The following is a 60,948-nucleotide window of genomic DNA, read 5'->3' as shown; positions in this document are numbered from 1 at the left end:
GAAACCTGGATGCTCATATTGGCTCCTACATATTCTACGAAGATCTTTATCGGTCAGACCGCATAACAACATACGTTGTTCCCTTTGTCATCGGTATGTTACTTGCCCGAGATTCGATCGTCGGTATCTCAATACCTAGTTCAATCTCGTTATCGGCAAGTCTCTTTACTCGTTCCGTAATACATCATCCCGCAACTAACTCATTAGTTGCAATGCTTGCAAGGCTTCAGTGATGTGCATTACCGAGAGGGCCCAGAGATACCTCTTCGACAATCGGAGTGACAAATCCTAATCTCGAAATACGCCAACCCAACATGTACCTTTGGAGACACCTGTAGAGCTCCTTTATAATCACCCAGTTAAGTTGTGACGTTTGGTAGCACACAAAGTGTTCCTCTGGCAAACGGAAGTTGCATAATCTCATAGTCATAGGAACATGTATAAGTCATGAAGAAAGCAATAGCAACATACTAAACGATCGGGTGCTAAGCTAATGGAATGGGTCATGTCAATCAGATCATTCAACTAATGATGTGATCCCGTTAATCAAATGACAACTCTTTGTCCATGGTTAGGAAACATAACCATCTTTGATTAACGAGCTAGTCAAGTAGAGGTATACTAGTGACACTCTGTTTGTCTATGTATTCACACATGTATTATGTTTCCGGTTAATACAATTGTAGCATGAATAATAAACTTTTATCATGATATAAGGAAATAAATAATAAATTTATTATTGCCTCTAGGGCATATTTCCTTCACTCCCTCCGTTCATTATTATAAGATGTTTGAATTTTCTTTTCTAATTTAAATATATATAGACGTATTTTAGTGTGTTTGTTTATTTATTTTAGTCTGTATTTAGTCCATATTGAAATATCTAAGACATCTTATATTTGTGAACGGAGGGAGTAACTTATATGAATAAGGAATCAAGAATACCATCAATTTCCACTAGCTAGGCCAAGGATGGCTGACGAGGTACACTTTTTGTTTCATGTGTGCAAACCTCGATGATCGTACGAAATACTCCCTGCGTTCTAAAAAATACTTGTATGAGAAATAGATATATCTAAATATATTTTAGTTCGTGATACATTTATTTTTATTTATTTCTCCAATAATTATTTCTGGATGGAGGGAGTACTTCAGAGCCAAGCAATTCAACAGTTGTGCATACTTGACTACCAGGTGTGAGTACATTGAACATATAAACCCTCCTAGACTCGTAGTCACGACCGCGCCCTCCAATTCGCCTCATATAATCGCTATGCCACCGCTTGTAAATTCTGCATCCCGCCGAGGGCATTTTAGTCTTTTCAATGGGCCAAGGGCATTTTAGTCTTTCCAGCGGGTCAAAAAGGCAGGCAGCGCTGGCAGGAGCGAGACCGCGCAGACCGCGTCTTCCCCACGAACCCTAGTCGCGTCCTCGCCTCCTCCTCCGTGCCGCCTCCTCGCCTCCTCCTCCATCTGTGCCGCCGCGTCCTCGTCTCCTCCTCCATCCGCGCGCCTCGGTGGCGACCCCATGGAGGGCGGCCGGGTCGGAGCGGTCCCCTGCCTCCCTCCTTCCCCGCTCGGCGCTCTCTACTCCCAGCGCAGCTGCCGCCTCCCTCCACTCTTCCCATCTCGCTAGAGCCGCCGCATCCGGAGACGACTGGCGTTCCTCCATCTCGACCTACCCGTTCCATTCTCTCCCCGCGGGGGGCGGAGAAGATGGAGCGGAGCTCGTCCGCCCACCTTCCACCATGGTTTGTAGCGGCCGGAGAAGATGGAGAGGCCGAGCTGCGGCTGCCTCGTGTGCGCTCTCCTGCATCTCGCGCGGGAGCGAGTGGTGGTGACTAGCATAGAAGGCGGAGGAGGTCATTGGGGCCGGCTTCCCTTCCGTTTTGGCTGCCAAGCTCCGCGCGTTGGTGAGTCCCTCTCTATCCCTCTACATCTCTCCCTCTGTCTGTCAGAGGGCAGCTGCCGCACCGAGGTGCAGGCGGCCATGGAAAAGCAGAAGATGCCACACCTGGCTTTCCCCCTTGCCTCCTGCCCTCTCTCTTCAGCTCATCTATTTACATGTGCAAATACTTTTTTATCTATGCCTGCAAGGTGTTTGATGAAAGATCAGTAAGGCTGTGAGGGAATACCAAACGAGAGAGGATCCAGTATCTGTTACATGCATCAGGTTGACACCAACTTCATGCATTTTGCTTCAAGATCATTGTTACTTTAATTCAAGATATTTTCTCATTCTGTTGGAAGATAGAAGTGATGGTTGTAGAAAGATAATTGTTCTACTTGGATACCTTTCTTTGTTTTTGTTTGCATTGAAGTAATAATGTTCAACTGCAGATATAGATTGCAGTCAAGACACCTGCTCCCTCGTCATCGACGGAAGGAGGAGAGCAGCAGCCACAACTGGCGACGATGCTGGCGAATGCGTCAGACATGAGTCGCTTCGGCTTCTTCCAGCGGCCCAGCCATGACGCCCTCAAGCCGCCGATAGAAGCGGCCCTCTCCCAAGCTACACTGCTCCTGATCTTCGTCGCCCCACACCGTCGTACTATGCACAGCTCAGCCTGGCCATGATGCTCTTAGCCCGCGGACGCTCACAACGTAACCGACGGTGGTGACTCACTCCCAACCCGTGTTGCTCTCCATCAGTGCTGACGGATTAGTTTGTTTTACAGTGTGGGCACCAGGTCTCTGAGTAGTTCAAATCTGAACGCAACACCAAGGTATCACATATTTCTTGTAAAATCTCGATGGAGGAGTTCTTCCTTCAAATAAGATTTTGATTGTCTTTTTCCTTTTTGCCTAACAAAACATATATGTCTGCTTCACGGTTTAAAAGATAAAACATTTTGAATAAACGGATCTACGAAAAAAGAGAAAACTCACATGTTGCGACAAGTGACGTGTTGCATGTGCACCACTTGTCGCGACCTGAAAAAGTGAAGTGTTCTTTGCAACGAGTACTCTAATTTCGCCAAACTAATCAACGAAGCTACAGCGAGCGATCGACCTTCTTTTTCCTTTTTGCCTAACAAAACATATATGTCTGCTTCTAATTTGTAGGCTGCCAGCCTGAGCATTGCCGAACAGTACAGCAAAGCATTTTCTGAACTTGCTAAAAGCAAACATGGAAGCTCTCCCTAATTCATCGATTAAAGGTGGCTCACATAGATCGTTCTCTTACTGACTAATTAATTAGATTATGGATTTTCTTTATGTTATTATTACTGATCTCAGATGCTTAGTTTCCAAGTTTATCTCAAAACTTCACCTTCTATGAATGCCCCCAGGTGGTGCATATCTAAAAGCTCTTTGTGCATTCTTAAGATTTTTGTATATGCATTTGCGTGAATTGAGCCCGGATCTGATCTGGTTTGGCTATGTTCATGGTTTTCTTTGGTCATGTATGAGTGGAAAAGGGAGGCAGGGGAGTTCCAGTTTGTGAGGACAGTGGCGACATGGTTGACTGAATGGCAATAGGAAGAAGGCACATCTCATATAATTGTTTTATTCAAGACAAGTCTACACTCTCTTATGTCAAATTTGCACAGATTTCCCTGCCCTAGGTATGGTGCTTTTGATACTTCAGTAAATATTTTCACTGGTATTACACTATAGTGCTTAACTATGATCCCTTTGGCATCAGGCTATTTCTAAGGGGGAGAGAAGAGTGTTATTTTTTGGGGGGATTACAAAGAATGGTAGCGGTGAGTATATAGTATATTCTTTTTCCTATTTTTCTTTAACATATTTCGTCTTGGTATGGTGCTTGCTAAAAACAGAGTATGGTGGTTCGATTTAGTTTTTCTATGTGGTATCTTCCCTACCGTCTCTCTCTCTCTCTTTAGTTTCTAACTTTGATGCTTTGATTTGTTGTTTTGGCCAGCATGAGGAGTATTAGCCACGGAGGAGGGAGGAGACTGACATGAGAAAAACATATTCTGGATCGATTTGGTTCTCATGGTGGCATCTTCCCTGCTTTCTCCTTTCTTTTTATTTCCAACACTCTTTGGTACAGAGCGATTAACAAACAACTGAATTGAATATTGCTTTTTCTCCTTTTCAGATAAGTTAGTTTACATTAGTTTTCTGTTTGCTTTCCGTATGGATCTATACATGTTATTTTTATATCCAGTTTTCTGGGTGCTTTTCAAAAAGGGGGAGACCCATGGCCGATATAGTTGGATTAAGGTGCAATTTGATAACTAAATACATAATATAAGTCCATCAAAATATTACATGCATGTGTGCTGTTTGTGCTTGTATACCTTCAATCTGCTTTGTGGAAGGCTGTTCGTATTAAACTTTAGTGCTCGGTTGTTCATCATAGTCCCATTCCCTTGATAATTAATATTGAAGCAATGAAAAATAGGTGAAATTTCAAGAAACTTGAAGAAGTGGAGGAACATGACTCAGCCAGTCATTGGGGACATGTACTGTTACAGATACACTCTTATTTCTACCTATCGTTGGTGTGATGTTTGAACATTAAGTTGTCATTTAATTATGGCATTCCTTTCTGCTTTTGTTTATGCTATAACAATAGCCGCAAACTATCTTCCGGTCGTATGGCAGGTTTGCTGACAATCTGATTGCATTGCAGGTTTGGTACTAATTTCTCAAAAAAATCATGCTTTTGCAGCACCGTCCTGTTGAGCCATGAGATCTGAACCAAGGAATCCAGATAACATCGACTATGTTTATAGATCACTACATGTTCCGTTGGAACACTGTGAGGTCCTTTTTCCAGTAACCATCTAAACACACGCCTCATGTTTTTTTTATATTGTTCATTGCAATGCATTGCATGCTCGCTGCAAGCTTCTAAAAGAAGTTTATACTTTTGTTGCTAAATGTTCTCTCTTGCTGAACTAGCTTCAGGACGAACATCAGGTTTGCTAACCATTTGATCTTTTTGTGCATTGCAGGTTTGCTACTAAATTCTCAAAAAAGAAACGTTCTTATGCATCACCATCATGTGGAACCACGATACCTGAACCAATGAACTCAGTGAACATTTATTATATTTATTATGGATCATTACATGTTCTGCTGGAACAAGGTGAGATCCTTTTCAGTAACAAGTTGAACACGCGTCATGCTTTTTTGAATATAACTGAATATCTAAAATAGCCATGGTGTACTGGTGTATATATTTTAAAATGGCAAGCTTGCATCTTGATGTTTGATTGCTATGAACTTCCGTATTATAAAATTACTATAGATTTCCTTAATTTCTCCAAAAAGGAAAATTTGTTTGTTTGTTACGGTGCCAATAGTAACAGAAGATCATGATGAAGTTGAGTATGTAGAAATACTTTTTAAGGCGCCTCATTATTTGCTGCCAATGACTGTTTTGCCCCAATCTCTGGCTTTCCAAACATAGCATTGCTATGCCTCCAACATTCATCGATTGTTAATTATTCTCTTATACATGACATTGATGCCCTGTGTTTGGGTAATATGTATAGAATTAGTTCCGTTCTACAAGGACCGGATATTGTCACATTGATTAAGTATAATTTTTTCAAGCATGCTAGAGTATGGCGACATTTTATAGGCCCTTGAGCTATAAAATTTTGTATGCTCAGTTTCTTGATCTGTATTTGCCATTTGAGCCAAATTATCTCATCAGGGACGCATCAACATACAAACTCACCCTTCAGTTTACTTATAACATTTCTTTTTATATGGTGCAACAGCTTGAGATATATGAAGAGAATTTTTACATGTCCAATGCAGACTGTTTGTTTTCACTTTCTAATCGATGAAGTATGTTTAATTGATAAAGTAATTTTAATTGATGAAGTAGATATAGTTGTTGCAGCGGCACAAACTCGGTTGCGTCCGCTATGACCCCAATCTTCGGATTATTATAAGTAGAGGTTGATCGTGTAGGAGGTGAAGATGCTCACGCCTAAAGCCAAACTTGACGCCGTCGACGCCACCATCCGGGAGCTCATTTATATTGGCTTCGAATGGCTACCGTTGTATTTTCTGTACTTTTGGTTGTGGTCGTAATTGTTACCCTGTGCCTTTGCAAGAATAACTGAAAATGGTGATTTCTATTGACTGGAAACCAAGTACTTGTCTAATTATTGTTCAAGAAAATATAGTGAGTCGTGTTCTTGGTTGCTAATAGTATAGTACACCTACGCGGATCCTTCTGTCGGACCGTTGAATGGAAATAACTCAAAAGAAGATAATAGAGATGTTGTCTCTATGCAATCGGTAACTGTCAGTTCAGTTACAAAGAACGACCATCACAAATAACTTTGAGATGTCCATTGGTAAAGGTCAGTTTGGAGTAGTCTATTTTGGCTACTTGGAAGATGGAACCCCAGTTGCAGTCAAAACACGCTTAGAATCATCATCTCATGGGGTTAATGAGTTCTTGGCAGAGGTTAGCTTTCTTCCCGCTCCTCTCCTCTCCTCTTATTCTTATGCATGTTTTATTTTTCCCTTCCGTCTGGATCAAATCAATTTTCCCAAATAATCTCTCCATTTTGCCAAACACTCTGGTCACTTATTGACAGAACTACTCTGAATTGCATTTCAGGCTCTACATCTAATAAGAGTTCATCACAGGAACTTGGTCAATCTGGTTAGCCACTACAAGGATGGACACCACTCAACTCTTGTCTACGAGTATAAATTGCTAATTTGCATTGCTCTTTCGTGCAACAAGTGCGTTGATACTTACAAACAACAAGGCATGTGACTATTTACTATTACTGTTGTTTGGTATTTGAACATGTCTTTTCGAGGGGGAGATGGGAACAGATAAATTCAGTGAAAGTTGGCTGCACGTAAACTATTGTGATCAAGTTGGAAAAAAATGTTTCCCCTCTTAACTGCTCCTGTTGGAGACTGGGGTCAGTAGTCACTGAAATTTGCACACGCATGGAGGAATGAATGATGATTCTCAAGTAATAAAGTTGTAGCCTTCACGACAAGATAAATGGATGATTTTGCAGCTCAAGTGTTGCTACATGTTACAGATAACTATGGTATTCGATTTTAATGAATCTGCATATTGCTGTTGTGAGTAATATTTCACCTTAAGAATAATATTGTTGTATCTCCAGTTTCTATGTTGCAGCAATGGGTAGTTGTGCTTTAGTTCCCCTTTAGCTTTTTTTTAACATGTGGTTCCTTCAGCTTTTTGTTGTCAAGTCTTTCTGACTATTATAGCTGCACAATTTTTAGCAACGGGTAGTTGTGTTCTCTATCATCATATTTATCACTTAGAGGGGAAGGCTTTTTGACAGGAGCACCGGAAGCGAGGGAGGGCATGGCTGCACTGGAGGTTGTCCCAAGGCGAGGGCAGGGCAGAGACATGCAACAATGAGGGTTGCAACCGTAATCAATATCTCAACATCAAATCATTTCCTATAGCCTTCCAGCAAGTTCATTCTTATTTTCTGATTGGGTCATGTTAGGCCAGCAAAGTAAACCTAGAAAAACTGATTAGGCAATGATGTTTTTGTTTAATTTTAGTGTTTGGTATTTGTTTCAGATATGAATAATTCTGGTTATGGTTTCTGCATTGCATAGTGACGTTATAATGAGATTAGAGATAGTTGTCACGCATCTCTTTTCACTACAAACACATATGCACTTGCTTTTCGATCATTAGTGCTCCCCTTTCTATGCTATTAAGCATATGGCCCTAAGATGTTGCATTTAGTTCTTCAATTGAATCAGTTGTGGAAATAGGGACAAAAGATGCCAATCTTCTCTTGAAGACCACAACATTGATGCCTTTTGTTGATCACTGGTCTCTAAATATTCTTACGTGCATGGTTTGAATGCTTGGATCGCTCTTGCTCTTTGCGCCATCAGCGCAACGGGTCATCTAGCATGAACGAAGGGTGAGTATATGCTTTTGCCTTAAAATGCACTTCCAAGGGACTGTGCCTGATCGTCTACTCAATATAAGCAAGTTGCAAGAGCCCCTTGTTATATAACTTATCATTAGTATAGATGCCTACTAAGACTTCTATGTTTATCATCCTTTTGGATCTTATGTAATCCCTTAAGACCATTCTGTGCATTTAATTGTCGATTATTTGCTGTTTAGACTGTTGTGTGGTATGCTTTTGGAACAACCATGATGAAAGAACATATGCTTCCGCCTTCAAGTGCACGTCCAAAGGCCTCTGCATGATTGTCTATCTAATCTAAGCAGATCACAAGAGTCCTTTGCTACATGACTTAGTATTACTACTATGAAGAGTTGGCTCAGAGAAGTTGTTCTGATCGTCCAGCGATACATCTGTCTAACATATCTCCGGCTATCTACATGCCTTGCTCATCACATTGTAAATGATCATCTGTCTAACATATCTCTGGCTATGTACATGCCTTGCTCATCACATTGTAAATGATCGTCCGTAAGCTTCTTAGAAAACATGTATCATAAGCAACCATCTATCTATCATCAGTCTGTACTTATTTCCACATGTTTCATTTTGTGTTTATATATTTTAGTGCATACTCTTTCAATACTTAGCTTGCATTCGGCCTTTGCGCCATTGGCGCAACGGGTCATCTAGTATTTACAAATAGTACTGCTCTACTAGTCGTCTAATGCCTTGCACACTCAATGTTTGAGGACAACCTACATGTAACTTGTTCCGGAAAGTACCTACAGTTTTTTTTTCTTTGCGTGCAAAAACGCACGGACTTGACTTGATCATTTGATCCGTATAGCTAGTTTGTAAGGTTGTCATATCACATGCGTCCATGAGTTAATGATACTTGTTTGGCATTTTTCAACTGTGTAATGCTACATGAAACAATTTACTCACATTATATGTAACATTATATTGTTTTACTTGAAAGGCTGGAATAACTAACTGAATGTTGATACACAGTACATCGCTATATAATAGTTAGAGACTTTTTACGATACATCATACTACTCGTTATAACGGGTATTATTAAAGTTAAGCCAACGATCAACATGAGTCCATCAGATTTTCTATTAGGGATAGAGTTGTCTTTTCCCAGGTTCAACAATAACGCGATTCATCTAATTAATGAAAATATGTTTCGTCTAATTAATCACAGCCGATGCCTCTGCAGGCCACCGTCCCCAATATCAGCCAGCCCAACGCTGGCAATAATCACCGGACGCAGCCTGTAGTCTCCTGACTGTGCCTGTAGGCCGCCGCCTTCAAGAGCTCCGCCATTCCGACGCCGCTTGCAATCCTCCCGGTGCCCCGCCATCTCGATGCCGCTACAGCTGCAGCCGCCGCCATCGCTGCCATCTCGATGTAGCAACTTAATTAGCTATCGTTTTCCGAAAAGAAGGCACATGACATGATGTCTAAGACGAGAATTCAATAGAGTTCTAGCCATGATATAGCATCGTGTTCCAGTATTAGCGAGTCATGCCTGGGACGGGTTGAACAACACTAGTAGAAAACAGGGCTTTCATTCGGGCCAGATAAGCCCATTAGTCCCGGTTCAGTCACGAACCGGGACTAATGTGAGCATTGGTCCCAGTTGTGCGGCTAAAGGCATTAGTTCCGGTTCAAATGAGCCCTTTAGTTCTGGTTTGAGACACGAACCGGGACTAGTAGATGTGTCAAACCGGGACTAAAGGTCCCATTTTCAAACTCTACCCCCCCTCCCCCCTCCCTTGTGGATCGCCTTTTCAGTTTTGTAAAAAGCAAAAGAAAATGATAAAAACTTCAAAAAATAAAATTCTTCGAGATGTAGTTATATTACTACATCTACTAGTTAGGAAAATTAAAAAAATTTAAATTTGGACATATTTTGCAAAAAAGTGTCATGAAAAAGTAAAACGGCTATAACTTTTGCATACGATGTCCAAAAAACGTATAATATATCAAAATGTTCAGCACGAAAATCCGCATCCGATTTTGACAGCCTACGACCTGTTTACAAATTTTTAGAATCCTCAAATTCTAAAAGGAAAAAAGTTATGCTCAAATTTCAATTTTTTTTATTTTGGTTAAATCAGGTCAAACTTTGGTCAAACTACTTATTCAAGAAGTATTAGTGTTACTAAATAACTATTCAAGAATATTAGTGTTACTAAATAATTATTACAGTATTTTTGAATTTTGGTCAAATCTGGTCAAACTGTGGTCAAACTACTTATTCAAGAAATATTAGTGTTACTACATAATTATTCAAGAATATTAGTGTTACTAAATAATTATTTCAATTTTTTGAATTTTGGTCAAACTGTGGTCAAACTACTTATTTAAGAAATATTAGTGTTACTAAATAATTATTGTTTTTTAGAATAATAGTTTCAAACTCAAACAGTGAAACATGTGACTTCATGCTCAAGCTAAACTCCTGAGGGTGAATAGGATTGACATCTTACTACTGTTAGGAAAACAAGAAGTGCAAACTTGGAAACGAGGGGGAATAGAACCCGGAAGTTAAGCGTGCTCAGGCTGGAGTAGTGAGAAGATGTGTGACCGGCCAGGAAGTTAGATGATTTGAAATGACGAGGGGTGATTAGAGATTAGAGGTTAAATAGAGCGGTAATGAGGGGTGATTAGAGATTAAATTGGAAAATAATTCAGAAATTAAAAAAATCAAAAAAAAATTGTAAAAATACCTTTAGTCCCGGTTGGTAAAAAAATTCGTAAAAATACCTTTAGTCCCGGTTGGTGTTACCAACCGGGACTAAAGGTGGAGCTCCAGACAACGGCCGCGTGGACGGCCTTTAGTCTCGGTTCATGTAAGAACCGGGACTAAAGGGGGAGGCTTTAGTAATGACCCTTTAGTCCCGGTTTCAGAACCGGGACTAAAGGCCCTCTAGAACCGGGACAAATGACCCTTTTTCTACTAGTGCAAGGTCCTCGTCAATCATCATGGCTTCATGGGCATGGTCAGTTTTTAGCTGATGGCATGATCTCGACATCTCATTGCTCTTTCACTACTACTAATAAAGCTTTTTCACTAGGGTGGAGCGGGCACGTACCTTCCACGAACTCACTGAGGTCGGCGGTGGGGAGGGCCGTGACGTCGACGGGGCATGCGGCCGGGGTGACGACTCGCCTTCGAGTCTCAGCTGGTTACCAACTCCAGATCCGGCAGGCAAGAAAGGAACAAGAAATGCAGGGCATCTTGCCGCCGATGCCGGCCGGCTAGGCAAGGACGGGGTGCCACCGTGCTAGTGCAGGGCAGGCTGGATGGGGCGACCGGCGATGGCGACGGGAAATGTGCAGTGCGGGATGAGTAAATTACCTACCTGGGATGAATAAATGTGAACTACCCAAAATGCCCCTGATTAGTTAGGGGATGTTTGGTTGCCGGCCGCACCTTGCCACGCCAAAGGTGCGGTGCGCCACAACTACCTAAGCTGTCGTTTGGTTTCCTACTAAGGTTAGGCTTGCCACAACCTGCAGTGTGTTTTGCAGCAGATTTTCTCGCCAAAAGTGTGGCGCTGGTTTTGGCCGCCACACTCTGCGGCGCGCCACAAGTGTGGCTGGATAACTTTGGCAATTTAAGACACCAACCAAACAACCCCTTAATATACTACCAGAAATTTGGTGTAGTATTGGCTCATCTCGGCCGTACAACGAGCAGAAATAAACGATCCATATAAGTTGATGCACCGTAAAATGTCTCAATAGTTACATAATAGTATATATCAGCGATAAATTGTTGATGAGTAAACTCTAGCTGCTCCTTGAACCTACTTGCATTGCTACTGCTGCAATCCGCCATGTCAACTAGTTCTATGTAGTATGGACCGACACTCACAATTGTACCTTTAATGGTAAGACATAGGAGTAGCTCAAACTTCATTACAATTTATTGTCTTCTCTTTACGGTAGGGTGGTTACATGATATATGCTCGCCAATCAACATCTCTTGTCTAGCTGGCACAATTGGGTTGGATGTAGAAGAGAGATTAACTAGCTGGGTACATGGGGATGATGGTGAGTGGAGTGTATTAGTATAGTCCATTGTGAGATTGGATGTTAGTAGCCTATGAATGGGATGCATCGGGGATACGAATTCAAGCCCAACAACAAAATTGCGAGCTCAAAGCCAAACATGTCATCTATATTATAGACAGACATTCAACTGTGCGATATGCGGGAAGCGTCTTACCTCGTTAGAGGGACGTGTTGCGTGTTTATATGGCAGGGGCGCACCTCCCTGAATAACAGCGCATACATGAAGTTGTTGGGATTACAAACTTGAAGAAGAAGGGATAAAGGAAGGAGAGTTCGGTTATAGAGGATATGTGAGGATATGTCAACCGAAACTACTTAAACATCTATCCCTATATCTATCTCTACAATGCGTGTTTAGCACCCTCCCTTAATCACAACTTCATCAAGTTGAGATTATGCTTAAAGTCTTCAAAACTCCGTGTGGGCAAAGCCTTGGTAAACCCGTCAGCAACTTGATCTCTAGAGTGCACAAACCGAATGTCAAGTTGCTTGTTAGCAACCCTTTCTCTGACAAAGTGGAAATCTATCTCTATGTGTTTTGTCCTTGCATGAAACACATGATTAGTAGATAGATAGGTAGCACCAAGATTATCACACCACAAACATGGGGCCTTGGTGTTTTTCACACCAAGTTCTTTAAGAATAGATTGAACCCATATAATTTCTGTTGTTGCATTTGCCAATGCTTTGTATTCTGCCTTTGTACTTGATCTAGACACAGTTGCCTGTTTCCTTGCACTCCATGATATCAGGTTAGGACCAAAAAAGACTGCAAAGCCACCAGTGGAGCGTCTATCATCCAGACTGCCTGCCCAATCAGAATCAGAGAAGGCACTAACCAAGGTAGATGGTGACTTGCTGAAATTAAGACCAATGCTCAAAGTATTTTTAACATATCGAACTATATATACGTTTACTAGCAGTCCAATGAACAGTGGTGGGTGCATGAAGAAACTGACATACTTTGTTGACAGCAAAAGAAATATCAGGCCTTGTCAAAGTTAAGTACTGCAATGCATCAACTAGGCTCATGTATTTAGTGCTGTCCTCTTTGCTTAGAGGTGTACCTTCTGTAAGAGACAGTTTTTCAGAACTTGACAAAGGAGTGGGTGAGGGTTTACAACCTTGCAAGCCAGCCTTTTTTACCAAATCAGTGGCATATTTTTCCTGGGAGAGATGAAGTCCATCATCATGTTTCTTCACTTCAATCCCTAGGAAATAATGAAGATTTCCAAGATCCTTAAGAGCAAAATCTGTGCTCAAGTCCTTCAATAATGCAATTATTGCTTCATTAGATGAACTTGTAACAATAATGTCATCAACATAAATGAGAACAAATATGGATGTGTTCAATTTATTGTAAATGAACAGTGAAGTATTAGACTTGGAAGGAACAAAACCGAGTGTCTGCATTTTATGACAAAGGCGTGAATACCATGCCCTTGGTGCTTGCTTTAACCCATACAGTGCTTTGTCAAGTTTGCATACAAATGAGGGTGCTTGTTCATTTTCAAACCCAGGAGGTTGTTTCATGTATACTTCCTCTTCCAGAACACCATACAAAAAACGTGTTCTGTATGTCTAGCTGCCTGAGACTCCAACCCCTAGACACAGCAATGGACAAAACAAGACGTATGGTTGCAGCTTTAATAACAGGACTAAAGGTGTCCTCATAATCTATTCCATACCGTTGCTTAAAACCCTTGGCAACAAGTCTTGCCTTGTATCGATCAATGGTTCCATCAGATTTCCTTTTTATTCTGAAGACCCATTTGCAATCAATAAGATTCTTACCTTGCTGTGGAGGGACTAGATGCCATGTGTTATTTTTCTCAAGTGCCAAATATTCTTCCTTCATTGCCTTTTCCCACTTTTCATCACCGAGTGCTTCCTCAAGTGTTCTTGGCTCACCTGGTTCACCTACGGAACAAACTAGGCCATATTTTGTTATATGTCTATAATCAACAGGCTTGATCACACCTTGTTGCAACCGAGTTTGTCGTTGTGATGGTGCAGCCAGATCTGTGGCCACAGAAGATCCTGAATCAGGAACAGGAGTTCTGGGCGCTGCAAGTTCCGAGGCAGATTCGCCTCGTGCTCGCCCCGGATCCTCTGTGGCTTCGCCCCGGATCCTCTGTGGCTTCGCCCCGCGACCCAGATGTTGTAGGCACCGCAGAAGATCCCAGCCTCCTGATTGGCTCATCAGGAGCACATGATTGCGCGGGCCCGCGCGAATCAGCACCGGATTCAGCGCCCGTCAGCCGCGTCTCGATGCGCCGCTTGTAGCAGCGCAATTCGTCTGGAAAACGCCTGCCGCTTCGACCACCTGGGCGCTGCCAGGTGTCGAGCGCTGAGTGGAGAGGAGCTGGCGCGGGGTCGCCTCCAGCTGCGGACAGGCGCGTGGCACGCGCGAAGTCGCTGTCGGTCGCACGAGCGGGCGAACCCGCTGTCGATTCTGACGTGTCAGCCTGCGCGGATCCCGGTGCAGATTGCCTGTGTTGCTGCTCCTGCAGCGATCCCGAGGCGGATCCAGCGCACTCCGAGGCAGATTTGCTCCCCTCCTCGTGACACATGAAATATGGCACTTGGGGATTGATTTGTGCATCATTTTCTTCTCTGTTTTCACTTCCGTTTTCTCCTGCATCATCACAAAGCTCATGTGCATGGTTAGGAGGGTTAGTCATCATTGGATCATCACAATTATTTTCTCCCCCGTGATCAAGGCCAGATAGATGAGATGGAAAAAGAAGTATTTCTTGACGAAGTCTAGCGCCGGCATTAGGATGAAGATCAGCAAAAGGAAATTTGGTTTCATCAAAGACCACATCTCTAGAGATATAGACACGGCCGATGGAGATGTCAAGGCACTTGACACCTTTATGAAGTGGACTATAGCCAAGAAAAGCACATTGCTTTGAGCGGAACATGAGCTTACGATTATTGTAGGGACGAAGATTGGACCAACACGCACAACCAAACACACGAAGTGACTTGTAGTCAGGTTTGACATGAAGAAGCCTCTCTACTGGAGTCTCATTATTGATAACACGACTAGGAAGCATGTTGATGATGTGGACAGCCGTGAGGAAAGCCTCATCCCAAAACTTGAGGGGCATGGAGGCGCCGGCTAAGAGGGCTAGTCCTACCTCAACAATGTGTCGGTGTTTACGTTCTGCAGAGCCGTTTTGTTGGTGAGCGTGAGGGCATGATACATGGTGAGAAATACCAAGATTTTGGAAGAAAGAGTTCAACTTTTCGTACTCTCCCCCCCTCCCAGTCTGATTGAACAGCAATAATCTTGTTGTCAAACTTGCGCTCAACGAGAGCTTGAAAGTTTTGAAAGACTTGAAAGACGTCGGATCGTTTCTTAAGAAGATATATCCAGGAATATTTGTTGTAGTCATCTATAAAGCTCACATAGTAAGTGTGTCGACCAACAGAGCTAGGGGCAGGACCCCAAACATCAGAAAAAATTAATTGCAATGGTTTTGTAGACACACTAGTTGATAGAGGATAGGGTAACTGATGACTCTTAGCACGTTGACATGAATCACAAACTGTTTCAATATTGCGCTCACCAACAAATGGGAGCTTATTTTTCCTAAGCAATCTTTCAACTAAAGAAAAAGAGGCATGGCCTAATTGATCGTGCCATCGGGTTGACGAAATCTTGGCAACACCGTAGGCTCGTTTATTGAATCTTTGACACTCCGGAAGCAATGGGTAGAGCCCTCGAACGCATCTACCTCGATAAAGCACTTTCTTCGTTGCCTGATCCTTGATCAAAAAGAAAGAAGGATGAAACTCGAGAAAGACATGATTATCAATGGCAATTCTATGAACGGAGAGAAGATTCATACTAGCACTAGGGACATGCAAAATTTTATTTAGATGAAAGTTGCGATGGGGAGTTTTAATAACTGTATGACCAACGTGACGAATCCTCATACCTGCACCATTGGCAGTGTGGATCTGGTCCTTGCCGCGGTATTTCTCCCACGTGGTCACCTTCTCGAGCTCGCTGGTGATGTGTTCAGTAGCCCCACTGTCGACGTACCAATTGGTGTCGACGCCGTAGGAGCCATCCGCAGCTGCAGCAACTTTGTCCTCGTCTTGGGAGTCGTAGTCGTCTTCATCGTAGCGGTACCAGCAGTCTTTGGCCGTGTGCCCAAGCTTGCCACAGATCTGACGGCGAGGGGCATCCGGACGAGACCTGGCAGAGCTGCCGCCACGACGAGGTTTGGAGTTGGGGGAGCGGCTGCCGCGGGAGTTGGAGGAGCCACCACCGTTGATGGTGCCTCCAGGCCGCCCTTTGGCGCGGGGAGAGCCACGACCGCGACCACGACCGCGAGATGCGGCGTTGACCGAGGACTTGAAGCCGCCGGAGGAGCCATGAAATTGGGCCATGCGCTGATCGAAGTTACTCAGCATGGCATAGAGCTCATCGAGGGTGACAGGCGTGACGCGGGCGTCGAGGGCGGAGACGAGCGGCTGGTAGTCGACGTCCAGGCCATGGAGGATGTACGAGATCAACTCGTCGTCCTGGATGGGTTTTCCGGCGGCGGCGAGCTCATCAGCGAGGCCGCGGAGGGAGGCGAAATAGGAGGCAACGGACTGGTTGCCCTTCTGCGCGTTGATGAGCGCAGTTCGGATGTTGTTGACGCAGCTGAGGGATTGGGACGAGAACATGCCCGCCAGAGCCAACCAAAGTTCACGCGCCGTGGTGATCGAGGTGACCGCGACCAAGACCTCCCTGGACAGCGTACTCAGCAAATAGCCGAGCACCTGTTGGTCCTCCTTGATCCAAAGTGGGTGGAGAGGGTTGGGCTCAGAAGTCTCCTTGCCGTTTTTGTCCTTGGTGACGTGGAGTCTGGCCGGTTCCGGCGAGGTGCCGTCGACGTAGCCGAAGACACCGACGCCCCGCAGGTGGGGTGTGACCTGCGTGCGCCAGAGCACGTAATTCGTGCGGTTGAGCTTCTCGATGACCTGGCCGTTGAGGCTAGGTTGGGAGGCGCCGGATGAAGACATGGCTATGGCGCTAGATGGAATCGGGATAGCTAGATGGAGAGAGGAAGGGCTCTGATTACCATGTGCGATATACGGGAAGCGTCTTATCTCGGTAGAGAGACGCGTTGCGTGTTTATATGGCAGGGGCGCACCTCCCTGAATAACAGCGCATACATGAAGTTGTTGGGATTACAAACTTGGAGAAGAAGGGATAAAGAAAGGAGAGTTCGATTACAGAGGATATGTGAGGATATGTCAACCGAAACTACTTAAACATCTATCTCTATATCTATCTCTACAATGCGTGTTTAACATCAACCATAGACATCCTAAGTATAATTGACGAGTGGGGATTGCAGGGCAAATATGTCAGCATAACGGGATTGAGGGGTAATTGCCACTTTTCTCTTATACTCCCTCCGTAAACTAATATAAAAGCTTTTAAATCACTAAAGTAGTAATTTAAATGCTCTTATATTAGTTTACAGAGGGAGTATCTTCTTGCACCAAGAAGCAGTGGGTGCCTGGCCCCAGGAACCATGCGAACCGTCCGGCGCCACGCGAAGTCCACAGCAGCAACCTCCGACGACGTCGTGTGGGCGGTTCAACGAGAGACGACTCGTCTATGTAGAACCCTGCAGAGGCGTTGGAGCAAGAAGAGTGAAGGCTGAGCACGCAGCCGAGTTAACTGAGGCAATATGCTACAGTTTCGGTGTCAAAGGAGAGGAGACCGCAGCGAAGGCAACAACTAGATGGGGTTCTTCCCCTTTTCTGGCACCAATTGTCGGGAGGTACTAGGATCATACCAAACATCTAGAGGCCATTAGCCCCTTTTCTTTAAAGGGGTTGAGAGGCTACCAGCCATGCAGAGACCGGCGTGACAATGACAACAAGTAACCTGCATCACTTTAGTGTATCTCTTTCGGACCAGTGTTGGGTGATATTTGTATGCTCATCACACTGTTGTTTAAACGGGATAATCTTAGAAATTCTTAGAAAATCACTCCGATATCGTCATTAATGACTAATGAATGTGAGAGATATCGTCACTAATATCGCACACATATCAAGGTCCTTTCAGGCCCACCAGTCCATGTAAGTGCTACCCACTGAACTCGGCTTCTAATTAGCACAAATGACTATATACCTTGCTTTTGGAGAAAAGAGAGAACAAGTTATAGGGAAATGCATTGGAGCATCCGGTGCCACACACCCCTATATGAAAATAGCATTAGAAAATATCAGGAAATTTTAAAAAATTCTGAAATTTTAGCATATGAAACCTGGGTGCCCATTGTACACCCGTGTTCATTTTCGTAGGCAATGGGTGCCCGTGGTATCCACGGCGCATGAATTACGGTCCGACATACTTCCTCCTCCTCACAATATAAGAGCCTTTTGCAAGCTATGTTAACTTGCAATATGCTCTTATATTGTGGGACGGAGGAAGTACATTACATTTTTTTCTACACATATGAATTCTTTGTCCTTTTTACTGACATTACCTTGAACACGGGTGTACAACGGGCATCCAGATTTCATATCCTAAAATTTCAGAATTTTTTGAAATTTTTCAATATGCCTTTTAATGCTATATTCATATAGGGATATTTAGCACCCGAGAGCCACAAATACTCTTCCACAAGTTTGCCTCTTGTTTGTTCAAACGGAGGGAGTCGTTGGTTATCTTTCTTGTTGGAAGTCTTGTACTCTTGTTAGTGTTCATCGCCCTTCGCCCCTTCCTGTCCAGTGTCGATGGTTGAATTTCTGTGCACAAGGACCTCTAAGGGGTTGTTTATCATTTTTCTTATCACGGGTGGTGTCTCTGTATTGTTAGGGCATCTCCAAGAGTCCAACACTGACTCGTAAATTTGCTCCGGCATGGGGACCAGTCCACGGATACCAATGTCGAAGGCGGACATCCAAAGTTATCTGCATATGACCGGTCCATTTCAAATGAATTTAAATGAAAATGAACAAACTTGATTCAAACATGAACAAAGCGGGCAATATTCATTTAAGCTAGGATAATTTTACATAAAATCGAACGATATTTGGTCCGGTGAACTAAAAAACTTGAAAAAAAAACTAAACCCTACACTACCATATACTTGACAGTGACCTGGTCGGCGGCTCCTCGATCATCGTCGTTGTCATCGGGCTTCGGGCGCGGAAGGGGGTGGCGTGGCGACAGGGCTTCCCGGCAGCCGCATGATGCTTGCGGATGATCCTCTCCACTTCCTCCTGCGTCGGGCGTAGTGCGGTCACGGCCACCGACGACATGGGTGGGGGTAGAGGGCGGCGGGCCTTGGAGGAGACGGTGTTGCCGGCGGCGATCTCGATGAGAGACCACTCCTGGACGTACTTGTCCATCTCCCGGTCGAGGCGGCGGAGACGGTGCTTTCTCGTCTCCGCCGTCGTAACGGTACGATCCAGGGCCCGGGTCCGTCGTGATGTGTGGCAGCGGGATGTCGGAGTCCGCGGACTCCGACCGGCGCATCGCGTTGCGCCTATCCTATCGTTGCCGCACCCTGTTGGCGTACTCCTGCGCCGTTAGGGTGCTCTCGGACGACGAACAGTAGCCGTCGCGGAGGTAGTGTCGAATGCGACTGCGCGCCTTCGCGGCAATCGCATTGGGCACGGACGGCGGTGAGCAACACTCCTAGGTCACGCGTCGGGGCGGTGCTGAGAGGGGCTCCTCCTTCACGCAACGTCCGAGTTGGACTCCGTGGTTGCACGGAGGAGATGCAAGCTCCGGCTTCACGGGGAGAAGCATCCCAGGCAGTGCCACTGGGCCATTCAGGTGGAGGACAGAGCGACGGAGCGTCAGCTCCATCTGCTGCTCCTACTCCTCGTCTGTGGCGGCGTACACCACGCCATGTGTCGCCGGTGTGGACTTCTGCTTTGGTGGCTTGTCCTCCTCGCCGTCGGAGGAGATGACAATCTCCGCCTTCATCAAGGAGCTGTCCGCCGACGAGGATGGTGACCCTGGAGTTCGAGACCGGCATCGCCACGATCCTCCGGAGCCCGCCCCGGAGCCACCACCTGCCGGCACCGAGGCGCACAACTTGCCCATCGCCGGAGTTGTGGAGGAATAGGGGGGAGGATGAGCAGAGCGATGTGAACGGTGCCGGAGCACGACTTATAAAGTCTCGGCCAGGCCATGCGAAAGGACGTTCAGCCGTTTCAATGCAACGCATCGGCCGGAGTTGGCTCTCGAAAGGTCGCGTCGGTCAACGCCATTCACAGTTCGCTCACATCAGGCGGCATGAATGCCGGCCGTTGCGTGCTCTGGACTGGCAAAGAGGGGGAGGTGCGGATGGGGTTGTTGGGTGGGCCACGGTTATGAGACGCGGACGTGGCAGCGGTCCAAACGCCCGTGAGGCTCCTCTATTTTATCTCCGGTTTGCAGGAAAAAGCAGCGTCCGGACCATCGAGCGGACCAATAAAGATCCGTGTTTGATGGCACCACAAATTTGAACCGCATAGTTTAGATGTACGCGGGCTATTTGAGGGTCGGCACTGCACTGGAGATGCTCCTGAGGCAGGTGTCCTCATGGATCCATTGGGTGTGCTGTCGTAATCCATCTTTATAATCCACCACGATTTAATGAACACCATGGATTCCTTTCAAGAAAAAAAGAAAGAAAATACAAAATACTCTCTCCGTTTGGAAATATTTGTCATTAAAATGGATAAAAGAAGATGTATTTAGATGTATTTTAGTTTTAGATACATATTTCTTTATCTATTTTGATAACAAGTATTTTCAGATAAAGGGAGTGGAAAACAAGTAGTAGTGCGTTCCACGTGCTGCCAATCATTCAGAGGAAGAATAGTCTTTTCCTTTCTTGAGCTACACTGGAAGAAGCGTTGATTAGCACTCTAGAGCTCAATCAATCCCCAGCCGCCACCTTCCATCCCCATCTCCGGCGAGGTCTCCCGCTCATCCATCCATCCCCGCCTCCGGCCGGCCGGCCAGCGATTCTCATCCGTCCCCATCTCAATCGCCATCTGTGGTGCCCGATTTGCGGACAAGCAGTGGCGAGAGGGCAGAGGCAAGGGGAACTGTTCTGTTCGCCGTTGCAAGAGGGACGGGGAGCCGGCCGGGCGGCGCAGCGACACCACGTCCACGCTCGTCTCCACGAGGTACTGAATCCATTTTCTCTTCTGCAAACTGAACCCGTTTCTTCCATTGCTGCTGCTCTGCTCTGCATAGTTCGATGCCACGTGCTTAGGAGCAGCAATGAGATGTTGTTCTGTAGACTAAAATGAAGCAGGTGATGGAACATTCATGTGCATATCTTGAACATTCACGCCAAGCTAACGCATGAAAGCTGGGAAGAGTAGATTTGTGAACGCAGCAATGCAAAAGAGATGAATAGCAAGAAACAGAGGAAGTTGGCCATGAATCAAGTTTGGTGTCCTGTCATTGTCTTATCCACTTTTTTTTCTTTGAAGAGGACTTATCGACTTAGTATTTTATACACTGACATAGCTATTGGTTTGGTCCATCAAATTAATCAAGTAAACCATTTTGGTTGTGCCATAATCAGCACACATTAGTTTTGGAAAGCTTGAAGGCTGGGAAGAGTAGATTTGTCAGATCAGTTTGATGTTGCCCTTTGGATGTCTAATTGTATTACTGATACTACTGTTGTTTAACACAGCTTTTTTTCAAGGAAGATCATGAATAGATGTATACTGGCAGGGCAGGTAGCGTGGTCAAGCTGCCTGCAGTGAATGTATTGAATGAACTACAAAATCTGTAAATCATGCATTTCTAATCCCTACCTAGTTGAAGGTGACGCAATAAAATGTACAAGCACAAGTTGTAGGAATTGCACCTAATGGATCATATCGTGGATGACTGTCCAGCAGCTGACTGTCCAGTAGTTTTCTCTTGTGCTTAGTTCTGCACTCAGCTTTATAAGTATATTTATTTACCATAATGTTGGCCTATTATGAAATGTAGGAGACTAGTTACTGAAGTCCCTCTGTTGGATCAAAGTCTCCCTCTGCAGTTAGTCTATCCTGTGGTTACTGAGTAATTGGAAAGCTGGATCTAGTGGTGCTCTGCTATAAAATCGCTAATGGGTTGCCGAGATACTGCAGCACTAAATGACCTTGAGCTCATGCTACTAGATGAAACGGCTGACCCAAAGGCCTTACCACTATCACTTCTGAAAGACATCACAAACGATTTCTCTAACGATCGACAAATCGGTAGGGGTGGCTTTGCATTGGTATATCAGGTAACACAACTTTGAAATGCCTAGTTGATTTGTGAACTCGACATGGTGCTGAAAAGGCATGTTTCTATCGCAGGGAGTACTTGAGAGTGGTACAGTCGCTGTGAAGAGATTGAGCGATATGTGTATGGATGAGAAGAAATTCCATGGAGAGGTTCAATGTTTGATGAAGGCAAGGCACAAAAACATAGTACGGTTTTTGGGATATTGTGCTGACACACAAGGGAATATGTTGAGCTACAACGGAAAATTAGTCATGGCAGATGTACGGCAAAGATTGCTTTGCTTCGAATACATGTCCAAAGGGAGTCTACGTGATTATATTAGTGGTAGGGACATGATTTTCTACACTATATTATTATTTTGGTCAAGTATCCCCAACATATGTTATAAATCATGTACCATGCCCTACCTACCATTGAAATATTAAAAAACCCAAGTGTCTTGAATTCTAAACTCACTTTCTCATGACCCCATATAGATGAGTCTTGCGGACTTGAATGGAGAAAGCGCTACCAAATTATCATCGGAATTTGCCAAGGTTTAAATTATCTCCATGAGAATCGTATTGTTCACTTAGATCTGAAACCAGAAAATGTACTCCTAGATGACAATATGGTACCAAAGATTACTGACTTTGGTCTCTCAAGGTATTTTGAGGAAAGGCAAACTAGCCAATCTATTACTTCAAATATTTCTGGTACACTGTAAGTTGTCTAAGTCTCTTCTAGTCTCATTTTTCTTTTGTCCTGAATGAATATATTTCATCCACCTTTTCTTTATGATGCAGGGGATATATTGCACCAGAACTCTACGATGGGGAAAAAATCACAATCCAGTCAGATATATATAGTCTTGGTATTATAATCATAGAGATACTAACAGGAAGGAAAGGGTGTCCCGACGTTGAAGTTGTAAGAATAGCTATTCCCGATATTTAATTAGAAAAGATTACTGTTAGTCACTTAGCTATTCTCATATGTAGACATGGAATTCACAGTAAACCAATAACTAAGCCAAAAAATACGGTTACTCTCCACTTTCAATGTAGAACAAGACAACCTTAACCACTAAAGTGTTGCCCCTCACATGTACATATTAATTCGCAACGAAATGTGCACCCAAGGATTCATTTTATCTCTAGGCTAGTTTTGTGAATATAGTTTAAGGGTTGAAAACTGTCATTCTTCTTTGGACATTATCTACTAGTATTAGCGATAACACAGTTAGTAATCAGGTAAAAAAACACAGTTAGTAATGTAAGAAATTATAGAAAAAAATTAGAACAACACTTCTTGGAGCATATCAAACCAGGTATAAATGTGTTTTACCGAAAAAGGCTTTCGCCCCGCTTTATATATAAAGCAAAGGTATAAATGTGTTTTAAGGTAAAAATAAAAATGAGCTTAGCCATATAAATGATTAATGGAGACTAAAACGTACACAATAACCAAGTATTTTTTACTGTACAAAATCAGATCTGTCTTTGGAGAAACCATTCACTTAAAGAACTATATGGAAAAACTGGACTAAAATAAAGGCAAAGAAGTACATATGCATCTTGATTATTACTTACATGAAGTACTTCACTTCATATTACCATTTTTTGTTATTGACCGTGAAAGTGCAATTTAAATGCTGATAGATGTGACTAGAAACCATTGGTCCAAACTTCACTTTTTGAAGGACTTTTGTCATTAGTTGATGGTTGAATATTGCAGGTACTTGAGAGATGGTGTGAAAGGTTGGGAAAATCACTAGAAGACACACATGTGGAACAAGTACGAGTTTGCACTGAAATAGGGATAGAGTGCAGTGACTTCAATCCAGCAAAGAGGCCTGTTAGTACACACAAGATAATCGAAAGGCTCAAGGAAACAGAAACTACAGATGAGGTGAGGTATTTTAATACAAAAAGATCTAACAGCTCCCGGGTGCCTAGGCACCCTCTTTGAACAGTAAATTCAAAAAAAATCTGAAACTTTGTGACATCAAAGATGGTCAAACTTTGTAGGTTCTTGCAAGTTTTCATGCCAAAATATCATGTACAGAAAGGTGTACAAACGAGTTTTCAGATTTCAGTGCTAAAAGTGCTCAAAACTTCAAACACTGAAATCTTTTTCGCATGTAGAGCTCCTCTAAAGGTTTTCTGGCATGAAATTTTCCAAGCACCTACAAAATTTAATCATCTTTGATGTTGCAAAGTTTCAGTTCATGTAGAGCTCCTCTAAAGGTTTTCTGTTCATATAGGGTGCCTAGGCACCCGGGAGCTGAAAAGGCACTCTCATTTTAAAATAGAATCGGCTGCCTGAATATGGTGTGAGAGGTGAAGTGGACATGGTTGTTGGTACATGTTATTATGCGTCCAAATTTTGGTGGAGCTGTGATACTATGCAACATCTAAACACAATGACAGCTTAGGATTTATTTATATCATTGACAAGAGATGCATCCATGCATCTTACCACAAAATCAGAAATTAAATTGTTAAGAACAAAGGGAAATGGGGAAATGTACAGTGATTAGTTTATAGAGTTACTAATTATAATATAGTTTGTCAATTTAGATATTGTTCACATCGAGCAAAATAAACATTACTGACTTTTTGTTTCATCATAGTTTTAGTTCCCCTTTTGTCCTATTTTTAGCCAAAAAGAATTGTCTTTGAAATTCAGCAACAATTCTGATGATGTAAAGTTTTAGTTAAATTCTTTGCTAATCTTGTTGCATGTTTCAACATCTAACACAAATGTGTAGTGGACAAAATTCTAGTGATAGTATATTAAATTATTGATTTGCTTGATGGGATATTTCAACAATTATATCCTTGTAAATATGCTTATATGATGAACCTGAGAACAATAGCTAGGGTAAGAATAGCTTAGGGCTCTAGGTCAAATTAAATATCGCCTCCATTGTTCTGAGCGACAAGTGCAATATCGTTGTTCTAGGAAACTCACTGAACTGCATGTATATTTAAAACTGATCAGGTAAGTTAGATGTCCCGCAATTAATTCAATAAAAAAGGACTTTAGTTAGAAATTCACCATGACATTAACAGCACAGGCTCTTCTTTTGCAGGTATCCAGTGTCTTATCCAGCACTGTACCCACCAAGCTATTTGTCCATCCGCATCTCCTCTGCTTTCCCTGCGTACCGAACAAGCTGATCCCAAGTTCGCTGAACCTTAGAAACTTCACAGATGAACATTTTGCATTTAGGCTTGTGGAATCCTATGCAGAAGAAACTGAGCGACGCTTTGCCAAATTGCCACTGTACGGAGTCGTGTCGCCGAGGTCAACACACACTCTTAGTTTGACACTCCAGGAACGGGACGAAAAATCCATTCATTTGGTCCTAGAGAGCAGTACATTTAAGGATGCACATATGCCAATGTACTGTAGCGAATTTAGAGGGGACAAATTTTTAGAAGAAACCAAAGAGAAAGGTAATATGGTGCAGCAAGTGATAGTGAAAGCTGTTGCTACTACTGCACAGCGAGAGATAACGTCTGAGGTGAGTTCGTCTTTGACAGAAAAGTCCCGGTACATACATTGGCCAGCATACACCCCTTGCTAAATCAATACAATGGCATATGCCTTAGTTTACCAGCATTTATTAAACATATCCTTTAATCTTTTTGGGGGCAAATATTGGCCAGTATAACTTTCTTGCTAAATTTTGTCATTTTTGTCTTTTCTATTCACTTGCATGATCGATATGGTCATGATCGCATTCCACTGGCCATCATTTGGCAGCTAATCCCAAATAAAACGAAGGTATGCATCTGTTTTGCACATCTCTCTGATTTGTATATTTATATTGTCCTAGACATTGCCATAACCTCATATTTAACAAACTTACTACTTTGCTTGCATGCTTTCTAGACATATATTTTATAAACACAACTTTGAGGTTGTCCCTGAATATTAATCACGGAATTGTTCAATCAGATATTATTCAAGAAGAGCCCATTCACGTCTCTGGACTGCCAAGATGTTAACCTAACCAAGCAATGGTGGGTCTATTATTTATTGAAAAACTATGTTACGCGAGTGGTCTTTTTACTACATCTTCGTTTTTGGATATTATTAAATGAAAATCTGTGTCACGCAACACGGATTATATATTATATTTTTCGTTGCCAAATATTCTTGAATACCAAATTAACAAATACATATAATTGGGATGAAAAAACTATACATAATTTAGGTAATCGACAAAAAATGTTTCTTTTTGAGAAGGATAAATAATAAAAATAAAATGCTTTCATTGAGAGTTGAACTCAAGACCTCCCGCTTACTAAACGGGTGCTCTAACCAACTGAGCTATGAAAGCTTCTCGTGCTATGCATATATAAGGGATTTTACTTGTGGGTGTCTTCTGATTTCATTCGAGTGTTGCAGGATAATAACAGGCCATACACGGGGATATGTTTGCATTTGGGACGGTCAAACACAGGCAAGTGATACATACTTACAGTGCAAAAATATAAGGACTAAAAGCACTATATTTCTTATCAACAGACTTATGCTACATCTATACTTAAGTACCATATGTAGGGCTAATGACAATACATACCATGTAAGGCTACTACCCAATTTGGGGGCTCAAATTGTCTACATCAGCAGTGTCGTCGGAGTAGTGAATTCACTTTGGCTTTAGGATTCCCCGAAACAAATAAATCTAATAATACAGAAACATACTACGTAAGATCGTGATTACCGAATCAATAACAACTGCTGCGTTACATAGGGAACTCGCATCAAGGTCATCGGGATTCAACTGCACCATCCCCATCCCAAATCTCATAATACCCACATAGGTTTTTCTTCTGCATTGACTAACAAAGTACTTTGCCTTTGCTCGCAGAGGAAAGTAGATTCGTTTAAAGTCTCCACCGACAAAGGCATGCAATTTGAGTTCTATTTTTTTAATTCTTTCTTGTTAAGTTCTTCAGCCGCGCCATATATACTGTATTACAAATAAAAAGATGATGACTCTGTCTGCAGTTGTTTTGGTTAAATTTATCGTACGAAAACAATGGTTTGTGGCTGGAGCCGAAGATGGCTTTATTCACATCTACAATTACGAAACTAAACGGCAGCAAGTCCCAAGTTTCACAGCTCATGCTGGAAAAATGACATCACTGGCCGTTCATCCAAGCAAACCGTACTTGATGTCATGGAGTTCTGATGAAATGAAGCTTTGGGATTGGGACAAAGCCTGGGAGTGCACACAAACATTCAAGTGCAAACACTTGGGTTATATTTGCCAAGTCATGTTTGACCCAAAAAACACCAACAGTTTTGTCACTGCCTCAGCCAATCACATGATAGATGTATGAGTTTCCTATTTTATTTCAACTAAAGTTTGACATTACATAAATATGTGTTTTTACTAGACCTTCATTGCGAAATCCAATGTTTGGTCCAGGTTTGGGATTTTGATTCTCCTCAATGTAAATACACACTCTCTGGGCACTGGGACAGAGTTAACTGCCTTGATTTCTTCACACATGACAATCAGCAGTATTTGATTACTGGCTCTAGTGATTGTAGCGCGAAGGTTTGCCATTTCTATTGATTTTTTTGCTAATACAGTATGTGTATAACATTTCTTATGATCCACCCTTTGTTTTGGCAAATCAGATATGGGACATGCACAGCAATATGTGTACTCATACACTACACGCTTCCATGTCTCCGGTTATGTCTGTCATGTTTCATCCCAATCTTCAGGTTCTAATTACAGGTTTAGAAGATGGCACTGTTTATTTGTGGAGTTCAACTAATTTCAGGTAATTGGTTCTTGTGCAACATGTGCACATGTTTTTAATTGCTGTTATTTTCATGGATTGCAGTACTAAATTTCTACAATCCCAGGCTTGAGAGGATCATTAACCCTCCTGTAATTGAACCCCCTGCTTGGGGTTTTGGATGGATATACAATATTTTTAGCAGCCCCGTAAGTGAACATGTTTGGGGTCTCGCATGTTCGATGAAGTCAAAAGGGTAATGAATACTTTTCCGGCTATTATTCTTATTATTACCGTCATGGAGAAATGCTTAGAAAGATTATTTGTTTTGGAGCGTTTACTGTGTATATTTTTAAAAGTGTAAAATGGACATACAAATGTTATCCTCCACAAATGTGAGTGTTAATTCCGATAAATACTAGGAAAATTCGGGTGCACAACAGCACGACTCGGTGAGGGAACAAGCTGTCTTTAATTCATTTGCTTATACTCAGCTTGCCATGTTGATCTTTGGTATTGTATATCTACATGGTTCCAAAAAAAAATTAGAACCATCCTCACTCTCAGCACTAAACCATGAGCCTATCCCTTGACCTTTTTTATATTTTTCCTGCTTCTTATATTATTTTCACTTCCTAATTCCATTATGATAAACTTGGGAAACATGGCAACTTTATCTGTTAGGTTTGTGTTTGGAAGAGGAGAGACGGTAGCAATGGTGGATGTCGGCAATGTAAATAATCAGGAAGAATCAAGTCATCACAGTGTACCACAGATAAGAGCTGACAAATCTACTCAGGTGAGCACATTAATGAAACAGACAATGTCATCTCTATATGCTTCATTTTAATCTGGAAACACTTAATAGCACATAGTTTTTATCCAACTTGTTTTGTCAATAAATTCTTTAAAAAATGCTGATCTGTCATCGATTCGTTAACCACATAAATAAATTATTCTTGTCCAGTTGATCGACAACAGTGGGCTACTTGAAGTGCACCCGTCTGACCTCCGCTTCCCCTTGCAACCACACAAGTCAACCACGTGCTCACTGGACCTAACAAACCACACATATGAGCGCGTGGCATTTAGGCTTGTACAGAAGAATAAGAGCCACTCGTTCGGGGAAGAAGAAGATTCACTTTTATCAAATGTGCCGATTTATGGATTTATAGCTTCCAGGTCCACGTACACTCTAGTCGTGACAACAAAAGAGTGGCCAGATCAAGGAGATGACACAAGCTTGGATCTGCTTCTGCAGAGCAGTATATCGGGGGACAAGTTCATCGTCCCATTCGAAAACGAGACTGAGTGTGTTGATCTATTTGAGGAATTAAAAGAGATGGGGAATGTGGTGCATGAATTGACACTGAAAGCTGTTTTTTATGCACAAGAAGAGGTGACACGCGAGGTTAGTTCCCAGATGTTCTTTTCCTAACATGTACGTTTCGAAACAAAGTGGTTGGGCCAAAAGAATAAAGTAAGACAGTCTTGCCTATCCAATGCAATCAGTTTGTCATTGGTTTTACATGGAACTACATACGATGTATGATCAGATCAGATCAGCCACGAAGAAAGTTGATGCACTTGGATTCGGCAATAGGCTGGTGTGCCTAGATGCACATCCAACAGAGACATGGTGAGTGCATATATACCACATAACACAATCTGGGCATTGAAATAATCTTTTGATCAGGTGAATTTGTTATCGTACAATAAATTTCTTATGGCCTTGCAGGATCTTAACATGCAAGTTTTTTGGAGATGTTCACATGTGGGATCTTGTCTCTCAGGCAAGTTCTGTTGGTATAGTTACTAGCATGTGCTTCTATTTATATTTGGCCATGGCCGTCATTTATGACCGTCTTTTTCTCCTTGTATATGTGTATCTTTTCTTTCCTCCTGAAAGTGAACATGAAAATGTGTGTAGGCCTGTTTTGGATTGCGTCGGACTAACAAAATCGTTTGTATTGTATTGTACATGTATCGACAGGAAAAGAAGGCCCTCTATTCTTTTCATGTCTACCAGAATGGAACAAGAGGCATGTTTCCAGCTTACTTACTCCTCTGTTAACCATATTTTTTTCTTCATGCACTGCCATGGTAATAGTGGCACATTAATCAAATTTCAGGGCTATCAGCGACAGTTAGATTCCTTAAATTTATCGCACGGAAGCAATGGTTTCTGGCTGGTGCAGACGATGGCTTCATCCATGTGTGCACCTACGGAACAGAGATAGTACAACAGATCACGAGTTTCAGAGCTGGTTCTTCCAGTGTCACAGCAATGACCATCCATCCAACCCAGCCATATGTGCTGTCCTCAGCTTATGAAAGCCCGATTAGGCTTTGGAACTGGGAAGAGGGCTGGCAGTGCACACGAACTTTCGACGATGAACGCTCTGGAACTGTCCGACAGATCACCTTCAACCCAAAGGATGCCAACTGTTTTGCTAGCGCGTCCGAAGATCAGACAGTAAAGGCATGCTTCCTTTTCCTTTGCACTAACCAAAACATAATACGCAATGAAACACTAGTTTTAATATTAGACCTTGATTGCGAACTTGATATTATGCACGCTTGGTGTCCAGGTTTGGAACCTTGACTCCCCAAAATCTAGCTACACTCTGTTTGGGCATTTGGCTCAAGTGAACTGCCTTGATTTCTTCGCACATGCTGATCAACAGTATCTGATTTCTGGCTCAGATGACTTGACCGCCAGGGTATGATGCTTGCATTCTAAAAGATGTATTCTGTTTTATATATCTGATATGCATAACATTGCTGCTTGATTTTGTCAATTCAGATATGGGACCTAGAGAACAGGGTGTGTGTCTATACAATAAGAGCTCTCATGGCTCCGGTTCTTTCAGTTCTATGTCTTCTTCCTGATCATCCATATCTAACTATAGGCTTAAAAGATGGCACTCTTCATTTGTTCAGCTCCGCTAATTTTAGGTAACTTAGCACCAAAGTTCATGCCATCGTTGTTGCTCTAGTAGTTACCGTTTGCTTCTCCTTTCTCTTTCAAGTGACCGCTTCATATTCTCCAGGCTTGTGAGGATCATTGACTTAGGCTGTAGCAAAGTTCGCAGTGTCAATCTGATGGGATCAGTAAGGTAACAATTCACCTGCCATTCTCTTCATCTTCTTCAATCTTGTTGTCTGCCTTGGACTTGGAGTATTGCTATCATGCTTTACTTTTCTGAAAATTAACATATGTGTATGCCTTTGCTTGAATGTAAATATAGAGTTTGTTCAGCATGCTCCAAACTTTATATCTGTTCGACCGTGCATATCACATTTATAGCATTAGTTATCATTACCTATGATGCGAAAACATGCGAGTAAGACCCTAATTTTAATGATAGGGTTGTGATTGAACAAGAGGGGGCAGTGTCAATCATGGATATAGACCCTGAACAACAAGGTGGGATTATCAGTGAAGTGGGGGCTAACATGGTTGATGCAGTGAGATTGGATGTTGCTTCGGAAGCACAACTAGACATCTTCCAAGAACACAAAGAGGATTTGTCAAGCACAACTAGACATCTTCCAAGAACACAAAGAGGATTTGTCAGGTGCAGTGTCAGGGACAGGAAATACGAATTCCACACAGGCGTGAGGTGAGCACCTATCTTAGTTTTCTAAAGAAAGGCCATTTCGCCAAATGTTACTGTATTCCAGTATATCAGACTTCTTTCTTGGTTGCACGAATTCTTGCCTTTACTGTCATTGTTTATCTGTTTTCCACTATGCTTGTTCATTACAGTGCCAAACTTAATTACGTTGTAACGCACAACTGATATGTCTATTTTTCTGTAGGAATGCAATGGGATATAACAATAGATTAGTGCTTACAGAATTTCGCCCACAGAGAAAAGAAATTAGAAAGTGATTACACCAGCATGAGTAACAGAATGAAAGCTAAATCTATTTGTGCGAAAACAGATGGACAAAGAGCAGAAAATAAAAACTGTGGGTGGATGTTGGAGAATCCTCTCCACTGATTTTTTGTTGTTGTGAAACTGATAGTCTCTGCACTGATATATACATTGCATATATTGCTTGGTAAAATTTTGGACAGATGGAGAACTTGTGTGCTTTTCATCAATTTCTTACAAGAATAGGAAATTACAGGCAAGACACTGAAACCGCAGTTTTGTCTAGTGGACACGTGCTTATGCCAACTCAAGCTCTATCTATGTTGTGAAATTTGGTTGGCAAGGTCGTTTGCTTACTACTACCTCTGTAAACAAATACTTAGTGACCTAAAATGTCTTATATTTGTTTACAGAGGGAGTACTAATGTGTGCATTGCTTTATGATAGACACAAACATTACATGCATCACTACATGGAACAACTCACCATTCTGAAAATAGATACCGGCAAGAACTCAGCTTAGCTGGCCCAACAGGGCTGATGGCATTCAAGCAAAGGCATACACAAGTGGGAATTTCCATTATAGAACTTGGCTTGTATATTCCAATGATGGGCTTCCTCAAATGCCTGAGGTCTTCATGAGCAAGCAAGTTGGATGCACACCCACTTAGTTTCAGTTTGAGCTTTCATACACTTATAGCTCTAGTGCATCCGTTGCATGGCAATCCCTACTCATATGTTAATTTTCATCATTTATCGTAGTCACACGGCAAGGGCATGTTTAGTTTCCCTGCACACTTGTGACAAAAGTTAACTAGCAACTAAGACTATGACAAGTGGGGTATGTGATTAATGAAATGTGGCAAGCTACAACTGTGGCTACAACCAAACGCTTGCCACAATTATGGCAGAAAAGTGTGGCCAACTATGGATGCCAACCAGACATGCCCTAAATAATTCAACGATAGTTTGTTGCACTATATATTGAAGTTCATTGTTGCAGCTTCACAAAATCAAATAGCCTCCATAGTAGAATGCTGAAAACTGTAACAAAAAAAAATCCATCTCTCATACCACTCTTATGGCTGGTTGGATGCAGAAGCTTGGTTTTAGTTAGCTTCATGTACAGGAGGATAGTGAGTGGCATTGATTTTGTAGAAATGTGATGCATTGGAAACATGAGTTCAAGTCAAAACAGACTAACTTGAGTTCAACTTAAAAACATGATGAGAATTTCCAGCCATTTATCTCGGGAACTCAAAGATGGATAAGCTAAAGCAGTGTGAATATCTACAAGATGATCATGTCCGGGAAGAATGTCATCCCGAGTAAAATATTGTGATTGTCATGCAAGAACAAATTTTGGTTTGTACAAGAATTGCACTGTGTGTCCCAAATTTGTCTTACTGAAGGAATGTATTCCAAAACGGTTTCTTACATAAGACTTTTTTCAGTGCAAGGATTGAGACTTTTTCTTTTATTGATTCTTACACTTTTTACACTAAAAACTAATCTTGTGCGACTGATAAGATTGTCCAAAATCAAATAACTTCTCCACACTGAATAATTAGCTACATGGTGTAATATAATCGACTCATATGACAGCTAAAAATATGTGTGTACGTGAAGTAGCCTGACAATTTCACAAACGTCCTCTTAGCAGGAATGCATGTGTAAATGTGTACTGCAGCACTATGACAGTCTTTAATAGTACGTAGATACATTCAAGTTTAAACAATAAAGAATCCAACTTCCATGGTGAAGATTGTTTCGGATACCAATTTCAATGCTAGTTCTCTAGTGAGATATTGCAAATTCACTTCAAGAGAATCAAGTTACAAACATATTTGATGTCACTGGGATTGTAGAGTTACTATCTTCTGTCATGGTGTTTCTTTGAAAATAAGCGCAAGTTCACAGTTTGTCGACGCCATTCGTTTATTGGGACCTAATTCAAGATGAATATTGAGTACTTAGTAAGCCGAGGGGTACAAACGAGGAACACAAGCTGAAGTAATATGGTCAATACTGAAATGCTTACAGCTGGAAATCCGCCATAGTCACCGGGCTCCTGAATGTCCTTTGTCGCTAAACTATTTGCAGCGAGTCTAACCTGCAATTAGACCAAGGAAAATAAATTAATGAGGGTGGTGGAAAAAATTGTGGGCAATCAAATATAATGTTGTCATCTAGGTCTTGGTCAAATGTTTGGACCAGTGTTATCTGGATGCTTGCCATGACTACCAACAGGAAAGAAATGCATGTTTTGCCTGAACATTTGTTTGCTATCACCACTGGATATGAACATGAAGTCGTACATGGATTTGCTATATCACGGTCAGTTGCTCAACAAGAAGAGAAAAGGTAGACATGTTCTCCCTGCAACCTGCATTACTTGTGAAGCGCTATCGGGCACTAGAGTACGCTGAGCAATGCAGCTAGGTTGTAGCACACGACAACACAGAGTTGCATGGAAATTACAAACATTGTGGAGTAAAAATAAAGCAAGGTCAAAAGATCAGAGCTGAGAAAACAGCACCTTTGAAGCAATGGAGACATGATCCCGGATGGCCACCCTACCACCTAATACTACGTAGTCACCCAACCTGTGTGTACAGAATAGGACAAATCTCAAAAGACACACATGACGAATTATATGACACAACTAAAAGGAATGAACACTTCATCCATGAGATGAAGGTATACGCACGTTGCAGAACCTGCGATCCCTACTTGTCCACAAATCATGCAGCACTTTCCTATCACCACATTGTGACCTATCTGCAAGAGGGATGTCAATTCACAAAAAAGGAGAGAAGAGCCTGAATCTGATAAATAAAGCAAGGGAGAGAATACCTGAACCAGATTATCAATCTTGGTGTCATCTCCAATCATTGTGTCTCTCCAACTGCAGTTAACAAATATTGATCGAAGTTGTCAGCAAGAATCAGCTGCAGTCAAATGTATAATGATGGGTACATAGTTCGTTAGATATATTCAGATCAATTATGGACTAGCCAACAGAGGCCTTTAAGCCAAGCTAAGCATTCTCTGGACATTACCACGCTGACTCTGCGAGCTTTGAACTACCGAACATTGACAAATTTAGAAAGGAATAGAAAGGTGACAAGTTACCTGCCTCTGTCAATGCATGTATTTGCACCAATTTCCACATTGTCTCCAATTCTTGCATAAAGCTCCTAACAAATACAAAGTTTTTTTTTTCTATGAGGGCTTCTATTTTGATTTGATATGCATAAAAAATGTCAAATTACGAAATACAGTCAGTCGGTCAGTAGGTGCTACTTAGCGAAAGATAGTATTTCTTCCATGTCACATTGTAACAGTATTGAACATTTGTTTTAACATATGTTAACAGAGAATTTCTTCACCACTCAACCCAATAATTATGTCACAACCGTTCAACCTTAGTAATACTGAGTAGTTATTTATAATCTTCACCAACAGTTCACCATGAATTTAATCTCCAGCGAGTGATAGTGGTGAGGACTAACCTGTGGTTTCTTCTTGACCTGTCCATCCTGGTCCACAAAGAAACCAAAACCTGAAAGAAATACATCAGTAATTGGCACCCACATATCATCAGAAACCCAGTCCTATTGTTTGACAGCTATTTATAAACCAATATTTGCCATTCAGCTACCATAGCAGAAAAAGAAAGGAAATTCAAAAATTTGATAATAAACAGCTCAGAATAAGCTTTGATACCCAAGAGGCTTAATACAACTGGAATGCTGCAATCAGCTCACAAGCTTCCACAGTTAGTATTCCTAGTACACCATATCATGTGCAAGTAATACAACCGGCATGGTGCGATCACGTGCAAGTATCTGAAATAATGTAACATGTTCTTCCCAGTGTTGGAGAACATACAACATATCATGTCCACTGCATGACGTATTTGCGATACTCGGTGAATAAATGCTCACCATCTTGACCGATGCAGGCGCCATTGTGGATAGTGCAGAACTCGCCCACCGAGCAGTTGCTCAAGACAACATTGTACCTGGAACATAATGATACCAAAATCATTTCCATAACCAAACAGAGTTTGCTCTGTTTCAACACTGATGACGCCGGAGAAACACCGTACCCGATCCTGGTGGACTGCCCCACGGACACCGAAGGCCCGACCACGGTCCCAGACCCGACGACGACCTCCTTGCCAATCACAGCGCCGGAGTGCACGACGGCGCCGGCCTCCACCACCGCGGAGGGGTCAACGGACGCCGCCCGGTGCAGAACGCCCCCGCCGTTACGCCACGGCATGAACTCCGCCGCCGTCTCAGCATCTGGTTCACGCCATTCAGTAAGCCAACAGGGTCATACATACACACCACACATCTCTAGAAGCATTTCTGGGAGAAACTGAACCAAGCGTCTGGATCCGGTGGTCGGTTATTACCGGATGATGAAGCTGCGGGCACGCCGGCCCCGAGGAACCGCGCGAGCCGGCCGGCGCCGCGCGGCGTCCGCAGCAGCAGCGCGGTTCTTGGCAGGATGGCTGCCATCAGTAATCCCCTCTTGCTGTTGAACCTTGCAGAGGTTCTGTGCAAGACCAGGATGGTGAACTTGCAGTGTGGCAGAACGCGAAACCGAGCTCCTACGACCTCGGCGGCAGAGGAGAAGAGGAGGCGGCGGCGGTGGCGGAAAATGCAGCGACGACCGGACGGAGGAGGAGGAGGTGGCGACTGGGCCCGGGCCTTCCCATTCTGACGCGCTCGCATACCTAAGGTCTCTAGAGCCCATGAGCGACCAAGCGGGCCCGCCCATTCCGCTCTCGCAGTGTAACGACTCGGTTCAAAGATAGAGAGCGGTTCCATTTTCTTTTCAATATTCTGTTTTAAATTATTTTTTTCAGGAGTTTTTACATTTGGTCTTTTAAAAAGAAAAACAAAATTCTACCTTGGTCAGCATATTTAATTTCCTGACAACATTTTACGAAAAAAGATGAAGATTTTTTAAAACGTTCTGTGTACATTCCCTTGGAAAAGGCTAACTTTTTTTACAACTTTTGTGAATATTTTATAAAAAGAATCAGAATATTATTTATACCTTTTGATCACTTTCTAAAAACCCAGAAATTAATTGATGATGTGAATTGTTTTAAAAAAAATTGAACATTTTAAAACTGCATCTCATGTCGAGCTCTTCAAAATTAGATCCCATATTAATAAGTTTCGATGAACTGTTTTTCTCTCAAAAAAAAGGAAAACAAGAAAATACAAAAACGAAAAGAAAAAGAAAAAGAGAAAACCAACAACTGAGAAAAAATACCCGAAAAAACCAGCACCCCGAAGCATGGTTGCGGTCACTTATTGAGCATATAAATCACTCTATGCAACCCGCCCTTCTAGCGCCATCACCGGTTGAAATCGATCCGGTACGCTCGATCCGCCTCTCTGGCCGTTGTCAGCGTACTTTTCATCCTCGTGGTAAACATCCGTGCACTTGTTCCTCTGTACACTGCATGACTAGGCTAGAGCTGATGACAAATGGGCCAGCGTTATGCATGGGTCCATGTGGCAGTCACGCCGTGTGTGCGTGTCTGTGTCCGGGTGGAAAAGCCAGACCAGGCCGATTGTGGGCGATGTGGGGCTGTCAGGCGGGTCGGTGGATTGGCACTGGTCTACTCGCACCCTGCTTCTGTCTACCCAGTTGGGTCTCTTCCTCTTCAAGACCGTTGGTCCCACCCGTCTGTCTATTGGGTAAGTGCTGTGCGAGGTGAGGTGAGGCGCACTGAGCTCCTCTGTTTTAGCCGCTGGATAAAGGCTTGCCTCGCTCGGTCAGAGTTGGTACTTGGACGCGCGTGGCCCTGTTCCGCTGCAAATGGCCCCTATCCACGCTGGTCCATACATGTCAGTGGGGTGGCTGTATCCTGTTGGGTTTACTTAGGAGTTACAGCGCCTGCAACCACTGTTGCTGGCAGGGACGCGCGTGCCTCTCTCTCCTTCCCCATCAAGACTCGCTTCGCCCAATCCCCGCCTCTTCGTCCGTCTCCACAGGCCATCGTCAGCCGCCGCCGTCGCCCGTCATTGTCTTCCTCACTGCCTGCTTGTCATTGTCGGTTAGGGGGTAAGGATTTGCCTCCCCTTCCAACAAATCGATTTCGTTCTTCCAGTGCCAGCATTATGCGCTGATTTGTTACCGCCAAGGTCCAGGTTCCCACGCTCACGGTGAAGAGGCTATGGCAAAGGGCATGCAGAGGAGCAGCAGGGCTCACTGAGGGGGAGAGGGCGTTACAAAGGGGAGCCGTGAAGGAGGAGGGGCCGCGGCAGCAGGAGCTCGCGATGGCGGAGAAGATTCCGTGGCGGTGAAGCGGAGCTTGCATATGTGCGGACCGCGCTCCGCAGGAGAGCGTGCGCCGCCGGCAAGGCTGCGCCCACGTCGCTGAAGTAGCAGGGGAAGCCGAAGGAGGGGGCGCGGCATCCCGTGGCCGCGGTAGCCGGCGGGGCGACCCACGTCGCTGAAGTAGCAGGGGAAGCCGAACGAGGGCGCACGGCATCCTGTGGCCACGATAGCCGGCGGGGCGACGCGGCATCGCTGACTCTGCATCCACCGCCGTCCCTTTGAGTCTCGCGTGGTGGCCGGCAGGGTGACAGGAGGAGGGGCACGGGTTGCTGCTCATGGCACTGCTGCGCCCAGGCTCTTCCTCCTCGACAAGTCTAGGTGAGAGCCACCAGCCCCCGCACTTCTCCACCCCCGTTGCTTTTCCTGTTACGACCCTGCGCCGCTGTTGTGCTCCTTCTCTACCTCCACCATAGCTCTCGACAGGAGCACGCTACCGGCTGCAGTAGCCCTCCCCCCTCTCTCTTGATTTGATCCCCATAATTCTCATATTTATTTGTGTGGAATCTGCTTTATCTATGCCTGCTATGTGTCCGACAAAAATCCAAGCAAGCTGAGGGGAAGATTTTGTGTTTTGTTTTGTACTCAGCTATTTCATATTTCCCTGAAATTTATCTCCAATGAACTGAAATTTTTTGGCATCCATTTTTTTTCCTGCAGGTCATTCCTCATCTCATCTGACCGCACTCATGCCACATAACCTGGTGAGCTTACTCTTTAGTCAGTTCTATGTACCAGTTCTGTAGCTTTATTCACTGAACTGAGAGATGGTGTTTGCGCTCAGTTAGATGATGCTTGCTCGATTTTGAGCATGCTGGTTGCAGTAATCAATCTATTTGATATGGGGCCTATAAGCTATCCTTGGTTGATGTTTGGTTACAAATCCTGGAGATATTTTTTATGTATTGAGAGACATTTGTTAGAAAAAATATTACCCATTATCACCTTATTTGGCTATAATTCATCTTTGCCATTAGTTCTGTTAGTAAAATGGACTGAGAATGTTTGTGTATTTTTTATGCCTTGGCATCTTGCAGCTACAGCCGCGCGCTGTGTGTGGCGAGGGATTACTTCTCCTGTGCAGTAATACCCTTTTTGGAGTGTCCCATGTTTGCAACTATCCTTATCTGCAGAGAAAAACAAAGGGACAAACAAAGTAAGCTGAAATGTCTTATCCACTTGGCTATGGTTTTTTGTACTGATGTGATTTGGCTTGACTGAATTAATTATTTTCTGTATGCCCACTTTTGTGTCTCATGTGCTGTTTAGATGTTGAGGGCCGTTCTTTCATATGTAGGTCCGGATGCAAGGTGCAAGGCAGGAAAGGCGGTAGTAGGTCGAGAGAAGTGTAGAAGAGGGTTCCTCCAGGCTCCGTCCATGTACGGTGTCGGTCCGATGCCTCGGGTATATTTCTGCTCTTCCTTCATTTCTTCATCTTCAGTTGATGAATCATCCCTCTGATGTCTTATTGAAGGCATGTGGCAATGTCGGGGACCAGCGAGGAAGATGCTGGTGTACATCCTTTGGAATAAAGTTGAAGTAAGCTCTAAGCACCACGGAGCCTACCACGCACGCCATCTTGTTTATAGTGCAGATAATCTATAAACTACTGATTAGGAAAGGATTTATACTGTAAGTAAACTATACAGCCAAATGATTGTTCCAGAAATTCAAATTTGCATTTGCACATGTAGAAGAGCATCATAGATTTTTGGACTTGGTGTTACAAAAAAATGGTTTGATTTGTGTACTATAAAGGTAATGGAACACCAAATTTCACCTATATGGGTTTAATGATAGATAATTGTTAGAGTAGTTTTGCCATGTTTGACATTTCCTAAAAGGGAATATCATATCAGGTAAACCTTGAAAACAAGAGAAATGGTGGTATTTTCTACTGTAGGTCTCAATTTACTGAAAAATGCAGTCTTCATTTCTGAGTTATATGTTTGTTGTTCTTGCTTTCTTCCAGGTCTCTGATATAACGGTTCAGAATAAATATCCAATGAAGATGATGCGTGACGAACAGCATGGTGATGATCCATAAAGCCCTACATTGTTCTTTTGCTCGCTGGTGAATTTACTACTTTCTGATTGCATGCCAAGTAGCCGAGCAGACACTTTCTTCGTAGATTAGTTGTTTAGTTTCATATACTCAATGCTTTGTCGAGTGCGGTGTCATTGCAACAGCAGAGCTCAAACATCCTTCAAAGTATGTCTCAGGTTTAAGAATGCTAAGCCCAGCAGTCTATAATGCATATATAAAAGATGGAAACTACACAATCATATCCTTAGAGTGCATAAATATCATCTATGCTGTTGGGAATTATAATGAAATATTGATAACTGAATGAATACTCTTGTTAACTCACCGGGTGATGAATTAAATTGAAGAGACATATTCTGAAAATCAAAATTACTTCTGAGTTTGTATTCTACTCGTACACATCTTCATATCCACCAGCACATTCAAATTCCATATATGCATGGAGTAGCGGTGCGATTGGTCAAAATAAAAAGACAGGATGCTGCTTTGCAGAAAGTGGTCGTCAAGTAATTATTCTGCTGTTGGAAATCGCCCACGATCGATCACAATTGGCATCAAGTCGACGAACATGACACACAAAAACTTTTGGCCAGAGGCACGTGCCATGTCTTGTTCTTCTCTTTATTTCTTTTCTATTTTCTCCACACGATTACAAAACTCATGCAGCTTCATGTGTGTGTGTGTGTGTCTATACACACACGCGCGCACGTGAAGCCATGAGCCCATGACCCAATAACTGAACCGAGTAGTGGAATATTGTTGGTGCAAATAAATGTTCTTTGAGTTTAGATGATGCATGGATAAATAACTCTATGTGATGATTTATTTGCCGGCACTGATTACATTCCCCATGCGTTGTTGACGTTCCCACCCTTTGCCCTGCTAATTCACGAATTAGGTTTCAGACCCGATAGCTTGTTATGCTGTGTTGCAATTAAACAGAAGTATGGATCTAGGAAATTCATGACTAGCTATTGGTCTTCCTATCAGCAGTAGAGAGATGCCTGGTCAGCAGATATATGTGTCTGAAACCTTTGCATGGTGTACATGCTATACTATGTAATAAATAAAAGGTAGTTTAATTTTTTATTATGCTGCTAAGATACCCAATCAGACTGATTATACATACACCCAAAACAATATATTATAGTCTGAACTATGAAACTATACTCAAGAGGAAAGGTTATACATCAATCCTTTCTGCAGATTTCTTATCAGCTCATTCTGTCCTGTATGATTATTTTATGCCAAGCAAATTGCTAGATATATTCATACTCTCCGTTTAACCATAACATCAAGAACACCCAAAAATTAGCAATCCTAACAGGTCTGCTGCTTGCGGGCAGAAAGTAACTATCAAGGAAGAAGAGTTAGATGCTAGCGACATACCTGTCGAAGATATTGGCGGTAAGCATGTGTCGTACAGGTTATTTATGCTTTCCCCTAAGCCATTCTTAGCCAACCCCGTGCAGTCCATGCGCTATGCATAAGAACCACAGATCGCTCAAGCAGCGTCGAAGCCTGCCTGTGACTGTTCCAAATGCATGCTTATCAATCCAGGTCTGACTTCTGTTCCACCAGTCTACTTCAAAATGTTAGACATCCAACAGTTACAGATGTTCACGCTGCTTACTTCCTACCTTACTGCTTCATTGTTTTATTACAAAAGCCAGCTCTGAGGCAAAAACTTGAACACAGAGCTTCACACAGCAATGTTTGCCTCAGCAACAACGCCGCAGGTAAATACATAGCCGGAAAAGAAAAGTTGTTTGCAATTGTTCATATACCTTAGTTTCCTATTCCTGACTCTCTTTGTTCAGAACCGGACCATCGATGGAAAAGGGTCCATTTAGCTGATGGGGAATACATTGTCCATGGGAAAAACCTGGCTTCCTTTATGTAACTTGTGTCGCTTTGGAAACATAATAAACACTATGAATTTCGTGGTGAGAACTACATAGATGAAAGATGAGCCGAGTGACCATTGTATATGGGGAAACAGTGTGACCCTATACACACGCCATGTATAAGATCAATGTAAATGAGCTGCATGACCTGCCTTCGTACCTTTCTTTGTACATCGTTAGTCCTTTTGGGCTATCATGCTACCATGACTCAAGTATAAACCATTATGTATAAAGATACTATCTAAGTATCCATTTACATGGTGTTTAAGTCCACTACAGATCCAACTTAGGTTTGATATTATCTTGCCTGGCCTCATGCAAATCTTTCTTGCATAACAGGATATACCTATTCAGTGATTTCGCTCCTCTTTATTGAACTTTTATTGTTTCTTGCTCAACTATATAGGTTATGATAAATATCGCCGCGTGGCTTATGGAAGGAGCTGTTGACAGGACTATCTTAACAACAAACTTGACGGAGTTCTTCACATAGCAAACATAGATGAAGGAACGATGTATGCCTTCACCTTTAGGCGCAAGGCAAAGCGCCTCCGCCTCTAACCATTCACTCCATATGAGGATACCATCATAAACCTTCAGTGTCACCTATATACAGCTTGTGTACAGGACTTCATGTTTATAATGCTCCTATGCTATCTCCACATTGGTTTGTCTTTCCTTATGGATTACCTCTTAGTATAGATATTATAGATTGTTCATTTGAACTACTATAAGTATCAGCGAAGATAGATAAGCCTATATTTCTCTCTTACTTAAGGTGCCCTGCAATAGTCATATAATGCACGGTTTTAACTGGCTTTTTGCGCCATGGGCGCAACGGGTCATCTAGTTTTTGAAAGCACAAGCTGTGCTTTTTGAGAAAATTCTTTATTTGACACTGTCTTAAAATCCGATTCCTTATTTGACACTGGAAAAGTTTTTCTTTCCTATTTCACACTAGTCTAAATTTTATTTCCCATACGACACTTCCGTCCATTTTAAGCCTAAATGGCACCTGAAAAGACGATTTTGCTCCTCATGCGGTATATGTGTGCGCGTTTTGTGTGCTGTTGCGTGTGTGGGTGCATGCACACATGTGTGTTGCCGCTGCATGTGGGTGTGCATGTGTGCCGCTGCGTGTGTACGTGCGTGTGTGTGTGTGCTGTTGCGTGCCTATGTGTTGCCTGCGTGTGTGCTGCTGCGTGTGTGTGTGTGCTGCGTGTGTGTGCGTGTGCGTGTTGTTGCGTGTGTGTGCGCGCGCGTGTGTGTGTGCTGTTGCGTACCTATGTGCTGCCTGCGTGCGTGCTGCTGTTGCGTGTGTGTGTGCTGCGTGCGTGTGTGTTGCTGCGTGTGTGTGCGCGTGCATGTGTGTTGCTGCGTGTGTGTGTGCACGTGCGCGTGCGTGTTGTTGCGTGTGTGTGCGTGTGCGTGTGTGTTGGTGCATGTGTATGTGTTGCTGCGTGTGTGCTCCTGCCCTCGCACCGGTGCTGCGTGTGTGCGCTATTGCCCCCCAAACACATACCATATGAGGGGCAAAAGAGTCTTTTCAGGTGTCATTTAGGCTCAAAATGAACGAAAATGTCATATAGGGAATAAAATTAAGAACTTGTGTCAAATAGAGAAGAATTTTTTTTTCATTGTCAAATAAAAAAGCAGATTTTAAGATAGTATCAAATAAGGAATTTTCTCGTGCTTTTTCCCTTTTTTCGCGCTCGCGAAAGCACGGATTGTGCTTCTCGCGAAAGCACATAATATGCTTTCTTTTTTTCAAAAAAGCACAACTGTGCCTCTTTTCCCTTATAGATGTGCTTCTCTCTGACGAAAGCACAGGGTGTGCTTTTCGCACAAGCAAATATGTGATTTCTGTGAAAACACGGCTATGTTTTTAATAGAAGCATAGGCTATGCTTCTTAAGAAGCAAATCATGTTTTCTCGTGAAAGCATGGACTGTGTGTTTTTTTCTTGGAACATAGTTGTGCTTCGCCAAACAAAACTACTTTTTACAAAGAACACAGAGAAAGCTAGGCAAAAGCCAAACCCCCAAAAAACCAAAAACACATGCAGAAACGAAAAAAAACGTGCTCCCACGGATGCACCAAAGCATGCAACAGGTGGCAGCAACTGGAGCGCCCTGCGCAAGGGGATACCCATCAACTAGTTTTTCTCATCAAGTAGGAATAGCCAACAACCATTCAAAAGAAGGACCTATAAATCAAGAACACCCTATTTCACACTGCATGGCGTCCGCGGCCACCATGGGGAGGTGTTCTTCGCAGGATGGCTGCATCCCTACAGTGGTTTTGGGCAAGACCGGCATGGTGAAGTTGCGGCACAACAGAACGCGAAGGCGAGGTCCTACGATTTCGGTGGCAGAGGAGAGGAGGTGGCTATGGCAGAGAATGTAGCGGCGACAAGGTCGGAGGCAGAGGTACCGATTGGGCCTGGGCCTTCCCATCCTGCATCCTGGCGCCAAGCATAGACTACTTCCCATTGAGACTGAGAGAGGTCGGAATGGGGCCTCTACAGCCCATGACCACATGTACAAACCACACCATTTTGGTTTATCTCTCGGCCCAACCCTATCTTAAACTGAACGCATATAAGTTGTTGCCTTCATAATGTCAAACCACGTGGTCTGTGCCTTGCCCTAAAACCAGAACGTGGATTACCAAAGCTTGTTCCTAACTCTCATATATCATGTACAAGTCCTCAAACTTCTCACCCATCAATCAAGCAACCCAGGAGCTTCATTAAGACAAAACAAGGACCATTCGTTTTTTGTACTATTTTGAATGAATATAATAGGAACCCATGACTGCTGCAATATATTCCCCTCCGCTCCATGCCCACGACCCACGGCGTCTTCCAATAGTAATGCGGAATGTGGCTTTACAGGGATTCTAAGAGACTTGGGGTTCTTCTTGTCCAAATTGGCTTGAATCGGAAGGGGTTCCAGCCGACAAATAAGCCTTCCATAGAACCAAGATAGCAGTATTCCTCGGCTTCTCTCTTTAGCAGAAGCAAAGAAAACAGATTTAACAATTCATTTCAGATTCCACTTACTTTCTACTAGGTAACCGGAATTTGCTACTCCAATAAGTAACCACAAACTCCATCTAAAATTTGCATAGCCACACTTGAGTTACACAGATTCCAAATTGTATTCGGGCTGGCTACACTCATGTTTAGATGTATCTCTCCTCCAAACAATCCGGATTTTGGAATAATGAGATATTCAAATAAATGGTTATTGTGATTCGCCCTATTCTTCCACTACAGTCACTTGTGCTTCTCGTTGGCTATGACTTGAACTCATTACCATCGTTTCTGATCAAATCACCTAGCAAAAGCATAACGAGCTGTTAAGATGATAGAAAAAATATGGACAAAGTCTTGGCTAAAATAGAAATTGAATACAGTTCGATCAGTACGTGCTTCCTCACTTAACATAACTTGAACCAAAAAGAGACATGTGAAAATAATTCAAGTGCATGATGGATGCTAACTTATTTGTATTAATTAATTTGGGTGCTGAGATCATTGGACTAATTACTACTTAAACTTGCAAAACAAATGCCCTGCTGATCGTACTGGCCCTCCCGGGCCAACATGGGAAGAGCTTGGCATGCCGCTTGGCCCTCCCGGGTCTCGCACGCGTGCGAGTCGGCCATGCGGGTGGTTCGTTTTTCCCACCCGGGTACGTCCCTATTTCTTTTTGCCCAATAAATAACAATACATAGTGCTAAACCGGCATGGTCGAGCAGGACGTGGCTGGGTAGAAAGGATGGTTATGTCTTAGTCTGAACAGAAAGGCCAGATATTTGGGAGACAACCGGGCGAAACGGCTATCGGGTTCTTCTAGCGAGCCAAAGAAGGACATGAAAAATGATCACGTTAACTGTCGTTGGTAATACATGGCATATACAAATGCATTATGAAACATAATCACTTGGAGACCATTTGCAGGAAACATCCTTGAAATAGTTCACATAACTTCCTTTTCATGTTTCAAATAGTTCGATTAGCTTCTGCATTGTTGGTTGTCTCTGTGCCAATTGGCATAATGAGCCATCTAGTATCATAAATGCAAGCGAGTCTTGATGGACACAGACAACCTCGTCGAAGCTGTTATCGAGAGATGCTTGCATATTAAGTTACGTCACAATGCAGAAAGTGAACCATCCACGGTTCATCTTGATTGCAGCTTGAACTGCAAGTCAAGCCAAACTCCCATTCCTAATGCATCCCACTCTCAACCCAAACAAGTTAAAATTGTCTATGCATTCGCCAGAACTGTTGCACCCACACGAGAGATAGCAAGCTATAATTTTACTCAAACTACAACTTTTCATGTTGATTGGCTATGAAGGCCCAATGTGGTTATATAGCTTGGAGTGTAGTTGCAAATAGCCACAGGTCAACATCATGGCATCAACGACCTTATTTATAGTGTTAATATGACAAATCTTGTAGAAAGATGGTATGTAATGAATGCACAGATACGTAACTGATACACATATACGCAATGGATGCACAGTTATTTCCTTCGATCTTTGAAGTTAGAAAAAAATGAACATGGCTTCTAGTAAGAATGAATTGCGCACGCTCATTTTCATTTCATGAATTGCTCTTTTTTAGTGGTAGCGTACGTAAAATTTAGAGTCAATTCCATTTTATCACCCCTTCTTTTTGTCATTTTTGATGGAGATTACCACATTTAAGAAAGTTTCATCCACTTTAGCCCATTTAACCAAACTTATGCCACACTTTATGTTTTTATTTATTTTTGAACACGTTCTATCCACTTGATTTTAGATTGACCTCAAGCAAGCCTTTTGTTTTCAAATATTAGTTGGAGCCATGTCGATTTGCTAGAGCTGAAGGATCAAGTTGCACAAGCACGCCGTTTGCTCCATATAACGGCACCCCTGAGACATGCCTACACAAGTGAAAACCAGAACCGAAGAACTAGATCGGGAGACACACCATCCTCTACATGCCTCTAGACGACACACATCCGAAACTAGGACAAGGCGAGGATGACTTATTTGACGCCGGCATAAGGCAACATCATCGTCTCGCCATCGACGACCGGACACCAAACCTTAAACTTTATTCCTACTCCTACAACCGAGATTGAAGCATTAGGTCTCGCCGGCAAGGAACTGAAAACCGTAGGTGCAAATAAACAAGCCATAAGCATGATCACGCTATGTCGTCGCATACACCGGGTGGCTGAGGATCGCAGGCGTATACCGATCTACTCTCTTGATGTCGGCGTGACCGTGACAACAACGTCAGTGAACCACCGGGAGCACGTGTAGACGGAGCAGAAGGCCTGCAAGGTGGTGAGCAGCAGCATGCTGATGGTGGCGAGGAAGGTGAGCATCTTCCATGAGCTGAGCACGTACTTGCGCATGAACCGCTTCGCCTTGACGCTCCACCGGCGGCCGTAGTAGCGGTTCACGTCGTCGATGACCGCGTCCAGGTCCGGCACCTTGGAGTGCTGCACCGAGCGGCTCATGCCGTTCCACAGCTTGGCGGCCTCGCCGTCGCTCTTCTTCATGCGGTTGATCACCACGCCGCGCTTGCGGAGCAGAGTGACGTCGTCGTTGGTGTCGATGATGCCGTTCATCAGCTCTGTTGGCGCCGCCTCCTCGCAGCGCCCCTTCTTCTTCTACCTCGAGCTCCCTCACAAAACTCTCTTGTGGTTTCTCTTTATCTTCTTCTCTCAAGAACACAAGAACACACACATACACATGAAACTCTACACACACACACACCTCACCGTGGGAGGAACCAGCTTTGCTTTGTTCTTCCGGTGAGACACACATATGCTACATCTTTTTTCCCTCAGCCCTCACGGCCTCCGTTTCATTCAATCAATGCAATACTTATATACATCAGCTAGCACGGCCAGGAGCCAACTCCATGATCCGTTTCCTATGCTCACGTTTAGGACGTGTCCAACTACTCCACTATTACAGCTGCATGCAACCTCCATATGCTACATACACGTACTAATTAACTTGACCAAATCACTCGGCCATACCTCAACCAACCATGCACTAACTAACTAGATAATATCCCAGTACATGCATGCACCACCGCAGCTTCACGCCACAACGGCATCTCACCAAGCTGCCGCATCACACGGCCCTCAGCATCTCCCATGCAGATACATGACCATGACAAGATTAAAACTAACATTCAACCCCCTAATCTTGCCATGTCAACTCCTCTAATTTTTTTATGTAGATCACCTACATCCTCTTGCCACAACATCACCTTGCCGTGGACGACGCATTCCTTCCAGTGCCGCCGCATGTCACCACGAAAACCTTGCCGCTGCACTTGTGTTCGCCATAAGCACACGAACCCTCCTGCGTCACCACGAAAACCTTGCCGCTGCACTTGTGTTCGCCATAAGCACACGAACCCTCCTGCGATGGTAGCCATGGCCACCTACACCGGCCTCCGCATCTCACGAAGTCTGCCACCACCTGCGGCCTCCACATCTCATGGATTCTACCGCCACTGTGACCTCCATATCTCATGGAGCTTGCCGTTGATGCACCACCACTGCTATCCTCATCACTGGGTCATCGTCGCACCTTGCCTTCGGCGAGCACGACACATGCCAGCAGCAGCCAACTTCACCATGGACGCACAGCTGTCAATCGTCGTGTTCCTGGACGCATGATGCAGCACCTAGCCTCCCGCCGGTGCCCCATGAACCTCCGCCCCGACGTACGCACGCGCCATCATGCCATCTTGCCGAACGCCGCAGCCACCTCTTGACGTGGACGACGCTGTCGCAGCGCCGATCACCACGCCGTCTTCGCCAAGCGGCATCGCACCGCAACTTTTGTTGGCTTCACACCAACTTTCCATGATGACGATGGCATCACACCACCGTCGTCGGCATCACGCCGACTCTTCTTGTGGCAGCTTCGCACCGCCATCTTCACATAGCGGCACCGCATAGCCACCATCCTCCTTCTTGCGCCGTCGGCCTCCATCTCGCATGAAGTCCGTCGCGCCACAACCGACGCCATCGCAGCGCCGGTCACCACGGACCATCTTGTCGTGGATGACGTCCTCGCGACGCCGATCATCGCACCACCTTCATCTCGCGGCATCGCACCGCAACCGGCCGCCCGCGGCATCGCGCCCCTGCCAGCCATCACCTCGCGTCGGCGTCCTCCACCTCCCATGGAGTCCACCACGCCGCCGCCGCCGCCGCGGATCAACCTGGCTCTGATACCAATTGTTGGCGCCGCCTCCTCGCAGCGCCGCTTCTTCTTCTACCTCGAGCTCCCTCACAAAACTCTCTTGTGGTTTCTCTCTATCTTCTTCTCTCAAGAACACAAGAACACACACATACACAAGAAACTCTACACACACACACATCTCACCGTGGGAGGAACCAGCTTTGCTTTGTTCTCCCGGTGAGACACACATATGCTACATCTTTTTTCCCTCAGCCCTCACGGCCTCCGTTTCATTCAATCAATGCAATACTTATATACATCAGCTAGCACGGCCAGGAGCCAACTCCATGATCCGTTTCCTATGCTCACGTTTAGGACGTGTCCAACTACTCCACTATTACAGCTGCATGCAACCTCCATCTGCTACATACACGTACTAATTAACTTGACCAAATCACTCGGCCATACCTCAACCAACCATGCACTAACTAACTAGATAATATCCCAGTACATGCATGCACCACCGCAGCTTCACGCCACAACGGCATCTCACCAAGCTGCCGCATCACACGGCCCTCAGCATCTCCCATGCAGATACATGACCATGACAAGATTAAAACTAACAAGCTCCGTGTACCGGGTGAACACCAGCGGGCCCGATGCGGCGGACGACTCGTAGGCGACCAGGTTCCGGAGCACCACCTCGGTGTTGCAGTCGAGGGTCACCGCGGGGAGGTGGAGCGTCCCCGTCTTGCGGTTGAAGGCGATGGTGGACAGGTTGCCGTTGGTCGGCGCAAACCGGACGCCGCTGCTGGCCAGTTCGGTGACCGATGGGATCTCGATCTCCTCGTCCTGGCTCATGGTGGACGCCTGCTCGCCGGTGTCCGCGGGCATGGACAAGGCCGAGATGCCAGGTATGCCGGTGAGCATCTTCCACGGCGCCTTGGCAGCAAACTCGATCGGCTTCATCACGTGGCTGAGGCGGCCGCCCTTGAGCCTCGACGCGACTCTCCGCATGGTGGCGAGCACTTGCATCACGTGCTCGCTGCCGCTGCCGGAGGAAGGTCCTTGGCCTTCTTCGCCGCCGTCCGTTCTCTGCTCCTCGATATCCTCGTCGACGTGGCCAGACCACGCCGGCGCAGAATTTTCACAGGGCTTGGGCACGAGCAGGTAGTAAAGCAGCTCGAGCAGGTGCGCATGCTTGCCGATGTCCCTCTCAATTTCCTTGTCCGGGAAGTTGCCCTCCATCTTAAACGGGCAGAGCTCCTTCATGAGGCCCGTCACCATGCACGTGAGCCGCGTGGTGGACTCGTCGACGGACTGAGACTGGGAGTGACATGTCGCCTGGAGGATCTGACGGAGGAGGAAGAGCGGAATCTGGTTCTCGAGCATGAGCATGTCGCGGAGGATGAGGCCGTGAGCGGACTTCCGCCCGCTCCCGCCCAGGTCGATGAGGTGCGCCATCCTCGACGTCCAGCTAGAGACGGAGACCCTCTCTGGCTTGGCCTTGGCGGCGGCGTGGTGGTGGTGGATGGCGAGGAACTCGAGCAGGAATGCGCCGTCCACGAGCATCATGAGGGATAGCGTCCCGTCTTGGAAGTCGAGGTGGCGGTGGTAGTGTGCACGGACCCGGCGCTCGTGGCACGCGAGCTTGGAGACGATGTCCTCCAGGCTGCTGCCGGCCGCGCGGAGCGCGCGGCGGGCGGCGTCGATCTTGTAGCGCTCCATGTCGTACAGGTGAGGGTGCCAGTGGTGGTAGGGGCCCAGGGCGATGAACTGCGGCCTGTAGGCATCGGGCCTGTGCACCTGCAGCTGCTTCGGCACGTCGAACACGGACACGTGGATGCCGTCGTCCTCCTCCTCCCCGGGAACCTCCCGGAGGGACTGCCGGATCAGCTCCACCCACCGGGACTCGTCCACAAAGCCTTGCCGGTTGCTGCGGGCCTGCTGTTGTTGATCGGAGGCGGCCATTTCTCGCTCAGTCGCTCAACCTCTACCGTGTGTGTGTGTGCGCGCGCGCGGTGCACTAGGTATGGTTGCCGTGGCTACCTGGTCAATATGGCAGTGGTATTACTATATATAAGAAGGAATGGAGAATAGATGCGACTGTAACTCAAGTACAGTATCAACTAAAGCCCTGTTTGGTTCATAAGTCCTAAGACTTTTCATAAGTTCTAGAACTTTTTTTAGTCCCAACTTATAAGTCTCAAGTCCCTAAAAAGTCCTTACATGTTTGGTTCCTGAGACTTGTAAGTCTTTATAAGATCATATTACAACTATAAGTCCATATAAGTCCCTCTTTAAGAGTCTTATTTCATAAGTCCCAAATGCCCACTTTAAGTCCGTCCCTCCTGTTTGGTTTAGATGGGACTTATAGGGACTTATTTAAGTCCCTAGACCAATGAGTCCCTGGAAACAAATACTCTCTAAGAGCATCTCCAACGGGCGCCCAAAAAGAGCTCCGCACACTAAAATTTTGTTTTTTTGGGCGCCGCACAGTTCTAGCAGATGCTGCAGCGCTAAAAATTTTTGGGCGCGCGCTGAAAAACACTATCGTGCGCAGCATATTTTGGGCTCCGAATTGCGCGCGCTTCACAATTTGCACTGTGCGCTTTTTGTGCGCGCGTTTTCGGGCGTCTGCAAAAGCGATGTTGGTCCCTACGCACTAAAAATGCTAAAGTGGTGCACTATAACTTTTATTGGACGCCAAATTTTTATGCGGCCGTTGGAGATGCTCTAATCCTACCAAATATCTAGCAGTTAAGATATATCCTAAAACCCTAATTGTGCGCACGCCCTATCTCATCTAATCGGGCACTCACCTAAACAACAACAAGCCTTAATCGCGCGCCCTAGCTCGCCAAATTGAGCGCTCACACTAAACGACAAGCAGCTAGCAAGAGGAGGGATGGGGCCGCATGTGAGACGACAAAGGATCAAAGTTGCATGTAACCTGGAACCGGATTCTCTAACATTGCGAAGAAAAGTTAGAGAAGTTATAATACCATAACTTTCCTTCTTTCTATCCATATGGTTATGACTAAAATAACTTAAATTAATTTGCAAAATGATGATCTACTGTGTTCATTAATAGTAATTACATACAAATAAATTGATGATGAAATAAAATTAATTTTAAATTATTTATATCTACATTGAATACCAACGGTAAATAACCGACTAATTACCTACTAAGAGTTTCCTTATTCATTTTACACTAGGCAAATACTGTAGCACCGTGACTTTCCTTCATAATGTTAGAGGATCCGGTTCCATGCAACCTGGGTCCACGTATATGAGGGAGGACACCGAAGCACGACATGTGATGCATTTAACTGCATTTTTAAATTTTCAAAAAGGCATAACTCCACAATCGAATGTCAGAATCCGGATCCGTTTTCATGGTTGGAATTCGCTCTTTGAAACTAGATTTTATTTATATATGTTTTGACAAAAAAAACAATGCCAACTCTGGTGCTATATGGTGCAACTCTGTTACTACATGGTGTAACTTTAGTATTGTATTGTTCAACTTTTTTCGAAACCAATTTTTTTTACCCCATGATCCAATTTTCTATGAGGATTAGCCATGACAAAGCAACTTTTTGTCATGTGTGACTAGTCTGTTGTCTAGTCAACTACCTAGTAGTCGATGTGCACCCCGCCCTACTAATGGTTTTCACCGGCACACCCTGCCCCACCTATTCCTACCGAAGATATGTGCAACTTAGTCTGGTGTTTCAGCCAGCTGCCTAGTAGTTGATGTGCTACTCCTCCTCCTTCCTACTTATGGACGTTAAGTTTTAGTTGGCAGGGGCGACAGACGAAGTTCTACATGGTCAGTTAGGCAGTTGGCCGGGGCAATAGACGAAGTTGCACATCACATTGGTAAGAATTGTTGGTGAAAATCTGCATATCCATGAGGGTAGAGAAAAGTTGTTGATACGTCTCCGTCGTATCTATATTTTCTTATTGTTTCATGCAAATATTCTACAACTTATATATATATATATATATATATATATATTTGGTAATATTTTATATTATTTTTGGTATTAAAATAATGATCCAGTGTTCGTTCCTGTTTTTTGCATTTTTTCACAAAAAATCCATATCAAACGAAGTCCAAATGCGATAAATTTTTATAGAGATTTATTTTGGAATATATGTGATTTTTGGGAGGAAGAATCAACGCAAACGGAGTCCCACATCCTTCACAAGGTATCAGGACGCCACCACCCCCAGGTCGTGCGGGGTTGCCTTGTGGCCACCTCGTAAATTGGTTGGAGTCCTTCTTCGGCCGCAAGGAAGCTTATATCGAGAAATAAAAATCGTGTTAAAATTTCAGCCTGATTGAACTTACAGATCTCCGGATATTTAAGGAACGGTTTTCGGACAGAAATAGAGAAACGAAACATAAGAGAAACAGAAAGAGATCCAATCTCGGAGGGGCTCTTGCCCTCCGGGAGCCATGGCAGCCATGGACCAGAGGGGAAACTCTCCTCCCATCTATGGGGGGAGGCCAACCAAGAAGGAGGAGGCGAGCCTTCTTCGCCTCTCTTCCGGTGGCGCCGAAGTGCCGCCGGAGGAACCATCGTGACGGCGATCTACACCAACAACTTTGCCGCCGTCATCACCAACCCTCCCCCCCTCTATGCAGTGGTGTAACCTCTATATTCCCACTATAGGCCTCCTTTGGTTTGGAGGAATTTCATAGGAATTTTAGAGGATAGGATTCTTATAGGATTTTTTTTCCTTTAGAGCCCTTTGGTTCATAGGAATATATTCCTATTCCTACATAGGATTGGTTCCTATCCTCCACATTTCATAGGAAAATAAAAATGAGCCTAGACTCAATGAAAAAATTCCTTTGGTGTCAACCAAATGACATCTCGTTTCCTATTCCTACTCGTAGGATTTGAGATACATGTCATCTCATTTCCTACAAAATTCCTATTCCTATGATAATCCTATCCTATGAACCAAAAGAGGCCTATAATTCTCTACTTGAACATGGTGCTTAATGCTATATATTATTATCCAATGATGTATGGCCATCCTATGATGTTTAAGTAGATTCTTTTTGGTCCTACGCGTTAATTTCGCATGGTGTGATTGATATGGGTTTTATGTTGATATGGTGATGTCCCATGGTGCCCTTTGTGTCGCCCAAGCATGTGGGGTTTCCGCTGTAAGGTGTTGCAATATGTTTATGATTCTCTTATAATGGGTTGCGAGAGTGATAGAAGATTAAATCTGAGTAAGGGGGTTGTTGCGTATGAGAGTAAAGAGGACTTGTTGCTTAATGCTATGGTTAGTTTTACCTTAATGATCTTTAATACTAGTTGTGGATGCTTACTAGAGTTCCAATTATAAGTGCATATATATGATCCAAGTACGGAAAGTGTGTTAGCGTATGCATCTCCCTCATTGCATATGATAAGTATTTATCGTGTTATATTCAATTGCCTATGGACAATCTTTCTCTTATGGTACAAAAATCTCTCTATTAAAACAAGCTAACTTTTATTATCTAGCAAAGTACTCCTAGTTTTATTTTTGTAAAGTAGTTCTAGTTTTATCCCTACAAAATATTTTTATTCTTGTTCTAGATAAATCAAACATTAAGTGTGCATAGAGTTATATCGGTGGTCGATAGAATTTGAAGGGAATATTAATTCTACCTTTAGCTTCTCGTTGGGTTCGACACTCTTACTTATTGAAAGAGACTACAATTGATCCCTTATACTTGTGGGTTATCAGTTGTCTATAGGCCCCCTTTAAGTTGGGATGGGGTGCTAGCAGTGAAAACTACATATCCATGGGGTACGGGACAAAGTTGCACACCGACAGTGAAGTAGTTGGCCGGTGCAGCATCTAAAGTTGCACATCCACTGCTAAGAACTTGGCGGAGGAAGGAAATAGTGAAAACTGACATCTAAGGACATGAGAAAAGTTGCACATTGACTACTAGGCAACAGAGCCAGCAAATGAAGTTGCACATCTCACTGATAGGGGTTAGTTTGGGTTGGAGGTGCCATAAGTAAAAACTGCACATTCACGCGTAAGGAAAAAGTCACACATCGACTATCATGTAGTTGCACATCAACAGCTAGGCAGTTGCACCAAACGGGACTAAATTGCACACAAAAAAGTTCATCGAAACATACCCATGAGGAATCTAGTTTTGAAGAGCACGCCGCGAGAATTTCAATAGTGAAAGTGTATCTTAATTTCGACGCGCAGTTTGAAAGATATAGGTTTCAAAAAAACCAAAAATGAATTAAATGCGTTAATGTTCATGTCGACGTTTTTTCTGTTTATATGATACCGTTCCTAATGTATGGAATATATTTTTTCTTATTTGAATTAAGGTATCAATTAGGGGGACACATTGTTTCCCTTTATAGATTAGGGGACAGAAAAATCCTTGTTGGGACGGCTGTTCCGGATGGCTAGGGAGAAACCGGCCGTTCCCTAGACATGTCCAAGATATATTACATGGCTAGAGATAAGAGAGAGATCGGCTGGGAGATTTATACGTGCATGGGTTGCATGCAATGTACATGTCACACTCAAGACCCCAACAGTCTAAGCAGCAGCATCGACGATGCATATATTGGAATGATGACTTCGACGAATAGTTGCGTGGTCGGTACATGAAGTACCTTCAGCTCACCCAACTGTACCTACTCGCGCACGAAATGAACATCCAACTCAATTTACTTGATGCGCTTGTGCTGGACCATGTTGGCAATGAGATAAGTGGCCAAAACATTGTCAGGGAACACCACCGTGGCCTTGGGAATGGGAACCAAAAGCTCGCCAAAAAGTTGGTGCAGCCAACATGTCTCGGTGGCTACATTGTGCACAACACGATACTCAGCCTTAACTCTCAAGCGAGAGACGATGGACTCGCGCTTAGAGGTCCATGAAATGAGTGAGTTGCCGAAAATGACGCAGTAGCTTGGAGGTGCTTTTTCTAGCATAGTTTTGGGTCTCTTTGCTGGCTGCTTTTTTCTAGTGCTCAGGATGGGCGACCCGTTCATCGGTTCTGGAGCATTTATGGCGTCAGCGTGTATGCCTTTTGTTAGTGGACTTGAGCAGATCTTGGATCCAATCTTTTTGCTCCTTTCTGCTAGCCAGGCGTCCCCCATAATGCAGCATCCTGATATTATATCCGATAGCTCAGGAAACGTTTTAACTCGTCTCCTTGCAAAGACATTAGAGATGCCTTCATCGTTACAATTAAGGCGGAAAGCCGAAATAGCTTCCACATCGCAGCAATCTGGGATTTTATTATTTACAAACAAGAATCTCATCCAAAATTGCTGATACCTCCTTTTACTGGTCTGGTATTAGAACAGAAAAAAGTATCCCGCACCTATTTACCTAGAGGTGACACGGGGTTATCGAACCCATGAGAGGAAGATTCCTTTGAAGTGATGGTCTTTAGCAAGCTTTTGTCGAAGTATCAAATCCAGCTTTTGACCGAATTAGCAAGCAAACAGTGATTCAAACACTTATAATAAAAAGAGGTACGAGTATGAGGTCTTATGTTTACAACCTTCTATTTACGCTGGGATCAAATAGGATATTAATTTGTGCGCTGAAACGCACCCATCGAAATGTGGTTGTTACAGATCGAAGTGGGGCATGTGTTCAAATAACATCTTGACCGACACGACTCCTGCATCAAGAATCAGTTGTCTTACCATAGGCCCTATCTGTCGCGCGGGGTTGCCTCGATAATTATGATAATGAAATCAGATAAGAGCTTTGGGTATTTAATGGCTACACCTCATTTATCCCCAAAGATATGATCCATGTTACCCTACTGAACCTTACTGTCACTGGTGTTTGGTATAACACTTCACGGTCTCCTTGCTCCTAGCCTCACCGGTTCTCGATCTCCATGATTCTGGGTACCTGCAGGGATGAAGATCGCAGACAAGACAAGAGACATCTTCATGGAATAATTTTATTTCACACATACGGGACGTTATGTCAAAGTCTTTACAGATCGCGGGAAGAAAACATTGAAGAACACATCTTGAGATTGATTGATTGCAATATGTCATACAATGGAAGCCTTGTGCGATGCACGCTTAAAAGTATGAACTAGATGAGAGAGCACTATGATGGTGGTAGAGATGGCTATGGATGGAGATGACAGCGGCTAGGGTTTGTGGATGATGATGATGATGATGATGAAGAGGTTCTAGCTTCTGTGCTTGTCATCCTGTTGACACTTCGACGGGGTCCCTTTAATAAAAGTTGTTCAGGTGGACGATCTGCCTCGAAATCCCAAATGGGCGCTCATACAAGCGCCTGCGTTCGTATATGGAACGCCTTCTTTTGCTCTGTCTTCGCGTAGGCGCCCCCTATTGATTCTTTCTTCCTCCCTTCTCCTTCCATTCCATTTCCATACATGATTTCTTTCCTTTTTAGACCATTTCCCATGGAAACACATCGAAGAGAGGATTTGTGGAATCCTTTGCATTCTTAGTCATTAGTAGCAATACCGGAGCGAATATCTTTTTTTAAATGAAATATCTTGGTTTAAACAAAGGTGAAATTGGTGTAAAAATATCACTCATCAATTGCAGAACTGTCTCTTCAGGATTTTGTTTAACAAAAGCCAAATCACATATGCCGGTTGGTCCTGAGCCGTCGAGACAGTATGCGACGTGAGGGTGGGTGGCAGAGCGAATCTGAATTCAGATCGGTGTCTACCGAGGAAACTCCTGTGAAAGTGGCTCGAAGGTGCCCTTGGGGAGATCAGATTATATCCATTTTGAAGATGTTTTGATGTGTGTTCAGATCCGAGCTCCATGTTTGGTCCGACCGGTCACAACCATGGTTCTCTATGAGGAGAGGGATCGGCTTGACGACAACGACCGTTTTCAAGTCCTCGGACAAATCCGAGGAGGTGGCAAGGATTCCGACCTCCACATTCGACTCATGGGATTTTAGATCTGGATGGTGGGTGAACATTTCAACACGCTGGGGTGCTTCGGTTAATGTGAAGTCTTGAGTCTCTAGAGTAGGTAATACATCGAGAAGGGTTGGATCGCCAGATGAGGCTTCCGTCGAGCCTTTTTGACCACACAACGGAGCCTGCATGGGCCACCAATGTCGGTGCTAAAACCGGCAGATCTCTCGTAGGGGGCCCCGAGCTGGTGGTCTTGGATCGATAGTAACACGATGAATGGGACATGGTGCTTTACGCAGGTTCGGGCCCTCTGGAGGAGGTAAAACCCTATGTCCTGCTCTTGTTTATATTGATCATGATGGGGTACAGAGTATAGTATGATCTACCTCGAGATGGTATGAAGGAGTTCTAAGCTCTAAACCTTGCAATCGTGTCTCTACAGACTAAACCCCAATTCTTATATAGGCACGGGGGTATCTAGGGTTTAGACATGGTCGGTTACAGTCTAGGGATAAGTATGCCGATCTTTCAAGTATGCCTGGAAGTGCACGCCAACTCTTCGGAGATGTTCATCTTGATTACGCTGAGGGCAAGCCTATACACGGCCCATTCATTTATCATCGACAGGGCCCGGCCCATGGATGATGGACCGATGTGGTGTGCACCCCCTAGTCCAGGACTCCGTCAATAAGGCCCACCACTAAGGCCTCATTTGGTTCATAGGATATGAAAATTATAGGAATAGAAAAATTGTAGAAACTAAGATGACATGTATCTCAATTCCTATAGGGAATGGGATCTCACTTGATGCATAGGGTATGATTTTTTTATTGAGTCTAGGCTAATATATATATTCCTTTAAAATGTGAAGGATTGGTTCCTATAGGAATCTAATAGAGTTAAATACATTAGAAGTCTTACAACTTGCGCATGACGATCAGTTTGGTGCACGAACTTGCAAAATACGTGTTTCTAATCATTAAATTTGTGCGGGTGTGCAAATACGGTCATATTTCCCGTACGTGGATGTATTTGCTGCCTACGTGGCAATGCCAGTGTAGCAAGGGCCCATTGTCAGTGCCTAGTGCATGTGATGTTTTTTCTGCAAAAACACCCTCGTTTTTTTACTTTGTGCAAAAGCACTCCAACAATAGTTGTCCGCTGGGTCCCAGCCGTCAGTATTCGCTGTAAAAACATTTGGCTGGAAAAAATGGGACGGAGCGAGTTCGAAACTGCAAACTGTTGTAATGGCGCTAACAACCTAACCACCACAACTGATCTTGCTTGTTGTTTCATTTGGACTACTAAGGTATATCACCTCTTGGATAAAAGTACACATTCTGAATATATTTTCTTTTCTCTACATTTTCCAATTCAAAATGATTCAGATTCAAACAAAATTTCCACTGATTTGTTCGAAAGAAAATTACATACATTCCTTCTGCACAACATTTTCTTTTATCTAGATTTTTAATTTAAAATTCGAATTTAAAGAAAAAAATTATTTGTTTTTTCCGGGAAAAAATTACGTAAATTCATTCGGACCTGTATTTTCTTTTATCAAGATTTTCCAATTTTAATATATTCGAATTCAGACAAAATATCCAGTGATTTGTTCGAAAGAAATTTGCGTACATTGATTATGAACTGTATTTCTTTTGTATAGCTTATTCAAATTCAAACAAAAATTAGATGATTTGTCCGAACAATACTTACATTTATTCTGAGCCATATTCCTTTTATCTAGATTTTCAAATTTTGAATTATTCGATTTGAAACAAAGTTTTTCTGATTTGTCCCCATAAAATGTGTATATTCATTGTGCACTATATTCACTTTTCCATATTTTTAATTTTTAAATTATTTGAATTCAAACAAAAAATAGTTAATTTCTCCGAAAAATTTATGTACATTATTTTTTACATATAATTTTTTTATCTAGATTTTCGAATTTATAATGAGTTCTGTTGATTGTCCGAAAGAAATTGACGTATATTCATTATGAACTATATTTTATTGTAAATAGAAAAAAGAAAGAAGAATACATAAGATAAATTGTGTTTATCTATTTAAATGTCATTGTGGCTGATGTTTTTTTAACTCATTGTGGCCGGATGGTTGGTGCTCCCACACGCGGCGAGCTTATGTGTTCATAGGTTCTTCTAAAAAAATGTGGTCATAGGTTCGAACCGGTGCTTTCCCTTTTTCTCATTTTGGTTTCTATTTTAACTCGTACTGTCTTTTTTTAAGGCCGTACAATATTTCTTATATAAAGTTAGCTGTGCTCCAAGAGTGTGAACAATATGTAGGTCAATTGGTTATCGAAGCGTGGCAGATCGTAGCAGGTGTTCTGTTCGAATCCCAATGTTCGTTCATCATTTTTCATTTTATTTGAGGATTTTTTGCATAAAAAAATGCAAGGGTGCTTCCTGAAGAAAAAAATAGTGCACACGGGTTACCCACCGCTGACAATGGACCCCTGCCACGTTGGCACGCCATGTATTGACATGATACAGCTGAATACGGTAGAAAGCATCGTATATGAACGGAGGGACAAGTTAGATGACCAGAAACACGTATTTTTCAAGTTTATGCACCAAACTGACTGTCGCGTG

General features: G+C 43.6%; 4 protein-coding genes, 1 long non-coding RNA gene, 1 other non-coding gene and 1 pseudogene across 9 annotated transcripts; 3 read left to right on the top strand and 4 right to left on the bottom strand.

Moving 5' to 3' along the window:
* The first annotated feature begins 2,583 nt into the window (after positions 1–2,583).
* Positions 2,584–4,126, top strand: LOC123104860 (uncharacterized). The gene is made up of 4 exons (XR_006450575.1): positions 2,584–2,726; positions 3,067–3,569; positions 3,650–3,710; positions 3,890–4,126. It is a non-coding gene; the product is annotated as an uncharacterized lncRNA (long non-coding RNA).
* Positions 4,127–4,577: 451 nt separating this feature from the next.
* On the top strand, positions 4,578–7,596 carry LOC123104859 (probable LRR receptor-like serine/threonine-protein kinase At1g51880). Of its 2 annotated transcripts, XM_044526775.1 has the most exons (5): positions 4,597–4,752; positions 4,932–5,065; positions 6,300–6,406; positions 6,563–7,047; positions 7,275–7,596. In XM_044526775.1, the coding sequence occupies exons 1-4, from the start codon at positions 4,700–4,702 to the stop codon at positions 6,722–6,724; spliced, it is 456 nt and encodes a 151-aa protein (XP_044382710.1). In that variant the 5' UTR covers positions 4,597–4,699; the 3' UTR covers positions 6,725–7,047; positions 7,275–7,596. The 2 variants fall into 2 exon arrangements, 1 of the variants encoding a protein (XP_044382710.1); XR_006450574.1 differs by lacking the exons at positions 6,300–6,406; positions 6,563–7,047; positions 7,275–7,596 and adding an exon at positions 5,822–6,077 and having other exon boundaries at positions 4,578–4,752.
* An 8,776-nt stretch (positions 7,597–16,372) lies between these two features.
* Positions 16,373–16,511, bottom strand: LOC123109261 (uncharacterized; annotated as a pseudogene).
* Positions 16,512–20,794: 4,283 nt separating this feature from the next.
* On the top strand, positions 20,795–32,063 carry LOC123104856 (uncharacterized). Of its 2 annotated transcripts, XM_044526772.1 has the most exons (26): positions 20,795–21,116; positions 21,943–22,222; positions 22,296–22,548; positions 22,701–22,926; positions 23,010–23,133; positions 23,941–24,114; positions 25,301–25,735; positions 25,978–25,998; positions 26,173–26,237; positions 26,626–26,680; positions 27,092–27,128; positions 27,232–27,560; positions 27,656–27,787; positions 27,871–28,019; positions 28,105–28,233; positions 28,662–28,776; positions 28,945–29,388; positions 29,534–29,616; positions 29,716–29,770; positions 29,971–30,019; positions 30,110–30,459; positions 30,569–30,700; positions 30,784–30,935; positions 31,031–31,096; positions 31,349–31,603; positions 31,803–32,063. In XM_044526772.1, the coding sequence occupies exons 2-26, from the start codon at positions 22,061–22,063 to the stop codon at positions 31,873–31,875; spliced, it is 4,065 nt and encodes a 1,354-aa protein (XP_044382707.1). In that variant the 5' UTR covers positions 20,795–21,116; positions 21,943–22,060; the 3' UTR covers positions 31,876–32,063. The 2 variants fall into 2 exon arrangements, with proteins under 2 accessions (XP_044382707.1, XP_044382708.1); XM_044526773.1 differs by lacking the exons at positions 20,795–21,116; positions 21,943–22,222 and having other exon boundaries at positions 22,701–22,760; positions 22,870–22,926.
* On the bottom strand, positions 26,484–26,557 carry TRNAT-AGU (transfer RNA threonine (anticodon AGU)). The gene has a single exon. It is a non-coding gene; the product is annotated as a tRNA-Thr (tRNA).
* A 1,454-nt stretch (positions 32,064–33,517) lies between the features above and the next one.
* LOC123104858 (probable UDP-3-O-acylglucosamine N-acyltransferase 2, mitochondrial) lies at positions 33,518–36,624 on the bottom strand. The gene is made up of 10 exons (XM_044526774.1): positions 36,288–36,624; positions 35,976–36,174; positions 35,812–35,888; positions 35,377–35,426; positions 34,997–35,061; positions 34,718–34,769; positions 34,572–34,642; positions 34,401–34,467; positions 33,903–33,974; positions 33,518–33,809 (listed from the first exon to the last, which is right to left on the bottom strand). Exons 1-10 carry the CDS (start codon positions 36,607–36,609, stop codon positions 33,735–33,737), a joined length of 1,050 nt encoding a protein of 349 aa, XP_044382709.1. The 5' UTR covers positions 36,610–36,624; the 3' UTR covers positions 33,518–33,734.
* Positions 36,625–47,132: 10,508 nt separating this feature from the next.
* On the bottom strand, positions 47,133–51,369 carry LOC123104855 (putative UPF0481 protein At3g02645). Of its 2 annotated transcripts, none has more exons than XM_044526770.1 (2): positions 50,023–51,369; positions 47,133–47,822 (listed from the first exon to the last, which is right to left on the bottom strand). In XM_044526770.1, the coding sequence occupies exons 1-2, from the start codon at positions 51,367–51,369 to the stop codon at positions 47,445–47,447; spliced, it is 1,725 nt and encodes a 574-aa protein (XP_044382705.1). In that variant the 3' UTR covers positions 47,133–47,444. The 2 variants fall into 2 exon arrangements, 1 of the variants encoding a protein (XP_044382705.1); XR_006450573.1 differs by lacking the exon at positions 47,133–47,822 and adding an exon at positions 48,190–48,525 and having other exon boundaries at positions 48,586–51,369.
* Positions 51,370–60,948: the final 9,579 nt, after the last annotated feature.

The sequence above is a fragment of the Triticum aestivum genome, chromosome 5A (assembly GCF_018294505.1).
Source record: "Triticum aestivum cultivar Chinese Spring chromosome 5A, IWGSC CS RefSeq v2.1, whole genome shotgun sequence".
Lineage (NCBI taxonomy): Eukaryota > Viridiplantae > Streptophyta > Magnoliopsida > Poales > Poaceae > Triticum > Triticum aestivum.
The sequence above is the reverse complement of the archived record's forward strand: the minus strand, read 5'-3'. Positions and strand labels throughout refer to the sequence as shown.

Bases quoted from the DNA above. Each gene is read 5' to 3' on its own strand.
- LOC123104859 (XM_044526775.1), top strand. From the start codon at position 4,700: ATGTTTATAGATCACTACATGTTCCGTTGGAACACTGTGAGGTCCTTT. The intron at 4,753-4,931 runs GTAACCATCTAA...TGTGCATTGCAG, and splicing joins ACTGTGAGGTCCTTTTTCCA to GTTTGCTACTAAATTCTCAA. The intron at 5,066-6,299 runs GTGAGATCCTTT...CCATTGGTAAAG, and splicing joins ACATGTTCTGCTGGAACAAG to GTCAGTTTGGAGTAGTCTAT.
- LOC123104856 (XM_044526772.1), top strand. From the start codon at position 22,061: ATGGGTTGCCGAGATACTGCAGCACTAAATGACCTTGAGCTCATGCTA. The intron at 27,561-27,655 runs GTATGAGTTTCC...TGTTTGGTCCAG, and splicing joins CAGCCAATCACATGATAGAT to GTTTGGGATTTTGATTCTCC. The intron at 28,234-28,661 runs GTAATGAATACT...TTTATCTGTTAG, and splicing joins TGTTCGATGAAGTCAAAAGG to GTTTGTGTTTGGAAGAGGAG.
- LOC123104858 (XM_044526774.1), bottom strand. From the start codon at position 36,609: ATGCGAGCGCGTCAGAATGGGAAGGCCCGGGCCCAGTCGCCACCTCCT. The intron at 36,175-36,287 runs GTAATAACCGAC...GGCGTGAACCAG, and splicing joins GCCCGCAGCTTCATCATCCG to ATGCTGAGACGGCGGCGGAG. The intron at 33,810-33,902 runs GTAAGCATTTCA...ATCTTGAATTAG, and splicing joins ACTATGGCGGATTTCCAGCT to GTCCCAATAAACGAATGGCG.
- LOC123104855 (XM_044526770.1), bottom strand. From the start codon at position 51,369: ATGGCCGCCTCCGATCAACAACAGCAGGCCCGCAGCAACCGGCAAGGC. The intron at 47,823-50,022 runs GTTAGTTTTAAT...GCGCCAACAGAG, and splicing joins TCACCCGGTACACGGAGCTT to CTGATGAACGGCATCATCGA.